Source organism: Ictidomys tridecemlineatus, chromosome 15 (assembly GCF_052094955.1).
Source record: "Ictidomys tridecemlineatus isolate mIctTri1 chromosome 15, mIctTri1.hap1, whole genome shotgun sequence".
NCBI classification, from domain to species: domain Eukaryota; kingdom Metazoa; phylum Chordata; class Mammalia; order Rodentia; family Sciuridae; genus Ictidomys; species Ictidomys tridecemlineatus.
The window spans coordinates 54462226-54534314 of NC_135491.1; the positions used below are offsets into that span (position 1 = coordinate 54462226).

The window sequence follows — 72089 nt, forward strand, 5'->3', positions numbered from 1 at the left end:
CTCCAAGCAGCCCTGAGGAGTCTCACATGGCAATGAACTAAGGAAGACCTCTGGCCAGCAACCAGTGAGGCTGAGGTGCCCATGGACAGCCCGGGAGGAAATGAGTCCTTCCATGACTCTCCCCAGAGAACCTGCAAGTGGGTCCTCTCCCAGTGGAGCCCACAGAGGAGACCACAGGCCTGGCTGGCGGCTGGAGGAGACGGCCCAGCCCAGCCAGGCCCGGATCCTGACCCACAGTAATTGTGAGGTCGGTAAAGTTTGCTTTAAGCCACTAAATTTGAGTGTAGCTTGTTGTGTGAACATAGACAACTACCACAAATGATGTAAGAGGACTGTCCCAAAGTTACTTAGGTCATGAGGGTGGACTTGGATGCATATAAGAAACCAGCTAGTGCAAAGTAGCAACTGATACAGTCGCAGGCTCCCAGTGAAATGTGATGATGATGTTGATCCTTCTGCTGATGCTGATAAGTCGATTAATAATGATAAACCATATGTAAATAAACAGGCCAAAGGTGCTATATGAGGACTCTGGTCAAGATGAATTTCTAGAAAAATTCTCAAAAATGCATTCATTTTTACAAAGAGAAAGAAAGAAAGAAAAACACCTTTAACAAGCTTCCTGGGGATGCAAAGAGGTTTATCACAAAGGGGCTTCTCAGGCCTGCTCCTTTCAGACTGTGCAGGGCTGGTGCACAAAGTCCACATCTCGCTGGAGGAGGTTCTCACATGGAGAGGATGGAAACACGCACAACAGAGGGAATCCAAAGTCCAATCAGTGAGTTTTTAAAACCTCGTATTTGTATATTTGACGTGCAACCTAATTAGACCAGAGCATCTTTAATTAAGTGTGTCAGTCCCAGTGGAAGTCACAGAGTTCAACGCTAATAAAGCTGATAAAGGTTTTTGTTTCCCAGAATTCTTTTATTTAATGCCTCAACCATGTTAAGCCAATCTGCAACATATGGGCAGTTCTCCCACCATGGATTCATCGTTTGAGTGTTTCTTTCTGTGAATTAATGCAATCAAACTCCTGCCAGTGTTAATTATTTTTTTCCAAGAAGCAAATCCCAGAATTTTGCAATAAGCAGCTGTGATTTACTGCTGGCAGGGCAGCAGAAAGATGGACTCACACGGGCTGCCACTGTCCCGGGCAGATGGGGAGAGGCCTCAGGGCTCCGGGGCTGACCTCGGCTTTTCATGGTTCCAGACACGTGCAGCATCCTCTACTCTGCCAGCAACCCCACCCCTCTAGGAGCATAAATCTTGTAGTTGTCAACGGGTTTCCCCTCTAGAGCTCCTGCTGGTCACTAGAAGACTATATGCCTGGGAGCCTGTGTTAGGCAGGACACACTGCAGACACTGTCTTCCCAGACTCCCTGGTCAGGTCTTGGTTATGGAACGAAACTCCTTAAGACAGAAGTCCTAACCTCGGGGCCTCTCCAGTGTTCCTCCTGACGGCTGGAGTGATTTCCCCATTTTGGCCGTAACTAGTCAGCCCTCCTCCAGGTGTTGGCTTAAATGTCTCTTCTCTCTGTCCACCCCATTTAACAACGATATCAGCCATGCTGATATTCTTTCTCAGTTCCCTGCTCAAGTTAAGCCCTTGGCACACGATCACGATTGCCTGCTCTGTGCACTCATCCGTTTACTTGGTCCTCATCTCCTCCCCTGTAGAATCCAAGCTCCCCGAGATGGGGTCACCTAGCCTCATTTAGGTTGGCGCACCCTGCTGCTGGCCCCTTTGGGGAGATGACGTGGGTGCTCAGTCAATAGTCATGTCATGAATGGATAATGCAATTTCAAAGGGACCATCATGGGTCTTTTTCACCCAGGTTCCTTTCCTGCTTTAGAAATATTAAATGTTCCAAAATCTACAAGCATTATTTTGATGATTGCTAAGGAGAGTCAGCTGGTATCCAATAAAGGAAGAGTAAAAAGGTCAACAAAAAGGCAAAATACGTAGCCATAAGTTTTAGTTAGTGTTTTTTGATGCTATGACCAAAAGATCTGAAATAAACAATGCAAAGCAGGGAAAGTTTATTTTGCTCACAGTTTCTGAGGATCAGTCCATGGTTGGCTGACTCCATACCTCTGGGCCCAAGGTGAGGCAGAACATGGCAGAAGAGTATGGCAGAGAAAAGCAGCTGAGGACATGGCCACCAGGAAGGAGAGAGAGAGAGAGAGAGAGAGAGAGAGAGAGAGAGAGAGAGAGGGAGAGAGAGAGAGAGAGATCCACTCATTAGGGACAAAATATATAACCCGGGGACCTAACTCCGGGCAGCCACACACTCCCTGCCTACAGTTATCCCCTCAGTTACTCCATATCAGTGGACTAATCCACTGCTTGGTTTACAACTCTCACAATCTGATCGTTTCACCTCGGAACATTCTAGCATTGTCTCACACGTGACTTTTGGAGGGTCACCACAGATCCAAACCATAATACCATACTTGGTAACTGGTGAAGTGGGTCAGCATTTAGGAGTAAGCAAAGTGGGATTTGAATTCTGGCTGTGGGACCAGGAGCAAGTCACTCTCTCTCTAATTTTGTCTCCTTATCCATGAGGAATGAGCACAACCGTCCACAAGGAGGTGTGCAGCATGACTGGGAAGCATCACTCTTCAACAAGTCGTCTTCGGATCTGATCTGGAGGAAAATCAATCTCAAGAAGAGAAAGCAGGTGGTCCTTGAAGAAACCTGCATGTGACAGTAAGCAAACACCTTGTGGAACTGTTCAACTCCTGGCAACACATAATTCCCTGCTTGGTGCACTCATCTGTTTACCTTGGCACAGGGTCAGGTATTCTATGGAATGCAAGAGTCCAAGGACCAGTTCTCAGTGGCATGTCCACAACAGCTTTAGGCAGCATTGCGTAATGACTATCTCTACATCACACATTCCTACTTTTCAATAAAAAGATAGGAAAAAAACTAGACTCTGTTCCAGTTTGTCTTCATTCCCACTTTTTGCTCTTCCCAGCATCGCTCCCTTCCCTGGGATGGCTGGGGAGTCAGACACTGGTCCTGAGTTGCTGGGAGAATCCTGAAGTCACGCTATCCATCTCCTCTGGGATAATGAGCGAGCCTCGCAGGCTGAGCCCAGGTACTATGCGCTTTGCTGCCATCTGTCCCAGTCTGGAGGAAGCACGAAGGTTACCAAGGGAGTGGAGACCAAAGGACAGAGAAAGCCAGTGATCAGTGAGCATCTGCTTGAGACTTCAGCCTTCTGCACGTTATCAGTTATGAGCTAACTGGAAGAGATCAAAGGGCTGGAACGCCACGGGAGCCCAAGGAGCAAGTCCACGATGCTTCATGTTTATTCACCCGCTCAGACTTTTAACAGGCATTAACTCAGCCCCCACTTGTGGAAGGCAGGGGTTCCCCTCCTGATTTCTGAGCCCTCTAAAACACAAAGAGGGCACATAGAAAGGAAGGTTCTAGAAAGGAGCCCTCCCCGAGATCTCAAGAACTCAAGTCTGCATCCCCTTAGCTGAGACCAGGGGGCTGACCCCCCAGGCCATGATCCCACATCATCCAGCTCTGTCCACCTTCCACAAACCATAAGCACCCAGAGGCCAAGTCCAGTGGTGGTTCCCCAGGGGACCGCCCAGAGCCCAGCATACCTTTGCCTATGCCTCTGTCTCAGTAAATATCCACTGAGAAAATGTTCTCACGGGGCTCTCCACATGATCACTCTTATTTTTAAAAGCCATTCTGTCCCTTTCTGGGTGGACAACACAGGAGTCTCATCCATCATGAAAGGAAGAAGCCGCCCTTTTCCCTAAGAACAGTAGCTACACGTAACGAACGTGTTCACATAAACCAGCCCCGTGTGCAGGCAGTTCCAGGGTGGGCTCCTCTGCAGTGGACATGAGGGGAAGAGCAGCTGACTTTTCACTGACCCTTTTACTTGTCTCTCTCTGATCCACTCCTAAGGTTGCCCCTCCTCACAGTCAGCCTCACACCCACACACTGTCCTCTAGCCTCCTCTCTGATTCATTGCCCACCCATGGCCTGGCATGAGCTAAATGGTAAAAGCCGGGATCCATTCAATTCCATACATTCGTTGATGACCTGAAGAAGGGCATTTAGCAATATTCTCCTTGATAATGTTTATAATTTTCTATCAAGGAAATTTGATGATGCTCTCAGATTTAATGATCTCGAGTTGAAAAAGAATCTAAAATCAAGAAATCTTATTTTTAAATTGGAAGGAAGGGTTAAATTGGGGGACGTTTTAGGTCCTTAGGGAAAATTATCCCATAGGGACAGGATAAACTTTCATAACTATCAGCAAAAATCAGCATGATTCAGGACAAAATAAAATGATTGAAATGCAAAACGCTTTATGTTGGTCAAACACCTCCATGGAAGAAGGGACCTGGGGATAAGTACTGGGTACAAGCAGAATTTAAGCCACCAGCAAAATATCAGGACAAGTTCCAAGGATTGTTCACCAAAAGTGTTCTCTTTCTCTACTGTGTTCAACCCAGAGAGGTGCAGAATCGAGTAAGACCAAACACTGGGCTGGGCTGGTTATAGAGCGTGTAGACACTGATTCCCCTTGAGGAGGCTCCCAGAGGTCAAGTGGCCTGCCCACAACCACCCAGGGTTGGGCTGGGAGTCAGGTCTCTGGCTGCCACTGTCGTCACCTCAAATGGCAGGAGTCACTCAGCTCTGGGCTCTGAGGAAAGCAGCAGGAGACTGCACTGAGTGTGCTTCCCAACCCCAGGAGAAGTTCACCTGGAAATGGGGTTTATGGCTCCATTTTTCTGTCTGATTTTTCTGCAGTGGTGTCTGGTGGGGAATACAGGAGGAAAAGTGGGTACTGGGAACTGAGGGGGCAGCCTGCTCCCCAGAGCCTGCTGAGGTTATTCAAGATAGCTCCCTGAGACTGTTCCAGGCATTTTCCACTGACCCCTCTGCCTCCTGTTTGACCCTAGTGCTTCTTCACGTGGCCCCTGGTTGATGATCATGGCTCCTGGTTCAGAGGGCCTGAGTATTAAAGCCTTCTTCCTTCGTGATGGATACCACCATCTATTTGTGACTGGCCACACCCGATTAAAACAAATCCCAGGCACTCTTAGAACAGACCCCTAAAACAAAGGAGCAGAAGTGGGAGAAATGCACAGAGGACAATCTAGAGGCCGTGGGCATCTCACTGAGCATTGTGATGCTTGTTGATGATGACCCTGCCTCCGTGGGCAGTGGAACAGCACTGAATGCTTTGAAATCAGCAAGTAGCAGGATCAAGCTACTCAGGATCAGCTCATCAGGACCAGAGAACAGCCATCTCAGCTTTGTGGCTCAGGAACAGAAGTTTCAAAGAGTAGAGGTCATAATGGTTTCCACCCCGAACTTCTCTGTGCTGAGAAAAGAGGGACAATGAGATGCACGTGGGAAAGAGCCTAATCTCTGCCTGACAAAGTTAATCTGTGACCCAGAAACTAGCCTCCCTCGCCAAATCATTAACAGGAACATTCATGCATCCACCTGAACACAGGATAAACTTTTTCTAACAGGTTCAGATGCCAACTCTGAAGGTTTTAAGGGAATTACCGTGATCCCTCCATAGGCTGCCAGTTCTAAATTAAGCCTGATAAACAACTACCAGACAGTGATAAATACCCAGCCCAAACCACAATTAGATCTACCCCAGTGCACTCACCCCGAGCTGCAGGAGGAAAGCTGCGTGCCCCCTGAGCAGACCCGCGCTGTGAATGAGAAAGAGCAAGTGGGCTCTGACTTTACGTCCCACCCCAGAGCTATAGAGAGCTGATTTTTGAACCTCCCTCCCTTGTCCTAAAAGCTCCCTTTGCTATTTTCCTTTACTCCCAGTTTTGAAATTTTCAAACTCAAGAGTAGTGACATTTATTAAGCACAATGTATGTGTCAAAATCTAAGTAGAGTTTCATGGTGGCCCTGAAACACTGAGTGCTTTTAGAAATGTACACATACGTACATTCACAAGATAAGTGTGGTATCTGCGTGGTGTGTTGCTCCTATTCACAATGTACTTGCATCCTAACTAATGCAGAAGCCAAGCTCAGGAGCACAGGTGGTGACGGAGAACCTAGCAGGCCTCTTTGGACTGAGACTGATGAGTCCCACCAAGGATGACTCGAGGTCTAAGGACATGCCTGACCACTAGAAATCGTACCACACCGTAGTGGAGCTCACCCAAGTCAGAGACTAGTCAGGAAGCAAAGCTGGGGAAGGATGAGCGACAGCAGCTATTTGTGGAAATGGAGGGACTAGGAGAGGGAGGGTTTACCAAAGATCCGGTTTAGAGAAAGAGCAAAGGAGTTAGGGTGTGTCAAGAACCCAGAAAGCCAACCAGCTAGGCTTTGGGACTTAGGGACACAGGATTCCCAGAGGGAGCAGAAGGGGCAAGGCTACCAAAACCGAAGAGTGGCTGGAATATGGGCTGAGAGGGAGCGAGGCCACCAGAGCTGTGCACAGAAATGTTCTTAGAAATGCACAGCCTGACCCAGGGAAGAGCGGGTGGGGCTGGTTTCTGGAGTCATTGGCAGTGGATTCAGAAGATTGCATTTCCCCAACTACTCAGTCCCTCCGTGACTAGTAACAATGGAGCCCAGAAAAAGACTCAGGAAGTTTCTCCACCTGCTAACCACCTGGCTTTCCACCTAAAGCAACAATGAGACACATATTCCATCTTTGACGCTGACAAAGCCTCATAGTGGTGAGGGTCTAGGAACACAGGTCGTTAGATACACTGGTGCCACTAGACATTGGTACAGCTTTCCTAGAGGTTACCTTGCTCCATTTAATGTCCATCATTTTTTTTTGATTCACTAATTATATCACTTAAATTTTATTCCAGAGAGAATATACTCATGAGCACAAAGGTATAAAGATATTCACTATGGCCTTGTTGATTTTTTGGTTTTTATAATAGCTTTAAATAAAAATAGATTTTTTTCTCATGCAATTTAATTCATGGAAGGGATGGAGCAGCAGGGGTCAAGTGTCCGTGGGAGCAGACCTGGTCCTCACTGGTGTTCAGTTACCTCAAAACATGAGAGCCATTCCAGGTGTCTCCTGTGACCGCACCCATGTCCGTCCTGACACAGTGGTGCCCATGCTGTAGGTGTTAAACACCCCGCTTTGTGACTCACCCCTCCCCACACCATGGCTCTGTCTCACGTTGGCCACGAGTTCTCCAGTCCTCTGTCGTCTTCTACAGACTCCTCTTGGGCCTCAGATCCCACCAGGCTTCTAGGATCCTCGTGGGTCTTTTCCCCTTGGCTGACTCCTTCATCACCCCGTGGCTCCCCAGCTGGCCTGACATTGCCCAGCTCCTTACCTCCCTCCTCCACACTTTACCTTAGGACCTCTTCCTAACTGCACTCACGAGGCCCAGTGGACTTGGCCTGGGGATTCCGGACTTTGACTCTCTCCTGATTCAGCACTGCAGTGGTGGGTCGGGGACTAAGGGGGTAGGAGCCCCCATCCTCTTGTTCTCTCCCTGCCATGTGCAACCCCAAGTGGTTCAAGTTTCCGCTCTGAGCCCTCCCATCTGGGCCTTTGCTTGCTCACCTAGTTAAAGAAGAATGCGGAAAGAAAAAAAACCAATTGTATTAGAACAGCACCTAATAAGTTCCAAGCCCTTCGTGGGGTGAGATCATATATAATCTCATGAAAAAATGTTTTTGTTATTATTATCATCAGAGAAATCGAGTTTCTTCCTCTAGGTCACAAACTTCAAAGTGGGACTCAGACTATGGCATCCAGAACACACCAGGATCTTGAACCTTCAAACTCGTCGAGACTAACATGAGGATCAGGAAATGATAAAAGGGGAACTAGGCATACCAAACCCTGAGGTGCTCTACAAAACCAGAAGCACTGTTACATTTTTTAAAGAATAAAGAAGGAACACGGCTATTCTCTCACAAGCCCATCCTTCTAGCATCTTCCATTCTGCATTCTGGTAATATTCACCTAACATTCAGAGTTAAAACAAAAGGGCCCATTCACTTCTCAAATGTACTTGTAATTGTTTTTCGATTCCTCCATACACTGCTCCACTGAAACCTCTCTAATGCATCTCTTCCTGGCATCTGTGTCCTGGTTTATCTTCTCCCCACACCCTGTCTGCTCGGAGCCTTATAATGAAACCAAAAGTTAAATGTCTGTAGACTCAACGCCCACAACATTAAAACAATTGGATGGGAAATAATCTCATCTCAGCATGCTGGGAGAGATGTGCCGCGTGCCCATTAGAGTTAATGGGAGTTGCAGCCAAATCAAGGTGAAGCCTCTGCTCCCAAGGGCACGGTGGTGAAGAGAAGAACAGGGGGAGTTTAAATGGAAAAACTCCACGTAAAACTGCATACAGGAGCTCAGGATCCCGAGCACTGGACTTCGTGATAATTAACTACCTTCGAGAGATGGTATCTGGTCCTGGACTAGGACCAAAGTGGGACTGGCTCTTCCACTTCGTAGCTGGGTGACCTTTAGAAAGTCATTAATGCCACTTAGACTTCAGCTTACTCATCTGCAGAAAAGACATGAGCATAGTTCGCAGTTCATGCAACGATGAAAAATTGCATCAGGAAACTAAGCGGTGGCGTCCATGTAGTAAGAACAAAGTGAGTGCTCTATAAGTTGGCTAATTATAATTAGGTTTCTTAGTGGTATTTTCATTATCAGCACCATCATCACAATGAATAGCAACTTCATGACTTTGGAAGAACAGAGGATGTCTTAGACCCTAACATTTTTTTTTTTAATCATATGGCCTCCAAGAACATTAACATCACAAATCATCAAAACCACACATTCACTCCCACCTGCCTCTGACTCCACCCACAGTGTTGACACACAGTCTCTGGCCGTCTCCCAAAGCTCTGAAACATGCACCGTCTTCCTCTCTCAGTAAACAGATGCCCAGCACAGTTGAGCTACGTTCAGTGGCATAGCATTTGCCATATCTGATACAGTGGCAAGGCCAAGATCTTTAAAGGTCTCTATGCAGGCTGAATCCACGTACCCACAGCAGCCCCTTCCCCTTCAACCCCATGCCAGCTCTACAACCCCACACTGAGCACAAGCCACATAGTGCTTTCAGGAAAGAAGGGGCTCATGAACCTAAGGACTTGAATTTTACCCCCAGTCAGTGCAAAAGGCTCTTGTTCTTTGGGATGTCATAGAGGGTGTCGAGGGCCATCCGTGAGTACCTCCAGTCAGCACTCAAAATCCCCAGCTGGATGGATAGCTTCTGAGGACTTTCCTCTGAACCACAGTGAACCAGCATCAACACAGGAGGTCCCAATAGCAATCACAGGGGAAAAAGCAAGCTCCAACTCTTTCAAAAGATAACTCAGTTACAACCGTTTCCGATATACGTGAAAACAAGGAGGTGGCTCCAAAACCAATTCTCTGGTGCTGTGCAGGTGGTGTACGACTGTCATCCCAGTGACTCTGGAGGCCAAGGCAGGAGGATTGCAGTGTGAGGCCAGCCTAGGCAACTTAGAGGCACCCTGTCTCAAAATCAATAATAATGATAATAGTAACAATGGACTGGGGTGTAGCTCAGTGTCAGAGTGCCCTTGAATACAATCCCAGTACCATAAGAAAATCAATACACAAGGAAATCTGGGGAAAGACACAGGAACAACCCAGCCTTGAAAGGCCCACCCCCTCACACTCCATTCTTAGGCTGGGTCCCTGGGATGTCTCACCCTAATTCTGTTGGAACACCCCTTTCCTATGCTCTTAGGACAAAACTCCCAAGACTTGGAGGCAAACCCTCTGTGGCCTTGTGAGATGCTGTGGGAAGTATCTCCTTTTCCTTTTGTGGATCTGCAGAAAGTTGTTCATGACACTCGTTAAAGAGCAGTAAACAGGCCACGTGGGACCACTGCTGGAGACGTAGGAGCCACGGCAACAAGGCCTTGCTGTGGGGAGACAGGCCAGGCTCACCACTGGAGAGCGCTTGGGCAGGAGGACCTACAGCCCTGGAAAGGGGTAAGGGAAGGAGCCAGGAGGCAGGAAGGCGGGGGGCTCTGCTGGCTCTCCCACCTGACTGACCTGCTTCTGAAGGCAGACAGTGACCGGCTGTCACCTGGCGATTGTCGGGGAAGAGAGACCCAGTTCAATCTGCAGGGTGATCAGATGCTGGGAAGTTCTGCTTAAACCCACTTAGCAGGGTTCTTGCTAGAGTTGGAGGAAGAAGAGACGAAGGTGGGAGCCCAAAAGTCAGCCTAGTGGAGAAGTTCCAGGAGTCAGGAGTAGAGACTGGTCCATAGGGAAACTGTGTCAAGCAAGACTCCTCTGTGAATTCCTCTTTAGGGGCGGATTCTTCACCTCTGAGGAGTCACACAGTAAGCCCCAGAGTGTAGACTAAAGAGAAGAAACCAGACAACCAGCAGCATAAACCAGCAGCCCAGCCCAGGGAGCAGGCAGGGAAACAGGAGACTGTGTTCCTGGGGCCCGCTCTGCTCCCTCTCTCACCTCCGTCCCTCCCTCCCACCCCACACCGCTGTCCTTGGTGAGGGGAGGCCTTTGGTTTGAAGTGTCACCCACAACACAAAATATTTTCTTCAAGTTAAATTTGGGTAAACAGGAACCTCAGTCACAAATGAAGAGTCAAAATGCCACCTAAATCCATGCCCTTGGGGACAGGAGCATTCTCCTGCCAACTCATTGTGAATCTCAGATTTCCACTGAATTTTTGAGCAAAGACCTGTTCACCCACCAGCATACTTGGGGTGATTACTAACTTCCCTGGTGCTCAGATAAGGAACCAGAGGCAGGAGGAGCTGAAATTACAGGGCTCTGGGCCAGATAAGGCTCACATGGCAGAGCTGGAACCAAATCCGGGTCTCCTGGTTCCAGTGCAAGACTATTTGTCCTACACCATATCCTCCCCAGATTTTCCCACCAAAAAACATCCCCGTCCCAAAGTTAGGACAAGTTCTCATTTTTATGTCTAGGCTTGTGGTTAGCTTTACTTTGTTTTATTTAAACTATGATTTCTTCCTTCCATCCCCAGAAACATTCAATCTAAAAATGGAGGAAGCCTCCCCTTGAATTCTCCGGTGGGGAAAAAAAAAAAAAAAAGATGGTTTTCTATTCCCTTCTTGGATTCACAAGTAACGGTGGAGACTCCGCACAGCCTCGGATCTCGGCAGCTATTGTCCTCTGTATGTTTTATTCTTTCACATACACCTTAATTTGCCCGGGAAAGAAACAGATATCTGATATGACAAGTGTATGGTTTTTTTTTTTCCTGGAGATCTGATTGTTCATTTTTTCCTTGGAAGGGCCAGAGTGTCTTTCAAAAGTTTCAGCCCTGGGTTTTTGAGAAACTTATCCGTGTGGCATGTCTGTCACTTTTCACAGTCCTCAAGCGAGTCTTGGCAATTTTCACATAATGGCATTTGTTGACAGGTTGTTAGGGCTGACAGTGAATATGTTTGAAAAACTGTCAAGCTGGTGAAAAAAAAATTAAAGAGAGAGCCGCCTTACATTTGAAACAGCATGTTAAACTGTGAGTACGTCCTCAAAATGCAGAAACCTCCACTCTCATCAAGTTACATGCTCACAGTGACAGCCTGAGAAGGTAAAATCCCTAAAGATTAATGTCATCCTGTCACTTCAAAGGTCATAAGGCACATTACCACTAAACTCTATTTATCTGCATAAAATTGAGTTTGCCTTTAATGCCCAATAACAGGTGAATGGAGGCTAGACGTGGCGGTGAGCGCAGGCAAGGGGAGTCAAGGGGTTTAATTGGGCAAGCGGAAGGGTCCAAGCCGTTGGCAGGGAGCCCTGCACTGTGGCATTGCAAGGCTAGTCACCTGGGCCACTGTGGTGGTTGATCTTTAATCAAAAGGGATTCAAGGAATGAGTTAACTACAAGTAATGTAGGGACAGAGGGACAGTGTCAGTTTGCCAGAAGGAGACCCATCATGTCCTGATAGAGTGGACCTAAGGCCAAGTACATGGCGTTCTTCCATGGCCATTCAGAGTGTGGTGATGATTAAGTGTGACTGTCCAACTCACATTGGAGGTCACTGTGTACACAACCCTGGCCTAAATGTCATGCAAGACCTGCCCACTTTGAGAGAAACTAGAGACGTATCCATGAACCCAGGATAAGCACCTGAACCAGGAAATCACAACACACCTCAAAGATTAAGAATGTGGCGGTTCAGACGCTGATGCCGCCTTTTCTTGGTTTGCTCAACTGTAGCTTGCTGGGATGGTCTCAGCTACAGGTCTCCCCTTGTCTGCAGAGATAACCCAGCATCCACTGCGTCAGTTCTTCTAGGATGAAATGCCCAGTACATGGATGGAGGCTCAACTCTGGCCATCAAATAGATTTATCTAAAACTCAGCTATCCCTGCATTTCCAGTAGTCATAGGTGTAGTCCCAAGTTCATCAGCAACTTATTTAAACTCTCTGTGACCCAATTTCCAAAGGAAATCCTCTGGAGGGTGGAATAACGGTATCTTTAACATCGAGTTAACCTGAGGATCAAACTTGAGATCATATATGTACAAGCATCAGGCGAGTCCTGTGAATAGTAGGTACCTAACATTTTTGTTTGAAAGTCATGGCTTCCTAAGGGAACCGAGGAGGTCAAAGTCGGAGAAGTTTCCACCAACTCTGTTTAGTGCTTTCAATGCACTTCTTTCCTCTAAAGTAAACCCATCTCCTTTTAAGACAAGGTGTCTCTCTCAAGCCACAATGCAGCTTCTACCAGCATCTCTGGCTCAACGTGTGCCCAGGCACGCTGTTTAAAACCCTTCAACCGCTGGGTTCAGAATGTGAGCGTTTCCACCAGGGCCCCCTCCAGCATCTGAGATCCAAGCAGCCTCCCAGACTTTGCAAGCTCTGCAGGATGCAATTTAATCAACCAAGAGCTCCGAGGGGCTGGCAGAGCATCATGCCTAAGGCGCAGGCCGGCTGTCTCCTCCCCACTCGGGGAAGAATTTGTTGTACAAGGGAGTCAAGTCCGATTTTACAGGGCTGTCTCTGAGATTACCCAGGGGGTGGGCAGAAAACTGACAACAGAGGAGTTTTCGAGCCCTGGGATTCGCCTTTGCAGCAAGAGGCTCTAGCTGGAGCAGGGGTTGCCAAGGCCAGACAGTCGGAGTGAGCCCCTCGAGAGACAGCGAAGAGCAATGCAGAGCACAAACAGCTCTATTTTTTAAGTGAACATACTTTATTAGATAAAGCATGACAAACACAGAGAAACGTGGACAAGTCAGAAAACAATCTTACGGATTTTTTACAAATTTCCCACTTTCTTATTACCAGATCAAGAACAGGCAGAATGTGAGCCCCAACCATCTTGTTACCCCCCGGTCTCCAGCCCATTCCTCCTCAAGGGCAATCCTTCTCCTACCCTCTGATGGGCTTGCTTCTCTCTGAACGCCACATAAATGGGATTGCGCTCTGTGGCCTTCCTTCTGTGGGCTTCCTGCACTTAACGGTAGGCTCGTGAGACTCACCCACACTGCACTGTGCAGCACAAGGTCATCCCCAGAGAGCACTCCACCGTGGATGTGCCTCATATTTGTCTCTGTGTTCTGCTGTCAAGGGACATCTAAGTTGTTTCCAGGTTGTGACTCATGTGAACGGTGTGTCTGTGAGTATTCCTGTACACGTGTTTGGGGGCACGTACGTATGCACTTTGGCTTGGTGTACACCTGGGCTGGAATTGCTGGCTCAGGGTAGGCTGGAGTCTAGCGGATGCTGTCAGACAGCTTTCCAAAGTGGCTGCGGCATCAGTCACTGTGTGTGGTAGTTCCGGTTGCTCCCCATGCTCCCCGGTGCTTGTCAGGCAGAATGTTGGTCCCTCCAATGGGTGTGAAGTCAAGCTGTGACTATGGAGGTTTGGGTCCTTACCTAGCTCTTCCTTAAGCAGTTTATGAACTTTCACAAGCTCGAGTCTTTCAAAGGCAATATCCCTATTTTTCACATTAGGAAACTGACCTTAAAAGAAGTTAAGCTATTTGCCCAAAGTCACCTAATCACTATGTGCCTGAACTGAGATGCAGTCACTGTCAGAGTGACTTCCAAGATGTGGCTGTTGCCGTGGTATTCTGTGACTCTTGATTGATCCTTGATTGATTTAAAAGACTGACGGTATTCTCACAAGACCTTTGAAAACTTCAGCCATAACAAGGTGCCTTAGCTCAGGCTGCTCCCCAAATGATCACAGATGGAGCAGCTTGGACAACAAACACTTATTTCTCATCGTCCTAAGAGCTGGGAGGTCCAAGGTCAAGATGCTGACCCATCTGGCTCCTGGTGAGGTGCTCTTCCTGGTTTGCAGGTGGCTGCTTTCTAGGTGCATCCTCACTTGGGATCGAAAGGGAAAGGGAGAGAGACAGAAAGGGCAAGAGAGAAGAAGAGAGAGAGAGGCAGGCAGCGAGCCTCCATCATGGAGCCCCCATTCTTTACCTAAATACCCCCCCAAAGGCCTCACCCCATACCATCATCAAGAGTTAGGGATGGAACACATGAATTTCGAGGGGGGCATAAACATTCCATTCACAGAGAAAGGCAGTCCACCCGGTCAAAAACCACTCTGTATAAAGTGGGCAATTTGAAAACTAAGCCACTATCTGGGGGAAAAGGCCAGGAAAAGGTGGTTCCCACGACATGCACCCCAACGTGAGATGCCAAGGGTGAGTCTTCCCGGTGGTGTCCAGACGAGGCCAGCTTTCTCAGCACTTGCTGGACCAACTGGACCTGCGTGGGCTTTGGTTTCTTTCATTGCAAAGAGACCAAGAGATAGAGTTGGAGCAGGAATTACCCAAGGACCAAAAGCTGGTTTTCTGGTAGGAATCTCCAGGAGAAGCTCCAACTCAGAGGCCAACAAAGGAACGTTGCCCTTTAACATCAGTCTCCACCTCTGCTCCCGCTGAGGTGAAGGGGCAGCTTGAGACAGGAAGCATGTCAGCCTGCCCAGGCCCTCCCCACATTCCCAAGAAGATAGTTCCCAAGATCCAAATGGACCACAACCTTAGCCCTCCCGCCGCTTCCCAGTCTGGGCTTCGAGGCTCCCCTCAGCTCCAGGCTGAGCCTCTCCCTGTTTTCAGACCCAAGGCGCCAGCTGAGCTCCCCGAAGTACTTCTCTTTGACTTCCACCTGCCTTCACCCTCTCACAAAGCTTTCTTCTGCAGTTCGGCTGTGACCCCTTGTCTCTCTCCTCTTTCCATCCCTGACCTGCCCTTTTTAGTCTAAAGTTCCATCATGAAAGAATCCTTTCACAGATCTGGGGAACGTCGCTCTAGTATAGTCTGAGCTACGGAAGATCTTGTGCTGGGTGTGAAGATAAACGGGAGGGATGATTACAGGGCCACACTCTGGGAAGCACACAACCTGGCGCAAGCACAGAGGCCTCGGTGCTACTGAAATGAAAGAAAAATCAAAGGAACAGCGTAAAGACGAATACGAAAAGTTCTTTTGCATAATTTTCTTTTAAGGATCAAAAAAAGAAATATAAGTGAATGGAACAAGGCCAGTACCTATATATTTGTCAAAATAAGAAAATTTTTAACTTTTCTGTTTCCCATTCTTACCAAGATCATTTGGTTTCTGAGAAGGTTAGCAACTTCAGATGTCACAGGTGTCAGGAGTAAAATAAGACCTCAGCAGTCTTAACACCACCAAATTCCAACCCATAATCTACCTCTAAGGTGTGACCCTGGAGGAGGAACGGGGCTAGGAATACAGTTATGCTGCTAACCTGGGCTGGAAGGGGGACAGCTATGTAACATCTCAGTCACTCAACCCCTACACTGGATGTCCCCAAGCCATCTAGTCTACCACCAGTGGATACCAGTGGATCACCAAAGAATTCATGCAACCTGGAAGCCTGTCTACCACTTTAGCCCAATTCAAGAAATACTAGGTAGATCTAAGAGTTTAACATTGATTCTTCTGGGTTTCTAGACCCTTTTCAATATGCATGGGTGATCCAGGGGAATTTCTCAAGAAGAACATCACTCATCAATGTCACACCAACATTCTTTACCCACCCTTTTCCTAAAGCTTCCTCTCCCCTGCACCACCCTTGAACTGCCCGTGGTCCTTAAATCTGATGTCCCTACTAAAGCCTCTGTCGGCAGCCCTACTGTACAAATGGTGACTGTTGAGAGCCACAGCCAAAGGGGATCCAGCTGCCAGGTGACCCTTTCACAAGACGCCCAATGAGCCGTTATTTAAATTCATCATGTCCTTGCTAATTCTAACTCTTCTCACGAGAGTTCTTCTGTATCAGCAATCACAGCTTACAAACAGAAGCCAGACGATTTCAGTGAAATAAATTTACGCTCAAGACACGGACCATATCATTGTTTCAAGGGAATTTGTATTTTAAAGGGTACTTTTTAAGCCCACTCAATCTCTCGTCCTGAAATGTGAGTCAACATGGCTAAAACACTGCCAGATACTATAAAGGGTCTGCATTTAGGGTGGAAGTGTGTTCCCAGCACATCAGACCACACCTAGAAGTGAACACAGACTCTGTCTTTGTTAGGGTGGGCAGAGGGTTTGGGTGGGTCATTGTGGCTGATATTTAAAAAAAATTGATACACACATATTTTTTTTAAATATACAATATAGTGTTGGTCACAACATTGTGCAAGGCATCCACAGAGCATGAATGTTGGGACAGAAAGAAGGGAAGTAAACACAGAGCTTCTCCTCCGTTCTGAGCATGTTAGATGTCACAGGGGTGCAAAGGAAGAGTCTCTGTGCTGCCCCACCTGTGCGCAGGTGAACACAACCATCTCCCTTTGGAGACTGGTAGCTCTGGTTCTAGGTTCACCTTCCCCATATGAATTCAGGTTAGAGTGTGCCAATGGAAGGAATTTCCTATGAATTTGGATGTGGCCTGAAAATGGAAGTGTCTTTGGAGACGGGAAATATGAAAGACTCTTTAACCACTTGTGGAATCTAGAAGGTTTGTGAAACAGGATATTTCTCTAAGCAGCAATGTCATATACCAACGGGCACTATTAATATGATATGCCACTGGCCGGTAATCTCTGGAACAAAGCTCCCTGGTAAATAGGTATGAGTGTTTCTAGGTGAATCTATGACAAGCACTTAACCAATTATACACATTTGAATTCTATCACTGAAATGATTAAGCATGGAAGGTATATGAAAGACAACTTGGCAATGTGTATAAACAGCCTTTTTAAAATCCCATACCCTTAGATCTCAAGCTTTGTGTATGACAATATGTCTTAGGCAAACAATGAAGGCAAGAATACACATACACATGCGCAAAGATGCTTTTTGCATTATTATTTACTATATTGCTTAATTGTAAAGCCATGAATGCTGAAGAATCTGACAAGGAATCGTGAGGTAAATGACTGATTGAGAGAAGCCAGCTCAAAGGGATTAAATAAAAATTTTTTTAAGAAAATATCTAAATTTTTTTAAACATATAACATGGTTCACAGAAAAAAAAAATCACTCAGGGAATAAGAAAATATTTTGTTCCAAATGATAATGAAAAACAAAATGTTTCAAACTTTTGAGATGCACCTAAAGCAGAGATTAGAGGTGAATTTATAGCTTTAAAAATATTTTAGAATAAAATGATCTAATGTCAACAATCCATTGCAGGACAGAAGCTAGATAAAGAAGAGTGAATAGGTTAAAATCAAATGATCAGAAGGAAGAAATCATAAAGAGAGAAAATTGATCAAATAAAAATTGAACAACAGGGAGAAATTGAAAAAAAAAACAAAAGATTAATAAAATTGAACACCGCTAGTAAATTTGATCAAAAGGAAAAAGAAAAAGAAAAACAAGAATTACCATCATGAAGAGAGAATGAGGACGGATCCCACACACATTTAAATGACGAGGAACTGTTGGGAAAGAATGCATGAAAATACCTTTAAAAACACAGATGAAAGGGCAAATTCCTTGTAGGACACGAATGACCAGAACTTCATAGACACAGAGGAAATAGTGCTTCATCTGTTGGAAACTGAAGTGTGAAACTTTTATATAAAAAAATTCCAGGTCTACCTGACTTCAGTAATTAATCCTACCATGTTTTTAAGGAATAAATTTTACACAGACCCTTTCAGGAAATAGGGAAGAGGACAGCTCCCAACCATCACACAGAGACAAAAAGAAAATAAAAGAGAAAAGAAACAAGAAGAGAAAAAAAACTGGGGGCCAATGCATTTTATGAACTAGATGTAAAAATCCTAAAGAAATTAATTGCAAATAAAATATAGCAATTTCTTTCAAATCATATATAATAACTAAATGGATTTTATCAACAAACATGCAAAGGTGGTTTCATAGGAGAAAAAATTCATCAAGGTAATTAAGCACATGAGGGAAATAGGCCTGATATCCATCATCACAATAGATTCAGAAAAGTATGTGAACAAATTTAACTTACATTCATCATTTGAAAAAGAAAGAAATGGCTCAGTTTGATGAAAAGCATCTACACAACAATGACCACAAATAACAGCATACTTAATGGTACAAGATGCATTTTCCCCTCAGATGAGGAATGAGTCAGGGATTTCTGCTTTCACTACTGCTATTTAATATTATTTTTCTGCAAGGCAAAATTTTTAAAAAATAAGGGAATATGTATTTGAAATAAAGGAATAAAAATGTCTTATTTTCATGTGAAATAATATTGTACATTAAAAATCTTAAGAAAATTTTAAAGCAAGTTCAAAAACTATTAAGTGAATTAGCAAGATCACAGGACACAAGGTAAACAGAGACAAAAATGCATTTCAATATACCAGCAATGAGCAATTTTTAAAAACTTTAAAATTATGCTATTTACATACTTAAAATACTTTACATACTTTAAATACTTAAGTATTTAAGATATAACGTATGTGATAAATTTAACAAAATATATGCAAACCTCCCTAAAAAAAGTCAACACATTGCTGAAACTAAAGAAATTCCTCATAAACAGAGACAAATACTATTTATGGATTTAAAGATAATATTACTAACGTGTCAAGTCTCAATTTGTCCTATAGATCTAATAAAATGCAAATCAAAATCTCAGCATGTGCTAGTTTTAGAAATTGACAACTGAATCCTGAAACACATATGTAAATGTGTGCTACATAGATCTGTGCAGTCTCAGCCCAGGATGGACATGCAGATAGATGGGACAGAAAGGTCCTCACACAGAGGGATTTGACAAAGCTATCCAAGAAATTCGATGAGAAAGGAGCCTTTTAAACAAATGATTCCAGAAGAGCCTGATATGTAGTTGGCAAACATGAACTTCAACCTCTACTTCAATCCACACATGAAAAGCAGTTCAAGGTGAGACATAAGCTAAATGTAAAAACCAAACTATAAAACTTCTAGACGAAGACATAGGAATCATCTTTGCAACTCAAGATAGCATAATCATATAATAATTGTAAAATGAAAAACAAATGATGTTCATAGACTTAAAAAAAATGAAAAGTCATTGAATATACCATTACAAAAATGTCTAGACAAGCCAGAGACTGGAAGAAGGTATTTGCAAAATAGGGATCTGATGACAGTGACTTACACCTGGAATATACAAATCAATAACATATATACAGATAACCCAGATTTAAAACTAATGGAAAGCTAGCAAAATACTTGAGTAGACATTTTATGAAGAAAGACATTCAAATACCCAATAAGCACATGAAAATGTGTCCAATATCATTAATCTCTAGAGAAATACAAAGTGAAATGAAACCAAGTACCAAACACAAACACTAGAAGAGCTCCAATTAAAAAGCTGTCGCCTGCAAATTTGGAGAAGTATGGAGTAAGCAGGACTCCACACACTGCTCGTGAGAACGGACCAAGAAGGGGCAGCTAGAGAAGGAAGAGCCCTCCCAGAACCACAGGCCCCTCTGACTTCTCTGCAGCAGTGAAACTCCTCAGCCTTGGAAGATGCTGCTCTGGGGGCAAAGAAGAATGTGGACGGGATCACAGGCTTCAAAGTCACACAAACAAGATGGTTCATGTGCCGGCAAAGGCATTCACATACACAGCGACACTGTGCACAAGGAACTAAACAAGGGTGTGATTGTTTATCACCCATAAACTCCTCCCTGAAACAGGTCATTTCAATAATGCACGTTGACCTAATGAATGAATGGATTGAGGTATTAAGAGACGTGTCACATGGTGGTAGCAGGAACCTTGGAAGTGAAATCCCTGGTGTGTTAACCCCTGTAAGCCCCAGCCTCTGGATCAGTGCACACCACTCTTGTTTACTTATTTCCCAATCTGAATGGACACTGCAATGGGGAAGCCCTAGACGTGGACCAAAGTTCTAATTCATGTTATTCCTGCAACTGTACCTGACAAGCTTTGGAAGTAGAGTGTGCACGCGTATGTACACACACACACACACACACACACACACACACACACACACGCACACAATCTCAGAAAACCAGTGTTTGTCCTAAACAGAGCTGAGGGGAAAAAGAAGCAAGCCTGAATTCACCAGTCTCCTCTGTCTCTCCTTCTCGGTGAACCGATGCTCTCCTCCACAGAAAGTATGTCTTACCGAAAACGAGTACTGGTTTCCAAAAGTGTGCCCCACGGATTGTTAGCGTAAGCCACACGGAAAGCATAGCAGAATAATCACTGAGGAACGTTCCAAGATTTGCTCATAAAATCAGTAATTTTTTTGTCATTCATTGCCATTAACAAGTAACTTGTGACCTAATAAATGTCACAATCCATTTCCTTTAATTAAAATAATAAATATTGTGCAGTGACACAGATTGGCATTTATGCCTTAATTTCTGTGACGTGGGATTTATAACCGAGGCTTTCTTTGAGGGACTCCACAAATAAAGGTTATTAAGCTGCCACAAGATGAGCTGCAGCTCAGGTTAATGAAACTGGACAAGGAGGGGCAGTGACAGATGGAGCCCTCATCCATGAAGAAAAAAGGAATCCCCACCCAAAGCAAGATGCATTCTTGGACCACAAAATGTGTATTCCATTATTCTAGACAGGCCAGCTTTGAGTATTGGAAATAGACACTGGGAGAAACACCAGTCCCACTGCCACCCCTGCAGGGCTGGCCCGAGTGTGGCTTCTCCGTTCTCCTGGGAATCACCGTGGATCATTTTGTAGTCCATTCTATGGAGGCACAAATTAGAGGGTTTTCAAGTAAAGATAAAAACTATTCTGTCCTCTGCCATGTGAGTCTGCTACCAGAGAAACAAAGTATTGCAATGTCCCAACCCCCTGCTTTGAAGACGTGGTCCTGGATTCTAAAATAGAAGCAGCTGCACTTCCCAACAACAAAAAACAACAATAAACAAAAAATAGGAAGGTAAGCTGGACAGCATTTCCCAAAAGAAAAAAAAAAAAAAAAAAAACTCTCCTTACCTATGGGACTCTGGGGTGCTCCAAGCGAAGACATGAATCCCGTGATCTCAAACTGAGCCATCCCTGGGTCCACACCATCCCCAGCGGGTCCAGTCCAGCCACCTGCAAGACCCCCAAGATCCCAGAAATGCAGTTCCATGAACTGGACTCCAACTGCTCCCAGGTCAAACGCTCCCACTGCTGCTGCTCAAAGCCTCCAGGAAGCTCTGGGTGAAGTGGAATTGTACCTGCCCCCTTGAGGTTTATCTCTGTGGATTTATTGACACCTCAGGACTGCAGACACCTCAGCTCATGTCACTCCAAATCCTGCTGAAAGCCACTAGAGGGGTGCTGAGCTGGCTACCTGGCACTCCTCAATTACTGGGCCAGAAGTAAGGCCCCGGATCCGGGACACGGCGCCCAGCCCTGCACACCACTCATCCCAGCGGCCGCTCTTCACAGTAGCTAATCTAAAGTGCATCTTCTACCTGAGGCTCAGGAACAACCGAGGCCAATTTCTGAAATGCCGTGTACTTTAAAGAAAGGAACGGAAATACAGCAACTCTCAGCTGGAGGAGTGTCGCCTCTAGAAGCCACAGGAGCTGAGTTCAGATGCTAGTTCTCCCACATACTGGGGAAAATGGACACAGCAGGGGTGGACAGATCTGGGTTCCCCGGGGCAGAAACAAAGTAGGTCTTCCTATTCCCTTCAGTCTCAAATCTGCAACCTGCTTCTGCAGGTGTGTCTCACTGCCTCTTACAGTGTTTGGGATCCAGCCAAATGTCTTTATTGTTTTACTAACTAATAACTAAAACCTATGGCATCAATCCTGTAGGGCAAACCTTGCATTCAGGCTGCCACGGGAATGCTAACATTTAATTCTCAACAACTTTTTGAAACAACTAGAAATTATCATGTCCATTTTAAAGAAGGGGACTTTGGTCCTGAGAGAAGCCTAGCAGCCAGACAAAGGCTTTAAGCTTAGCAAGTGGTGCAACTGGGATTTGGGTCTAACCACTGACCTCAGAAAAATGCAAACCAAAGTGAAGAGTCAAGCAGAGAAACAGAGGTAAAGGACAGGAGGGCACAAGGACACTTCACCGGGTGATGCTTCTCTCAGCCTCGTGGGTCGCTGAGCTGGTTGTTCTGAGTCACAGGAACATCACGAGACTGAGTTCCCCAAGTGGCCCGAGACACACTCCAGGCCAGTTTACACCATGAACTCCGTCCCCTTCCTCTGTCTTGGTTGGCAGCTGTCAAGGTCAAGCAGACTCCCCTGGGTCAGGAGGGACCACGTGGAAAAGAGGCGCGTCATCTTTAACTGTCAGCGACGTACCTGGTAAATGGTGTGCGCAGGCTTTTCAACAACGCAGCCGACCAGTCCTCTGACGTCATTTTTCTATCAGGCTTTGCCACAAAATTGGAAACAATCTGAAAAATCCCACAGATTAAAGTACAAAGCCCCGTGAGCCACCGCACCGCTGTCTGCCTAGGGTATTTTGGGGGGTTCTGCCCGCCCCGCCTGCCGCAGAGGCATGACAATTGAACCATTCAGCGTTTTCCTGCCCTGAGCAGGCCCCTGATGCTGTCCCTGGGACTGTTAGTTTAAGGAGTGGGGAGGGGGTAGCCATGGTTGGGGCCTACTTCAAGGGACATCAGGATGATTCAGAAAAACAAACTGTTTCCTTCCAGCAGGACCCTGGCTGGTCACAGGGATTGAGTGCTTCGGGTCTGGACCAGGCAACATGAATCTCCTGCTCACCCGTGATGAAAGGGCATTTATCCTAAGACAAAACCTGGCCACAGCCCGGTGCCTCCACACAGTGTAAATCTCCAGGCCTCTCAGTCAGGAATACAGCAGCCTCCGATCATGGAACGAGCAAACGACTCCGTGGGCCACCGCACAAGCCATCAGTGAAGGACTCAGCAGAGGCCAGGTGCATGTTAAGCACTGAACCAAAACTGAGGTTTAACTGGTAAGTAGTCAACCCAAGGAAATGGAGTATTTTCAATATAACCTTACCCTTATGCTTTTATTTTCAAAACTTTCAAACACACAGGGAGTTGGGGTGGGGGGGGGCAGCAGAATCCTCCCATGCCACGCGCGGGCTTCAGCAATCAATTGACTCAGGGAAATCCTGTCTCATTTGTATCCCCACTTACTTCCTTCCCACATTCGGATTTTTGTGAAGCAAATCCGAGACACTGCCTCATTTCATGCATAAATCTCGATTATCTTCTAAGTAGCGTTCAAAGATAACTCTCTCGCCCCCTCTCCCCTCCCCTGTCCTCCTTCAGACTTTCGTCACTGTTGTCAAAGGTTGAACAGTCACCTCAAAAAGACACAGCCAAGTCCTAACCCCCAGAAATTGTGATGTGGTGACCTGAGTTGGCAAAGGGTCTTTGCAGATGCAATCAATTAAGGATCTCAAGATGAGGTCAACTTGGATTTAGGGTTGGCCCCAAGTTCAAGCCAAAGTCCTCAGAAGGGAAAGGCAGAGGGAGGTGTGGGAAGTTCAGGCACACAGGGGCAAGGCCCTGTGGAGACAGGCAAACTGGAGGGACAGAGCCCCAAACCAAGGACAGTGAAGAGAGTGAAGAACTTTCCCAACAGTCAGCTGAACACAGTGCTCTTGTGCTTAAAAGCGTACAAAGGATTTGGTCACCAAGAGCATATCACTGGGATCCCTTGATGATGCTCAAGGCCACTCCCCATTGGCCACTGTCTGTCCTAAAGTCTCAGCTCCGGTTATTTCTCAGCATCCACTGACCCTTACCCTCAGAACTGCTATGGAGTCCCTGGTCCTGCAAGGGTCCCCAGTCCTCATTTCTTTCCCTCCTATGCTGTCATTTGAAATCTGATCACTGAGACTTCCGTTGTGCTACAGAGAGCCTAATGGCCTCACCAGGAAATCATCTAAGATGCTCTAGTCCAGGAGGAAGGACAGATGGTTCCCCTGAGGAAGGGCTGGACAGGGAGGCTGTCTGAATAGAGTCCGTCTCATCTCCCCAGGGAAAAACAAATAATGTTAGGACGGAACCTAAGTAAGTGAGCCAAGATCTTTCTGCTTCTACTGAGAAAGAAAAGACAGACCACCCTACGGGCCTGTAGGCATCAAAGGCCACCAGTGGAAGGAAGGGGACGTAGGTGGTGCATCCAGCTCCTGAGCCTCTGTGCTGGGCTAAGGCGGTTTTGATGGCTTGGTTCCCAGGCCCGGATGTGCTGACGAGTAAACCATGAAACGCAGTAAACTCTAAATGAACCTAACGATGACCCAACCCTTGAGCATGTCAGTGTGACCCGGTGACAGACTTATCCCTAAAAATGAAGAGTGTAGGCCTGGATGAGGGGCGTGCGCGGTGCAGGCTCCTTGCCCAGGGAAGAAGATGCGTATGACTCACGCTTCCTGTGGCTTGGCTCATGCTTCCCTCTGTAACACCAGACTCCACACCTTAGAATCCCATCCATCCAACATCTGTGTCCTGAAACCTTTCCTTTTGTCCTTCTATTTCACATCCCCGCCTTCCTGCAGCCTCACCGCACCCTGCGTCACCTCTCACGCTGCACAACATGGTCCCCGTTGTGTTCATGTTATTTGTGCTTCCATTCCTTCCCTTCAGTCTATGTTCTCAGCTCCACATCTGCCACTGAGCAATTCACTCCATAAACCCAGAACAAATGAATAGAAGAACCATGGTGTGTTAGTTTCAAGACTTTGTATCAATAGAACAACCCGTTTTAGGTCCAGTCAATCAGTGTAGGTGTTTGGCTTTAGGGATGCCCTTCCTAAGCGAGTGCACCACAGGCCTGGACCCCAGAGCAGTCATCTCAGTTCTTTCCTGGTCACAGCAAACCATGACAGCACCCCCCGCCCCACGCACTGAGCATTTATTGTTCTGAATCTCCCAGGGGCTCACTTAATCCTCACAGTCGCCCAGGGTAGATATGATTTCTATCTCCATTGTGCAGATGAGAAAACTGAGAAAAGCGAAGCTTCCTATAAATGGCACAGAGCAGAGAAGTGTTGGAAGACCTAAAACCAGAGAGTCTGACCCCAAAACCCACATTGCTTTTCCATCTCTCCACAGAAAAATGGAGCTGTAACTGTTTACAGGCCCTCAAAAATGGCAGCTATTTATATTGATCAGGAATCGTTCTGTTGAGAAACCAATTTAAGTTGGCTACAGGGAAAACAAGAACTCATTGGTTTGTGTAATAGAAAGCCTGGGATGGAGGGGGCCTTCAGATACAGCTGAGAGTCTTCAATAATTTCATTAGGACTAGAATGTCTCTCCTCTTCATTGCTCAGCTATCCCATTCTCCTAGTTGGTTCATTCTCTAGCTAACTTGTTCCACAGGGTGCTTCTCAGAAACTCCAGGTTTGCATACACTGCTTGGTAACTGCAAGGAGAAAGGATATCCCTCTCCCAATGATTGTGGCAAAAGTCACAGAATACAATCTCACTGGATCCTCTTGGGTCACCTGCCCTTCCATGAACCAGTCACTGTGATGAAGGGAATGAGTATGTTGACCAGCTAACCCCTGAGACCAGGGAGCCAGGGTTGGCCCCAAACAAAAGAGAATAGGCATGGGGTGGCTTGCTAAAGAAAAAATGAGGTACTGTTACTAGGACAAGAAAGGAGTCTGAACATGCAAAATCTCCATTCCCATTAGTATTCTCAGTGCTCCCATGTTCTAGATAGAGGGGGTCCCCTGGCCTGTTGCTCCCCAGTAATGGCATCCTCCAGCCTGCGCCCACTGCCAATCTGTCTCACAGACTCCTCCAAGCCTTACGAATGCATGGGCCCTACACTTCCTCCCAGCTACCGCAAAGCTCAAATTAGTCACTCTGTGGGCCCCTTCCGAGGCATATCAGAGACCAGCTGTGCAAGGACCTGTCACCTTCTTGTCAGCGAAAGTTTTCTGTCCAAAGAACTTTCGTCACTGCTCCTTTCTCAAGTAGCTGGATGTCACTTGAAGAGACAGCTGAAGTCACTCACAATGGCTGGTCTCAAATCAGCGCTCACTGGCCTTGTCAGTAAAAGCCTCACCCCGCAGCGAAAACTGTCACTGATCATGTTTAGATATGTACACGGAGGTATTAGATTAGAAGAGAGAATGCACAAGATGGGAGTTTAAAAGAGGCCAAGTTGCAAAGGAAATCTTAATGGGAAGAAGTGAAGGTTGGAAGGTTGGAAGTAGTGCGGGGCAGCTTTTTCCAAAACCCAATTTATACTTCCCAAGAAAACCAGAAAAAGCCTACACTCACAGTCTCTCTCACGCACACAGACACACACACTCCTCTCACCAACATGCTTTATCGATACTTGAACTTTGACAGATCAGTGGGTCGTCGCTTTATCCAGACTGTTATAAATGACTAGTTTCCAACTTCTTATCAAAACACTGCTAAATAATGTCAGAAAACAAATGTTCACTCAAAAAACTCAATTTTTAGAGATGAAACTGAGAAAGAAAGTGCATATTAATCCGATTGCATTTGTCGTCTTTCTCTGCACACACTCTTTATTCGGAGGAGGGTGTCTCAGCTTCCGCACTGCTGAGCCCTGGGCTGGCTAATCCATTGTTCAGGTGGGAGCAGAGCCATCCTGTACCTCACTGTGTGACGTTTAACAGCAACTGTGGCCTCTACCCCCAGGTGCCAAGAACATTCCCCAGCCATTGCCAAATGTCTTTTTTGCGGTAAAACCACCCCAGTTGAGAACTCCTAATTTCAGGACTCAAATAAGTAACCACCTTCAATATTAGTACCATGAAGTAATTGACTAATGATTAATTAATGTGTATCAGGTAGAGACAAATGTTGTGCTTCAATTTTTTACCAGTTCTAGTTTAGATTTTTATTGCTGTTAATTAATGTTTATAATTAAAACACTGATAGGTCTTACCTCCACTTAGGTGGTAGACAGACTTTTCTGAAACTGTTCTGCCTAAATGTTGGAAGAGACCACAGCATGGGTAGAAGACAGGTTGGGCTTGCAAGCAGAATCCAGATGTGCCAAGAGGTTACATGATTTGGGGCTAGTTTCTTATCTTCTTTATATTTGAGTGTTTGCCATGTAATATGGAAATTGTAATAGTTACAGGGAAACTGTATCTCATAAAAGGTGATTGTATCCAACCAGGTGTACTAAATAAAAGGTGATTCTATCCATCCTACACACAGTGGATGTTCAATAGATGTTGGTTTACACTGAGAACCTACTTTGTTCTAAAAGGGTCTTGCCCTATGATCAAAAACAAGTCCAGACTTCCTCTGCTAGGTTGAATGGTTCAGCTAAGTAGACAGCAGTGATCACTTTGCTCTGCTTACACAGCCTTTTGTTTTTCATGGAGTTTTTAATTGCCTTTCTATTCTCCACCAACTACTTGTCTTTGTCAAATGCTTAATTATTTCTAGTGTCTCAAGAATATATAAAAGCCTTTCTTTCAAAAATCTCTCTTTTCTGGAGCCTTCCAGTCTTCTCTGTCAATCTAAACAAATAGTAGCACAATCCAGCTATATACTGAAACTTCTTGTCACTCCTCTCGGAGCAGAACCCATTGTCCCCGGGTCCCTTGTTTTACTAATGTGCATTCTGTATTATAGGCTAATATTTTAATGCAGACACAACTATAAGAATCAGGCATGGGTGGTGTTATGTCCCTAATTTTCCATCTTAGTACTTCCAACCTGGATAACACATACCTCTAAGTTTAGGCCAAATTAGAGAAGTAGGAAGATTTCAGAAAAATCACAAGGTTTATTTAAAACTGTTTTCTCTCTTAAAAACTCATTTGTTACTCTATGAAATATACTTTTAATATAATATTTTTTCTTAGTTTTTCAAATCATATTTCAAGTTCAGAAAGATATAGTACACATGGCATCATATAATCTTTCATGTCACTCTTGGCAGGAGTCAGACCCCAGATTAAAAAGCACAGAGAAAAGCAAAAGAATTAGCACAGAGTCCAGCTGGTATCAGAGCAAAGTAATTTTCAGAGAAGCTGGTCCTGCACTAACTGCACTCACCTGGTTGGATACAATCACCTTTTATGAAACACAGCTTCCCTGTAGAATAACTATTACAATTTCCATATTACAGTGGCAAACACTCAAATATAAAGAAGATAAGAAACTAGCCCCAAATCATGTAAGCTTCTTGGCACATCTGGATTCTGCTTGCAAGCCCAACCTGTCTTCCACCTCATACACCTTGGTGGCTCTCAAAACCATCTAGATCTTGAGGCTCCAAACTTGATATTTCCAGCTCAGCCCTGACTCCTGAAACCAGCCGTACTCTGCCTATTTAACATCTCTACCTGGAATTTTAATTAAACGTCTCAGGTACAAGGCGTCTCAGAGCAGCTACAGTCCTAACCCCAAACCTCACCTGCCCCTAACCTTCTCCAGCTCAGTTGATGGCAGTCCCCTAACAGGTTCATGCCAGAAAACTTGGTGTGGTTTTTTCTTTCTTTCTCTAAGGCATCATATCCAGTCTAGCAGCAGGTCCAGCCGTGGCCTCACCTTTAAAATGTACCCCAAATCTGACCACAGCCCTCCCTCCGCTGGGGCCACCATGACCCCGCTACCATCACCGCTATCCGGAACTGCAGTCACTGCGCTCTCCACCTTGCCCCGCTATGGAATCCCCTTACTGCCGCAACCTGGGTGCTCCTTTTAAAACCCGAGTTAGACCAAGTCACTCCTCTGCTCCGGAGGCTGTGCCGGCCCCGCTGCCTGCACTTCACTCAGAGTCAAATCTTCACTCCTTGGAGTGACCTTACCTGGTCTGCACTCTTTCTCAATATCTTGGACTTTACCTCTTACTGCCTTCCCCCGTTAGACTGCACTCTGGCCACCAGCCTCCTTTTCTCCCCTTGAACATCCCAGGCAAAACAGTTTCAAAATAAACAGCTTTAAATGAACCTTGTGGTTTTCCTGAAATCTTCCTTCTCCTCTAATTTGGCCTCAACTTCGGGCCCATCAGGGACTATTTTCGTGGCCTGGAACATGCTGCCTCTGGGTATCCATACAGCTATCCCTCTCACCTGCCATCTTGGCTCAGATCTCACTAACCTGATGGCACCATTTAAAACTAACTGCCCTCCACCTCCGATCTCCTTTGGTCTACCTTTCGCTTTTTTCCACAGCACTTATGACTCATTTACCTATTTATTGTGTTTATTAATTACTATGTCTCTCCCAAAGAACGCAAGCTCTATGAAGACAGTGGTCTTTGATTATGGACGTGGGCCCAACATTTAGAACAGTGCCTGATGCACATTACTTGGTAGGTGTCAAATGCACTGAACAAATCCATTTTTAAGTCTCTTTTTAGAAGTGCTCCAGCACCTAAACCATGAGATGGGTATTGAAGGTTTGAGGTTGCCCAGGTGAAGCAACGGAAGTTAAGGCCATGAGTCTGTCCACCATGATGTAGCTGTACATGGGGTCTCCGCTGAGCAGTGACCTCAACATACACAGTGCTTTGTAGGTTGAAAGGTAAACTGGTTACTCGGGAGAATAGGGCTGAGATGAGGAAGCATAGATTTTTAGGATACAACTTCACACTCACGGGGCGGGGAGTGGGGGGTGGGAACGGGGAAGAGGCTGGACTGGGGGTGAGGGTTATGAGCAGAAAGAGCTGTTTCAAACCAACTTAAAAACACTAACCAATGAAAACAGAACTGATCGATCAGCTGATTAATAGATGGATACAGGAAGGTCTAACAGTATTTTGAGTTCTTGATAAAAAGGTAATATCATTAGAATTGAGTATTTTCAAGATATGAAATGCAAATAGCTGGTGTCATGAGAAAAACATTCACCTTGAATGGGGATCAAAGCACGCCGATTAAAGCACAAATTAAAAGCTGCATTTACACATTGTCATAAGAGAGGCTTAAGATCTAAAAACACACTTCAGGGAGTGTACTGAGACAAACACCCTCATCCTCCAGGCAGAACAGGGGTCAATGATCCTTTTAAAAAGAGATATATCAAACAAATCAAGACTGTTGTCACATTCATAGGCTTTGGCCAGGAATTCTATTTCTATGCCAAGAAAAGTTCAGAAATGTGGACAGAGATTTATGTAGGAAGATTCAGCATAATGGGAAACAAAACCCTGAAAATATAATCATGATTACACAAGTTAAGGCATTTCTATAGGGCAGAATGTTATGCAACCATCAGTAATTATATTTATGGAGAACATTAATGACATGGGAAATGCTCATGATATAAGGTCAAATTAACCAAAACAGGAACAATGCCACAAACGACATGTGGCTTCAACTACTACTGGAAGAACTCATTGCATACTATATTTGATTTTATCTCTGCAAGGGTTATCAAAAAAGCTCATTGGATTTTTTTTAAGAAAAAAAAACATAGCCATCTTTTTCCATACTGAGAGAAATGAGTAAGTTAGAATTATATCATTTTAGAGTGGTTATTCTTATAGACCCTGAAGATTATTTTCTTATGCCCAATGGTTCATTACTATAGCTTTGCATGAAAGTAATTTTATGTTTTAAAACATATTTCACTTTTCTGGGCCTCACTTTCCTAATTTTTCAAATGAAGCATAGCTCATTGGATTCGCTCCTAGCATTGGTGTCAGCAAACTTTTTCTCTGAAGGGTCAAATAACAAATATCCAGGCTTTGGGGGACAGATGTTTTCCGTTACCATTGTTGGACTCTGCAGGTGGAGCACAAAGGCAACCACAGTCGATATGTAAAGAAATGGCCATGTACCAATAAAACTTTATTTATAAAGGCAAGCATGGGGCCAGATTTGGCCATGGGCCACAGTTTGGGACTCGCTAATTAATAGCTCTGGAGAAGCTGACAGCTCAGACCCTGTTGCAGAGATCTGGACAGCAACATGTTCCTGAGAAGCAAAGAAAAGTGTGTGCCATCATGGGAGCCCCGTAGGCTTCTGAGTTGGACACATCCAAACCTGAGATGTGACTCGCTTCCAGGTTGCATCTCTTGTCCCAATGTCCTTTCATCCCTGAGTCCTGATGTCCTCCTTTAGGACAGTAGCACTTTGTTCACGGGTTTATCATGTGACTTCAAGAGATAACAGAAGGCAAAGCCCACCACCCTGATTGGGTAAATGGGACATTCTCCTTCTTATTAGGGTAGCGCCCTGAACACCTGGGCAGCACGTGACCTCCAGGTGCTGGATGATTCAGAGCCCAAGGTACAGACAGGAGGGAGGGCTGGGTCTGCAGCAGGGAACAGCCAGAAGGGAGATATGCTCCATTAACAAATTACCTCCAGAGTTTGGGTGGCTTAAAACAATAAGATTTATTGCTCATGCACGCTACATGTCCATGACTGATCATCCAAGGATTCTGCTCATCACTGTCTTCCTCCAGGGCCATCTTGAGCTTTGCTGGTTTTAGCGACAGGGAGAAAAGTGAATGGCTGGATCACGCACTGGCTCTTAAAGCTGTGCCTGAAATGACATGCACCACTTCCATCACACTTCATTGGCCAAAGCAAGTTACATAACCACGCATAACTCAGGGCATCTAGAAATGCCAGCTACCCTGTTCCTAACCAGAGGGAGATCTGGAAATATCCAGCTAACTGCACTAGTGACAGCCATCCCAGGATGAAAGAATAGCAATGGTTAATACACAACATTGAGCATCTCCTAAAACAATGCTAAGGGGTTTCCTCTCAATTTGGGAAAACCAAGTCAGCAGGGTGAATGGGGAGCCAGAAGCAAATGAATGGGCTAAGATGTGGGGCCTGGAGCTTCCTGAAACAAAATGAAGTCAAGGTATTCTGCTGAAGCTGGAACTTGATTTTCCTAAAACTGCCTTGCCAGCCCTCTCTCCTTCCCACTCACTCCCCGTTATTACACTTAAAAAGGCCCAAAAGGCCGTGACCAGAATCCAGGACCAGAAGTCGTGTCTAATGCTGCGACCACTCAACATCAAGATCTCGAGGGCTGAGCGTTCTGTGCCCGCAGGATCCGCATGTGGAAGCGCTAAGCCCCCACGTGTCTGTCCTGGAGATGGGGCTTTGAGGAGGTGACTGGGGTTCAGCGAGGTCAGAAGGGAAGAGCCCTGATCCAGTAGAACCCATGTCCCTACAAGAAGGGAAAATGACCCCACGTCACAGGAGGACACACTGAGCAAGCTAGTGTGCTTGAGCAAGCTAGGGAGCCCTCCCTAGAAACGCAGCCCTGCTGGCACCTGGGGCTCGGACTTGCCGCCTCCAGAACCGTAAGAAAAAGCGCTTCAGTTGTGTGGGCCCCTGCTCTGCGTATTCCATTATGGCAGCCTGAGAAGACAGACCCATTCAGCACCTAAGGCTCACAGGCTGCTCTCTGGATCTGACTCTCTCAGCACACACACAGCTGGCTCAGAACTACTCCACGACATTCAAAGATAGGTGCCCAGAAATCCAGAACTAGAAGATGGGGTCACTAAGACATCAGGAATGCTTCTGTTCACACCCAACTCCGCCAACTGTGCAGCCCTGGACAAGATGGAGAAGCTCGGGGAACCTCACTCCTCCTCTGTAAATCTCTTTCGTGGGCTCTAAGTGAGCTCACGTGTGGGGACATGGCGTATGGGGACAAGTTCTGTTCTCTTCCTCCCTCCCCGATCCTGTCTTCAGCATCTAGCCTGCGGCTGGGAGGGAGGGGCAGCCGTGGACACCGAACTGCCGTGAACTGGCCCAGGGGACCTTACTCTTGCCACAGGCCTCCCACTTGCTCACCCTGGGTCCGGCTGAGGCCTGGCTGCACTGAACGTGGGGGCAGGAGGCCCTGAACATGGGAATTCAGGCCCAGGGGGAAGCCCAGGTTTGTCCAATGCAGATGGAGGACGAGTCGCGGCCCAGGACGCAGACACTCTTGCATCTCTGCTGTCTGGGCTCAGGTTGGTCTAGACCACGTTCAAGGCCCGGATTAGCTTTCTGTGAACTCTGTGCGTAGGTGATTTTCCAAACCTGAGACCCAGCAGAGGTCTCCGCTCTCTCCTTCTCTGGGAAGAACCTCCTGAGTTAATCACAGGAGGTCCCAGAAGCACGTGGCCTGGTCCACAGAGCTGCCCCACAAATGCCCTCGCCCCGCTCCTCTGCCTGCTCCCTCAGGTTTGGGGGACTCTCAAGTGGGGACACACTGAGATGACAAAACTGCACCTAAGGAGGACGAGGAGGCAGAAGAGAGGCAGCCCGGACATCCTGAGCAGGTGTCCCACATTCCCTCTCCTGCCGTACCGCTGTCCCATGAAGGAGACATCATTCGGCTCCAGGACCGAGGAGGAAGTCCTGAGGTCAGGAAAGGGAAGCCACATGGCGCAGGCCTACACTTCCAGGTGACAGGGTTGTCATTACACCTAAGTGTGCCCCAACTCCAAGTCCCAGGCCCTTTCAGCAACCTCTTGTGAGTGTGCCTGAGGTCCCCAGTGTGGCTGAGTGGCTTCATTCCATGCCACTCCCTGTCACAAAATCAGCACAGACGAAAGCCTGGGAGTCCATTTGCAGAAGTGACACAAGGAAAAGGGACCAGGAGAGGAAACACCGGGAGACAGAGGCCACAATTCTAGCGTAAACTGCTAGCAACTTTCTGTGAGATGCCTCTCTGGGCCTCAGCGTGTCCTCGCCCCCACATTCGTCGACTGTGTGAGACGGTGTTTGACTAAGGGACAAGCAGGTCCCCCACCCTGACAGTTCCTCAAAGGCCTCGTGTCCACAAGAGAAGTAATGGACTCTCTTAGGAGCCTTGAGTGGAAGAAGGGGCACATCAGGGTCCCCAGCGGCTCCAGCCAAATGCATGTTCAATTTGCAAAGGGACAGTCACATTCCACGGGAGTCTGGGGATGGGGCGTAGGGGAAGCTACTGCTTCCAATAAGGACTCCGCTCCAGAAATCCCACATAACGGCCTCACAGCCCCCGGTGTGATCAAGAGAGGAGGATTTCAGCTGCGAGGATGGAGTCCTCCGGGAGAGGGGGTGGAGGTCAAGGCCAGGCCTCATCCCAGGGAAGCTGAGCTCACCTCCGCCACTGGAACGCTGACTCTTGCACGGCCAGCATAATGACTTTAACCTGGTGCATGCCATCCCCTGCCAAAAACCTGTTGCCAGTGAGCATGCTTTCAATTGGAAGGTGGAAGAGCATGGGGCCTGGCAGGGGAACAAGGGGCAAATCTTGACTAGAGCCCTGGCGATCACACCAACAGCCGGGTCTGTCAGTGCCCTGCCGCCGGCACCAGGGGACGTCTGCTCCGTCTGTGGATCTCAGAATCAGAGAATATCAAGGAGATTTTTTTTCATCAGTCAAATTTCTGGTTGAAAAAAAAAACATTTTTAAATCTGATTCTTTTTATTTCAACTTAAAAAAAAATTATATATATATATATATATATATATATATATATATATATTTCAATTCCTCTACATTTTTTTTAGTTTCTCCCTCTTCTAAATTTTTCCCCACATGATGCTGTCTGAGTCCTCCACCCTCCACCCTCCACCCGTGGGCCCAGCTGGGCAGTTGAACACCTTCTGTGTTGACCACACTGTCCCTTGCACACCTTCTGGCGGGGATGAGCTACTGCACCCTTTCTCCCGGTCCTCCCAGGAGCGCAGCCTCTGTGCGCAGGTGAGCACTGCGGCCCAGACCTGAGGTCGGGCACAGAGACAGACGAGAGCACCTTGTGGGGTGGGGAGGCATCTCCCCAGTCCTGGTAGCTTTAGGGCAGATTCCTAGAAGATGTGACACCCCAATCTAGAATTTGATTTTGAATGATAATTAGAGATAAATTCAGAGGAAAAAAGGGAACGGCAGTCTCAGGTAGGGGCAAGGGGTTGCTTTGACAAAGAGTAGGAGAAGAGAATGGGTGGGGGACCCCAGAGGTATGTGGCAGTTTCAGTCAGGGATAAAGGCCACCAGAGCTGCCTCTGAGGGAACCCCAAATACTGAACCTATTAGAAAATGAGCTCATGGAGCTAAATAGGCACCTGTTCTTTGCTTTAAACTTCCATACCCATGCTCTGCCCCTCAACCACCATCACAGGATGCAGAGGGGCCTGGCTCACGCCCTGATAGTACTCCTGTTCACCCAGGGCCTCTGCGGCGTGGGGGCCCAGGGACGTGGGCGTTGCCTAAATACAGTGCCTGGTCCTTGTCCCAAGACACACACCACAGACCAGAAGTAGATTCTGACAGCCCAAGGCACCTCCGCACAGCCACTGTCACTCGGAGGCATCTGTCGCCATGGAGTGACCAGTGCTTTGGAGGACTCACAACCCAAGTCAGAGCAGATGGACAGAGGCGTGTGAGCAATATCCCTGCCCACCCCAAAGCCTGAGGCCTAGAACCCACCCCCAGGCCCCCGCCCCCGGCTGGCGTGGCTAGACAGCTCAGTAAGCCCGTGAGGGAGGTGTCGGCTCTGCTTCAGGACCCGTGCTTGAAAGGTGCATTAGAAAAGAAAAATGAAACACGGGAAAGGCCTTAGATCTCCGTGTCCCGCTGTGCGGTCCCGGTGACTCTCCCAGGAGCCAATCACCTCAGAGGGAGCTTGGCGACCTGCGCCTCTGAGGCTCATGACCTGAGAGAAGGTCCTCTCACAGCGCACGTCCTGAAGGCTTGCTTATTGTCCCCAAAGCCATTGACTTACTGATGGCTACAGAGAACCACAGGAATGAGGAGAAGGTGGGAGAGACACACAGGAAAGGGATCGAACCCAGAGACGAATGGTCTCCTGTACTGTTGTCCACGCACGTGGACACTCAATACCTGTGTTCTTGGCTCAATGCCACAGAGATGGCGAGAGTGGCTCATCGTCCTTGTGTCAGGGACCAGCGACTACATGTCCCAGCTCCTTAAGTTCCCCCCTACAGATGGCACCTCCCCTCCTCCGTTCCTTCTTGGGAACACAACTTCCCCCTCAAACAACCACACGGGGAAGGGTGGGCACCACGAGAAGGAGGGTTGTTGCCGTCATAGCTGCTGCAGCCTCTGCTGCGGCTGTCACTCACAGCAACAGAATCAGAGACTGCAACACACACAGGCAAGAAAGCTCCGCCGCAGATGGCCACAGGTGCCTGGTGGACACCTCAGATCCCCCCTCGCGCCCAGGCTCACACCTGTACACCACACACGCACACACGAGCGTGCACAGACATTCACGGGGGCCTATGTACCATCACCCTTGAAAGAGTCGTTTGGGAATGGTGTGGAGGACACCCTGGAGGACCCTGGAGCAGAGGTGGGGCACCGCTGTCCACTGACGGTGTCGGTGAAGTGTCCAGAACAGACCCTGCCCAGGAGGTCGGACGGTGGAGGTCTCAGTGCAGAGAGCAGCTGCGGACAATGCCCAGGACAAGTGCCAGTGGGTCTCTTCCAATAAAGCTTGGCTCACAGAGCAGGAGGGGTCCCCAGGTGGCTCAAAGGTGGTCTGCCAACCCCTGATCCAGAACCCACCGTGGACCGAAAGATGCAGGGACACAGGAGACGGGATGAAGAGGGCTCCACTGGAAGGCAGACTTCTCCGCAGCCTGGGCTCTTGTATTTGAACAAGTGTTTTGTTTAACGCACGGCCTCTGACAATGGCGAGATGAAGTGAAAGCCTCTTTCTTGCCGAACAACTGGAAAGAGCCCGTCCGGCGTCTAACCCGTTTCCTAGCTCCCATCTCAGGGCGGGGGCCAGAGCAGCAGGAGTCACACCAGCACGTCAGAGCGACGTAGTGGAGGGGACGGGTGGCGGCCCACTCACGCAGAGTGCCCGGGATCACACGCAATCAGCACATGATGTATTAAAGACCACAAGATAAACACAGGCTTCAAACAGAGCGGCCCACGACCTCGACTAGGACGCGGCGTCAGGATGATGAATAGGCAAGGGGCCGGCTTCAGGCGCAGAGCCCCTTTCCACCTGCCGGAGGCCCCCCGAGGAAGCACTGCCCGTCAACAGATGGCCTTTCACCACGGGTGACACAGGACCCTCTGACAGCAAAGGCTTCTGGCAACTCCCCCGGACTCTGGGGTGAGCTCCCCAAGTCCTGTCCAGACAAGAGCTCATGGAGTCCCTTCCCGGAAGGCACCTTCAAGACAAAGCCCCTGCTTCTCCCCGCGAGTCCTGGTGACCAGGCGCATCTTGGCGCAGCCTCTCGGGGAGGCTCTGCATCTCACCAGCAGCCTCCCGCGGCCGCTGCCCACTCTCCCTGCCGCGGCCGGGCCTTTCCAGGGTCAGGGCCTGCACTTAACTCCATGTTCTGCTCAGCCGCTCGCTCCAACCTTGCCCTTTCTTGCAGCTCCAGCGATCCCAGAAGTCTTCTGGGGACCTCAGCCATGCGGGGAGGTGACACTCCCATTAAACCTCCCTCTGCGATGGTCCCCTCCTTCCCGCCTCACGCTGGTGTGCACACGCTCAGACATGCTGGTTCTGTGGCAGCTCCCTATGGAAGCACCCCCTTGTGCCTGGCTCTGTGTTGGGTCCTGGGGATAAAAGATGAAGCTGGTGGCTTTGAGGTCGCACCTCTCGGGTGAGACAGACACAGACAAAGGCCTGGCCTCGAGGCACTCAGCATGACACAGGGCAAGTGAGGAGCAGGAAAGGCAAGCAGACATTTGCACAAGGACGCAGCAGCAGCAGCAGCAGGCCTGGGGCCTCCCAGGGACAGCAGAGGTGCCTCGCTCCCAGGCTCAGGTCGGATGGGTGTTGGGTGAGGGAGGCCAGCGGAGAGGAACTGAGCCTGCACGTGTTTATTTTTACAGAAATACTCAGTAGCATCGTTGCTCTTGCTGCGTAATTTAATCCTGAAGTGCCCAAGTGCTCCTGGAGCTAAACAGGCACCGTGGGGGGCCAGGTGCAGTGGGGCCAGGACCCCCGGCAGTGAGGACAGAAGGAGGCCCTGCTCCCAGGGACACAGAGGTGCAGCCATTGAGGACACCCAGAGAAGACAGCGATGGACCTTGGCGATGGGGGGAAGGGCCTAGGCAGGGTAACGCTGGAGCTGGGCCTCAAGGGAGCACCAGGCTTTCCTGAGAGACAGAGGGGACACTAGGAGAGAGAGCCTGGGGAGAAGGGGTCAGCGTGCTGGAGCACCAGAAGGCACAGGGGGTGGGAGGGAGAGAGGAACACACGCACACACACACACACACACACACCTGCTTGCACACACATATCCCTATGGCGAGGCAAGTCTTCCCACTGTAGGGTCAGCTAGGGCTTGCCAGCGGTATTTGGATGAGATGTGGTGACTGGCAGGCCCAATCTCATGGGTCTAGTCCAGGAGACTTCATGAAACACACCTTTATTGCTTTATTCTAAACTGTGCCTATTTCTATTATCCTGAGATCCAACTCAAGAGTGCCACTCAGACCTTTTGTTTCTTCCTTCTTCACCCCTTCTTCCTCAAGCCCCTTCTTTCTGGAGATCATCTGACAAGTCTAAGTCATGTAATAAAGTGCCCTAAACACTATGCCAGCCATCATTCCCTGTGCCTCACGTACATCACCTCATTGACCTTTCACAACAACCTACGTGTATATTTTGTTATCATTCCCATTTTAGGGATGAGGTGACTTGGGATCAGAATGTTTTAATAACCCACCAGAAAACAAAGGAAATAAATGAGGCCGGGACTCAACCCCACCTGGGGACTCACCCCACTCGGCTCCCTGCAGGGCAAATCACAAGAACACGTGCACAAGGACACAGGGGGCCCACGACACAGGCCAGAGAGTAAAGGTGGAGGCAGGGGCCCAGCCTGGGGCTCTGAGCAAGTCGCCCAGAACTCCCTGCAGACCACAAGCAAAGGTGAGGCGCAGCAGCCCAAGTCATGGAGAGGGCGCGGCTGCCCGCCAAAGGCCAGCTCCAGAGGCTGTCGGGGTGAGGCGCTCACCTCGTCCTTGCTCATTGCTGAAGCAGAGAATTTTCCCTGCAGGCTGTTTCTTTTCTCCACCAAATTGTGGGGAAGAAGTTGTGCCTTCATGTTACTTTCGTGGAGGTTTCGTTTACCAAAAAGCCACTAACGGGGCTGTTAGATCAGGGAGAGAGAAATGATCCACCAAAGCTCCAGCACCCTTTGTTTGGCTTCTGAGCACCGCGCACAGCTCTCCAAAACCCACCAAACCTGGGGACAGACAGTGCTTTGGCAGGCCACAAGTAAGCACTGCCACTTTCCTAGGGCCAACTCTGTGCTTTCTGTGCCACAGAGAAGCTGCCCTAGGTGCCTCCCAATGGTGGGGACATGGTGACCTGTCTGAGCCTCTGACTGGGCCGGAGCCCTGGCGGGGGAGCAGGAAGCCTGGGCCCTGGAACCTGGAAGGGGTGTGGGACACGCTGAACAATGACAAGGGAAACACCGCCATCTGGTGGCTCCCGGACAGATGAGCCACTGCTCCTGCCATTGTCCAGATGGGCCCAAAGTTAACCCAGAAGAAATTCAGATCTTTTGGAAAACAAAGGTCGGCTGTGCCTTCACCAGCAGCAGGGGGGCGGCACCCAGCGCCGTCCAGTCTGCCTGATCTGCGGTTAAAGGAGAGAAGAATGACAGTAAAGTGAAAGTCATCGTCCTGCACATGTGGGTCCTGGGAAGACTCTCCTCACTGGGTCTTAGGAGGGACCTGCTCTGGATCTAGCCAGAAGGTTCTCCTGGTGCCCGAGGGGAGACAGAGTCATGTAGAGGGCAGGAAGATATCTTGGCGACAGTGATGACGCTGCAAATAAAATGCAGGAGAGATCCGCCCACCCGCCAGTCTCTTTGCAAACCCTCATGAATAATCAATTAAAGCAACAATAACAGACAATCAGGTAAAACTGACCCTCACGGCCACCCTCCATCACACAGACTGCTCTCCACTATACAGATGAGCAAGCTGAGTCCCCCGGAGACCAAGTAGCCCACCCTGGCTGGTAACCCATGGAGCAAGGCCCAGAGCCAGAAGTGCCCTCCGGGCCGTGGACCCCACTTACGCAGCTCAGGGCCCCGGTGCTGCTTCCCCAGGGGTCTCTCAGCTCTGCATACACAGGGCAATGCAGAATCTTCACTCCACCCCCAAGGTACTGAGCCAGAGTGTGTGGGACTCGAGGAGTGTCCATCTGGCAAGTTCCCCCTGGACATGGGATGGCCATCTGTAGGTGCTATTGCTAAATTATGTACCCCAACGTCATTTGTTGAGGCCCTAACCCTTAATGGGATCGTATCTGGGATGGGGTCTCTGAGAGCTGACTAGGCATAGATGAGGTGGTGGGGGCAGGGTCCCCACGATGGGATTGCTCCCTCATCAGAAAAGGCAGAGAGCAGTGCTCTTCCTCTCTCCACCCCATGATGACAGATCAGGAAGGCCATTTGCAGGCTCAAGAGAAGGGCCAGAAACCAGCCACACTGGACCTCGATCTTTGGCCTCCCAGGTTCCACATACGAGCAGGGCTACTCCTACAGCCCTGTGTCATCTGAGAGAGCAGAGGCAGCAGCCCAATGTGCACGTGGGGAAGTGGGGGGGTCACAGCACAGCTTCGTCCTGGGCAGGGCCCACCACTGGAGAGCTCTGGGCACACGCAGTTCTTCAGATGGCTGGACTCCACCTGGGACAGGAGGACAGGTAGCGATGATGGTAGTGTAGGAGATGATAAAGCAAACACTGGTGCCCCTCCCCGTCGCCCACCCGTGACACACAGAGCTCAGCCTCATGACGTGTGAGGTGCCAGAAACACCCGGGGACCAAGGAGAAATGAGAGGGCCTGCCCAGGTTGGAAGAGAGGTTTACCTATCGGGGTGCAAGCAGCAAGGAGTGTCCAGGGGGCCCCTCCACCATCCACGTGACCAGCGTCAATGACAATGTGTGGGCAGGGGAGGGTGCAGGTTGGAATGGGCGCCCTTGGGATCAGCAGTGGGTGAAGCTGGTGCCACTCTAAGACCAAAACACCGAGGCGGGGAGGAGGGGTGGAGGAGGGCGGAAGTGAGAGAAACAAGTGACAGATGTCCATAGGCGGGTCTCCAGGGAGCCTCCCAGCCGCCCCACTGTGCCCTAAGAGGGGAGCAGTGGCCTCTGGGGGGGTCCCTGAGGGAGTCTGCTCATCAACCCTGGTCACCCTGCAGTGGACTCTGGTGCTCACTGTCCTTCAAGACTTGGGACTGCTGTCCTAGATCACCCGGCCCCTGGTCTTCCGTGAGCCGGGCCCACCACAGAGCCCAGGGCTGAGAAGTTGAGCAACACAATATTCCTGTTTCAACAGGGAAAAAGGAAAGCAGGCGTCCCCCACTGCTGAGGTGGCTGCAGCCTGCCCAAGTCTCCTGATGGACTCCTTGCAGTTGTGCGGGTCTGTGAAGGCAGGACCCGGCATCCTAAGTGCCTCTAGGCAGATCTCTCAACCTCAGCCAGACAGCTCCTGGAGCTGGGGCTGTCCTGTGCAGCGTAGGACATCAGCGTGGGACCCAGGCCCTGTTGCAGTAGATGCCAGGGCACACCCTTCCCGCCTCAGCGGTGGCGCCCAGACGCCTCCAGTCATTGCACACAGCCCCCCCCCCCCCGGGGTTGAAGCCACTGCCCCTCCCCTAGGGAACCCCTGTTCTCCGCGATTACAATTTGACATGTGGGATTTTCCCATTAGCAAGGGGAGGCCAGGGCCAGGGCGAGGCGAGAGGGGTCTTAAATAAGGAGCCTGCCTTTGTATTCACATTTTTACATTTTCCTCATCGTTGAGTTTTTCCACTAGTTCTGGTTTTTTAATCCTGCACGAAAATACTGTCTTCATCATGGAGTGTGCCGGGGGCCCCTCCAGGGCAGCGCCATCTGCCTGCTTGAGCCACGCCCTGGGCTCCATGCCACCGGTCATTAACTCCAACAAGGGGAGACCGTCTTTCCTTCCGCGTCATTCACTCAGTTTCCTCCCCCAGTGTCCATGGTTCATAACTGGCTCCCTGCAACGGCTGCCTTCTGTCTCAAGGTGTGGGCCACCAGGATTGCCACAGCACTTCCGAGGCCACAGGAAAGAGGCAAGAGCTGACACCAGGGACAGAGCAGGTTAGAGGGAAACGCCGAGAGCTGAGGGGCCCTGCCCGGGCCAAGCCACTGCCCACAGTGACAGCATCGTGCTTTGGCTTAGGGAACCGGCTGTGGAAAGAGTTAGGAAGGTTTCAAGACAAAACCAACAGATGTCGACAGCAGATGGAACACAGGGGACAAGGATGGGAACGTCATCAGGGGCAAGTCCCAGGTTCCCAAAAGAGGAGGGGGCTTCAGGTCCCAACAGCGGGTGAAATGGCAGACCTGGAGGAGAGCGGGTTGGGGGGAACACGCATCAGTGGTCTCAGACAAGATGGTGGGTTGGGGAGGTACCGGGGTGCAGCCGGGCAGCACCCTCCAAAGGGGCAGTTGGGCTGGAGCTGCGGCTGCCGGAGTCACAGCCTGCAGGGTGCACCTGAAGCCTGGAGTGTGTGAACCTTCCCGGGAGGACGGAGAGCGTGAGAGTGGCTGGGTCCAAGCCCTAGGGACTCTGGGGTGTCAGAGGCAAGGGGGACCTTCTCATGCTGAAATCGGCAGGGGGAGGTACGAGGAAAAGCAGGCTGTGTGCATGACCTGGAAGATCTCCCCTTGGAATGATTATTAATCAAGGGGAAAGCATAAGTTCTCAGTGGAGAAAGCTGGCCAGGGCCACCAAAACCAAAGGACAGAATCAACCTCACAGCAATGAGGCCCTTGAACATCAGGCGCCTTGGACAGAAGGCTCCGAGGAGGACCCAGGGTCTTGCCCACAGGATGACCAGTACCCTTCAAAGCTGCCGAAGCCACAGAAGACCAAGAAAGATGGAAGAACTGTCCCAGACTGGAGGAGACGAAGGGGACAAGATGGCTGAAGGCAATGTGGACCCTGGGTTGGCTGCTGGACCAGAAGGACGTGACGGCCAGCTGGGAGGGCTGAGCAGCTCTGGTGGTGAGCTACTAGTCCAGTCTTCGTGCCAATTTCCTGGTTTTAAAGATTATACTATGTTTATATGGGATGTTAAAATCCCAGGAAGGTGGATGAAGGGTATATGAGAATTTCTTGCAATAGTTTTACAATGTTTTCGCAAGCCAAGATAAAAGAGTTTTAGAAATATAAAATGAAGGTAGAGGAGGAAAAACCAGCAAAAGAGACTGAGAGAGTGGTCAGAGGGGCGGACAGGAACAACGCTGGGGAAGCCAGCAGACGTCAGGTCAAGAAAAACAACAGGCGCTCAATAAAGGTAAGTGATGCTGGAAGTCAAATAAGAATAAAAACGGGTCTATTATATCTCTCTAGGTTAACTTATCATCAAAGTTAACTATTAAAACAATAAAGCATGCGTATAATAAGTGAACAAGTTGGTGAATTTCTACAAAGTGAGCACCCATGAAGAGAAGCCCCAATGTAAGATACAGAACTTCAATTCTGTGATTCCTCTGTGCTGCTCCACATGGTGCTAGTTCCTTTTCAGTCCTGTATTATACTCCATTGCATGAATACACCATGACTCCCTTACCCATTCTATTGTTGGTGACACTTAGGTTGTTTCCACCAGGGAGATGGTTATTACAAACGGTGTGGCTGTGGATATTCTTGTACATGTCTCTCTGAACATCTGTGGTTGCTTATCTCCAGGTAAACCTCTAGAAGTGGAATTGCAATGGGGTTTTGCACTATGGAAATGGAAATAGCAGGAGCTGGTTCCAAGAGGTAGTTGGTGGTTAATTGGAGGCATCAGCAAGTGCGAGTGACACTGCGATTCTCCCAGAGCAGCTCCAAGTGCCAGTTTGTCCTTTACCCCCAGCTCCTATTTATTCACAGAAGTGAGAAAAGACTAAAGGACTTTATTACAAGACGGGGGGAAAAAAATCACTTCCTAGAACAAGGAAAAAGATCTAAGAGTCCAAAATCCCTCGGTTCAAACAGGAACTGGGCCATGCTATTTGCTCTAGGACCCTGGGAGGCTCGCTCTATTTCTGTGGCTTTTGTCTTCCTCGGTTTAAAACTGTGAAATAATAGCTCCAGTTCCAATCGTAATAATGCATTTGGAATAATGCCTTACTCGTGGGAGAAATGTGATAAATCTTCCTAGAAAAACTTGATCCCGCTTCTCCCAACTTCCCATGAAAATACTTACAAAGGAAAGAAGAAAAAAATTTAAATTCTGCAAAAGTAAGTCGACCAAATGCTGGTGTCTCTGATAAATTCCCTCTCCCTCTGAGGAACACAAGATGAAAATATATTTGATAGATGAACCATGCTCCTGGAAACTGTTCAAAGCTTCTCTTCTGATTGTGGGTACAAACTTCTCCTCTCACCTTGGATCTCCATTGTTCAAAAATGTGAAATCTGTACCAAAAAGAAAACGTCAAGGTAGACAAAAACACCTTCCTATCGTGTGCATGCCCCCTATTGGGGGCATCGAGGGGGCCCTCCCCGGCCTGGCTCACCACTCCCCCATAACCCCCTGGACACTGAGGCCAGAAGAGCAACCTCAGGACAGAGATGTCGTGTGCCTCTTTCCTTCCCAGCCGAGAAGGCCGAACTGGAACTAGAGGATGACAGATGAGAACACACAGGGGCATCCAGCCCAGGACTTATGGTTTCCTACAGGAGAAGCGCGCATGACCGTCAATTGTGTTGCCTAGGTCTTAATTAGAGTTTCCTTGGCTAGTGGCCCACGGGGGGTGGCTGTTCCTCATAATGCAGATAACAGCCTCTCTGCGCTCCAGGTAATACCCATGACATCTTCAGCCCAGACCCATCTTGGCAGATGTTTCAACAATCAATGTTACGAAACAGGGAGGAGAACACTATCTATGAAGGAATGAGAGGTAAGGCAGGTCTCATACTTTGCCTCTGCAGTATGAAGTCTCGGGAAACAAGAAATATCTCCAGTTTTGTGGAGAAAATGGGTTGTAACTCAATTATTTTATTGAGTAAACAAAAAGCAAGTCTCAGAAACAACATCATTCACGTATTCCCCGTCAAATCGACCGCTTGGAAATGCATTCCAGTCCTCAGAAGCAATCTGTACGATTAGGTTAGACTCTGGCCCGTTTTATAGAGAAAGAACCGTGTTGGGGGCTACAATAAGGACAGACGCTCCTGAGCCCCAACAAGGAGTATTAGTTTTCCTATCAGTTTCCTTATTAGATTCCTGGTGGCTTGGAACAACCCATGATCTTAAAGTTCTGCAGGTCTGAAAGCGGAAATGGCTCTTCCTGGCTAAGACCAGGGCTTTGGCCGAGCTGCATTCCCTCTGCAGGCTCCGAGGGAGGACCGCAGCCTTGTCTTTTCAAGCGTCTAAAAGTTTCCTGTGGTCCTTGACTCGCGGCCTCTCCTGCCATTTCAAAGCCAGTGACACTGAGCCAAGACCTTCTCACCCTGAGCTCTGCCTGCTCCACCTCCGCTTCCTCCTTCCATGTCGACAGCCCTGTTCTGCACTCAGCCCGGCCCGGTCAGGTAATCCAGGAGAGCTTCCCTATCCCAAGGTCAGCTGACCAGCCCATCAATTCCATCTGAGACCTTTACTCCCCTTTCTACATCACCTAATTTACCCCCAAATCCTAGGGCTCAACAGAGGACGGTGTCTAAGGCAGCCTCGTCCTGTTGACCACGCCAGGTATCATAAGGCAGAAATATATTAATCCACCTTTTAAACAGGGAAACTGGGGCTTAAAGAAGACGCCTTAGAATCCTTCCCAGTTAATGTAAAACAGTTCTTGTTTGTAGGGACCTTTCCACACCCATTGTTCCTACCTCCAGTGCATTGTGGCTGAGGTAGACATTAACAGCTCAGTTACACAGATTAGGGCACAGAGTCCCTTGGGAGGTGGGTGGTTTGGCCCAGGTTATTCAGGTGGCAAATGGCACCGTGAAGATCCAAACTCTGGAAGCAAAGGGCTTCCCGGTTCACAGCCGTGTCTCGCATGAATTGTGTTCTCATTTGAAATCTGGGTTTTGTTCCCTGAAGGAGAAATGAAAAATTTTTTAAAAGTTGATCATTTACTGCGACTTTCTCGAGCATCCAACCTGGAGCTTAGTTCTGCCCACAGTCCCCAGGACTTCAACAGTCACCGCAAAATTTGTTTTCCCACCGACAGCACAGCTCAACACACAGCCCAGAGAACCAATAACACGTCCAGGGAGAAGAAACCACATCTTCCACTCCATTATCTCCAGAACAGTCGGGCGTTGCAGGAGAGGGGGAGTTGGGCCGGGGTCTTCAGGAGAGCGCAGCGTCCTCACAGAGCAAAGAGCACGTCTTTTCAGAACTTGACACCACAGAAGCCACAGAACCCAGGCAGCCCACAAGAGCAACGGGTTCTTAATGGATCCACAGACCACTCCCAGCTCCCCTAGCAAAGGACGCAAGATGGGTCTTCTTTAAAGATACAGGGAAACGCCGTTGGATTTGCCAGAGGTGAGGTTCTGGAAAGGCCAGCGGAGAAATACAGAATGGTTGTGGCCTGGTTCTTTCGGGAGGGAAAGAGGGAAAAGGTGAATTTTAAAGTAACTATTGTATTTTTTGTTCTCCCAACACAACCTGAAGGAGCCCTTTTCTTGTACAGAGAGAGATTTGCAACCGGCCTGCCAGAGAAAGTTCATTTCCAAGTCCCAGTCGTCCACCTATTCCCCACTCTAGATGCTCAGAGGTGGCCATGGAGCGAGGGGACCATGAATACAGCCTGCACACAACCTCACCCAGGCTCCCCCTAGTCATTCCATGAGGTAGATTGGGATCAAAAATCTTGGTTTTAAATTCACTTCTGGGGAAAATCTCAAGGATGTCTTAGAATCGAGTAAATTCTAGATCTATGGCCATTTGAACACCAGTTGTAAATATGCCTGATGGGTTTTTAAATACCACCGCATTTGCCATTAATTCTCACATTCTCTTTTATCATCATCAACTTGGATGTTAATCAGAATGCAATTTGGAATGTATCAGTCAAGTATTGCCAAAATAACACTCTGGGACAAACCAACCTAATGTTGCTCAGTGGCTTCAAACAGCATTTATGTATTCTTATGTTAATGGACATGTAAGTCACACAACTCCTCTGGCCTAGTCTAAAATCCAGGCCCTGGGCAGGGTAGGTCCAATCTGGTTCTCTGTGTTTTATCCCAGGGAAGGGATCTACTGCTCAAGTCTCATTCTCAGGCTCCTGTTGAAGGTCAGGAACTACCCCAGTCATCTTCCTTTCTGGAAGGATCCCTAGATCACAGAAGGGCATGTCCAAGTGCATATGCATATGTCACATATCCTACCAACCCCTTGATCAAAGCAAAACTCAAAGTTAGGGAGCAGAACCGTGCCTTTTACCCACTAGACAGCCTTTAACAAGGTCAAGAATTTAACATTATTAGTATAGCGCTCTGAAGAATTGGGGTCAGTTACACAATACTATTCTGCATCAAGGTAGAATAGTGGATGTCACTGTGGAAACAGGGAGAAAACCATCGATGAGCGATAATTTACACAGTAACTGGCAACACTGGCATTTAAATTTGTAGCTTCTCCTGTAAGAGTGAGGTCAGGGTTGGTCATGGAGTTGTTAAGACCTACATTTTGAGAAATGGTCCAAAGGAGAGAGTAACCATAGGCAAATATATTTTCCAAACTCTACCCAGACAACAAAATAAGAGGTATAAACGACAAGGTTCTCTGGAGTGCCTGCTAACTTCCTTCCCAGCCTGTGCCAGGCATAAAGGGAGACCTGAGGCTGCCATCGTATTCTGAGTCACAGGTGCCGATGGCTGGTCCTCCCAGCCGTCAGCACTGGGGTGGGGCTTTGGAATCAGGCATGCTGGGGTCACATCTAGACTGGACTTATGGCCACTGGGGAGTCCCTGCACCTCTCTGGGCCTCAGTTGTATCATCTCTAAATGAGGAAGATAGACGAGACAATTCCCATGATGCTCTGGTTCTGAGAGCCTGTGCTTCTCAGATGACCTGGGTGCACAGAAGGATCGCAGTGCTCACGCAGGAGAGACAGCCAGGGTTAAGAAGTGTGGCTTTGAGAGGCCCAGGCAGGACTGAGCCGCGTGTGGCTACACTCTAGGGTGCGACAGGCTGCAGATGGTTCCCTTATCAACCTCTGGGAGGCCCAGGTTTTCTTCCAGTTCCATCTATGGATCTCTGGAACAAGACTAGCCCCTGGGAGAGCTTCCAACTCTCAAACCCTGTTTGCCGAGTCTCATAGGGCCCCAAAGGTCTGAATTTCTTTACAGAAAATTTCTCTCTTTCCACAAATGAGACCACAAGGACTATTTCTCCAGAAGCCCGGGAGATAGGAAAAAATAATAATACATGCAATAAAAGGGGTTTTTTTTATACAGAAATGTATTTTGAGGCTACAATGTAAAGTCCCTTTAGTAGGAGCCACAATTTTCTTAAATAATCGTTCCCATAATTGGCTACTTGTGGGAACAACTAATTGTGCATGTAATCATTTGCCTGTACAACTCAGCATCAACCAGTAATTAAAGGCAGAGCCGTCCTTGCTAAATTTGGCTCCAGAAATAATAGTAATATTTCCAAGAGTCCCGTGTCTCTGTGCCAAGGAACTCTAAGCCCCATTCAAATGAGTTTTGTTATTTTTAAAAACATCTTGAAAAAGGGAGACCTGCATCCTTGCCCAAAGCAAACACACACTCAGGAAAGAACTCTCACAGAAAAATCTGCTGCACGCACTTGCCCCATCCATCGGCACAAGCTGCCTGAGTCTGAGCACCTCCCACGTGCTGGACCACACTCTTTGCTAAACCAGAGTGTCCTTCACCTTCTGAGTCCTTTCTGAACACCCTCTCAGAAGTAGATAGAAAACAAAAGCCACCCAACTTTGCAAAAGACCAGCCTTGGCTCATTTCTTCCAGGCCAAAGATCGATTCCTTCTAAGCAGCCACTCCCACCTCCCCTGGCCTTCTCCGGCCACCTGGCCACCACATTTGGGCAGTCTTTGTCCCTCTGGTCCCCTTGGTTCTATGTTTATGCATCTTTGATCCAATATCCCACTCCCAAAAAGTAAGCACTGGTCTTAAATTGAAAAGCAGATCATGCTATCCCCTGAAGGGCAGACAATGTGCACCCCACCACCACCAAAGTCATGGCCATTTGTGATCCCACAGCACCTGGGATGAGATCTTATTTGGAAATTAGTTTCCCTGCAGATATAATTAAGGATCTTCAGATGAAATCATCCTGGGTTTAGGATGGGCCCTCAACACAATGACTGCCTCCTTATAAGAAAAAGGAGCAGCAGGTATGGCCCTGACCCGTGAAGAGAAGGTCACGTGAGGACAGGCAGAGCCTGGGGGTGGGGGCGGCAAACCGCCAACACTCCCCAACCGTACCTCCTGCCTCCACCACCTTCCAACCTCCAAGACTCCCCTCTCTCACTGCAAACCAGTCCCCCTGGTTCCCAGAGAGATGGAAGTCTGTAGATGTTTTAAATTGAGGGAAAGGATCTAGGACCTTAGCATGTGCCAGTTCCTCCCCACGCCTCCCATCCAAATCACCTTTCCTTTGCTTTTTCCCAATGGATGAGATAAAAGTGGATGCCTGGTTAGGAGACTACTGGAGCCACAACTTCATATTTGAAATATTTAACTTCATCTTACAATGAACACCGTCTATGAGGTTCTGCATGGAGTTTAAAAGGACACCATGTTTTGGGATAGGAACTGGCAGACTTTTACTATAAAAAGGATGAAATAATACATATTTATGGCTCATGAATGGCTCCAAGGTCTCCATGATACCTGTCCAACTCTGCCCTTAGAGTGTGACATGGTGTAGACAATACAGAAACAAATGGCCATGCCTGTGTACTAATAAAACTTTATTTACAAGAAGCAGACAGGGGGCCAGACTTGACAAGTGGGCCAAAGATTGCCAACTGCCCTTTTAGAAGAAAAATCTTAAAATGCATAACGGCAGCCCATCTTAGTTTCTTTTTCTCTCCAATTTAACCTAGCTATCACATTGGTAAATTGGCAAATGGTGCTAGGATGAGAATGCGGGTGTTCGCTGATGGCTGTGATGTGAGTTGAGAGCTCTTGGAAGAAAGTTTTGGAAGTGAAAACTTGCATGAAGCTTTTTCCTTCATTAAAAGTTAATATTTTAAATGATTTTCCCTTAAATAAATAGATCATCTTTTGAACCAGCTAATCCTTAATAAATGAGAATCTTTACACCAAACTGAATTGAGCATCTGTATTCCCACCACTGTGTCCCCTCATCCTGGACCTCTTTAAAGATCCATTGATTACTGCCAAGCCTCCATTGGTGGGATTAATTAATTTATGAACTTGTCGTTACAATTCATTGATTAAAACGTCCCTTCTTAAGGATTTAATTATACCCAAAGATAAAAGATCTGCTAATTATTGTCCTTTATCTAATTGAAGTTTTGTATTACAAATAAAGTTCAAAGGTTTAAGACAGTTGCCCTTTCAAACCGTTGGGCAGAGATGAGAATTTAATGAGAGGCGAGACACCATCCTCTCTGATCTATTCTAATGGGAAAAAGACATCAGCTGGACAGGACGGCCGGTCAGAGTGGGGAGACCTGGGAAATCTGTTACCTTCTCAGTCACTTAGTGGTTTTTAGCAAACGGCTCCAGTCACACACATTGTCAATATGGTTTGGGTCGCCGGCACGGGCAGAGCTACCCGTTAAGTCTCGGCAGGAATTCCGCCAAGCAAAATACACTGTGTATTTAAATTTTCTTTAAAATACTAATACATTCAAAAGTCTCCAAAGGAGAACTCTTTTTTTTTTCCCTGATATGACTTCTAACATATTCTGAATAGGAAACCAAAATTATTCAGTAAACAAACCACCAAGATCAGAGAAGCCTGTTGAAAGACACCCCAAAATCAGATGTCCCGGGCTCAAGGACAGATGGAGGACAGTCGGAGGAGCTCGGTCCCCTGGAATTACCTCCACGGTGGAGCCTCCCCAGCAGAGGAGCCTCCCGGGCATCTCTCTTGCCCACGGAGCAGTGAGCTCAGGTTCCAGGGCGTCAGCAGACTGGACGCGGTGGCTGGGCAGAGCCAGTCTATCCAAAGGAAGTGAGTTTTGGGAATTCATATCCTCCCTGGTCCCCTGAGCTCCCAAATGCCCCCAGGTCCATGTGGGACAGCAAACCTCCTCCCATTCCCTACTGCCCTTGGGTAGCCTTTCCCAGAATCCTGCTCCCAAGAGGGAAGGGGAAGAGAAGATGCCAGGGGACCCACTGACCCTAACTCTACAACCACATTTGGCCACCAGTTGGCAGTACTGTTTTAGTCCGGGTTTTCGCTGCTCTGACTAAAAAAATCTGATCAGAACAAAAGTAAGCAGGAAGACTTTATTTGAGGACTCGCGGGTTCCAAAGTCTTGGCCCATAGAAGGCTGGCTCCATTTCTCAGGGCTCAGGATGAGGCTGAAGATCATGGCGGAGTGTGTGGCAGAGGGAAGCAGCTCACAGGAGATCAGGAAGCAGAGAGAGACTCCACTATCCAGATACAAATATTCACCCCATAGCCACACCCCAATTCCCACCTTCTTCAGCCACACCCTACCATTTCAATTAATCCCATCATGGATTAATTCACCGATTGGGTTAAGACTCTTACAATCCAATCATTTTTCCTCTGAACCTTCTTTCATTGTCTCACATGTGAGCTTTTGGGGGATCCCCATATCCAAACCATAACAAATACCAAAGGCAATATTTTAATCTTCATCTGTTGGAATTTGTGATAGCAGGAAAATATTATTTTTAATTATTTATTTATTCTAATTCATTATATATGATGGCAGAATGCAATTCCTTTCATATTACACATATAGAGCAAAATTTTTCAAGTCACTGATTGTACACAAAGTATTTTCAGACCTTTCATGTCTTCATATACATACCTAGGGTAATATGTCTAACTCATTCCACCATCATCCCTACCTCCTTGTCCCCTCCACTCCCCTCCCTCCCCTTCGCCCTATCTAAAGTTCCTCCACTCCTCCCATGCTCCCCCCCCCACCATTACCATTATGAGTCAGCATCCTCATATGAAAGAAGACATTCAGCCTTTGATTTGGGGGGATTGGCTTGTTAAACTTAACATCATACTCTCCAACTCCATCCATTTACCTGCAAATGCCATGATTTTCTTCTCTTTTAGTGCTGAGTAATGATCCACTGTGTATAGATGCCAAAGTTTCCCTACGTATTCATCTGAAGGGCATCTGGGTTGGTTCCACAATTTAGCTATTGTGAATCATACTGCTATAAGCATTGATTCAATCAGATGAAGATTAAAATATTGCCTTTGATATTTGTTATGGTTTGGATAGGAGGTATCCCCCAAAAGCTCACATGTGAGACAATGCCACGTGTCCATATCAACACCCTATGGGGTGCGAGTTGACTTGGCACTTTGCTATAAACAGAAATTCTGGCGCCCTATTGGCCTCCAGTGGCAGGCTCGGCACACATTTGGGAGACTTTTCTCTTTGCCTTGTTTGCTACTTCCCAGGAGAATCAATAACGTCATAAACATACTGATCCTCCTATTCGGGTCCAAAATCCATACTTCAACTCACACTACCACCTCTAGGAGAAATCACCTTCTGTCAATATACATTAGTGAGAGGCCAAAGATTGCTGTTCAGGGGAATCTGGTAAACGTGCCTGTAAGTCCTGAGTAACTTCTAGCTCCTGTAATCTTCGCTGGGTGGCCAAACCATGTGCCACACCCACCGACTCAGAAATATTCCATTGGTCACTCCCCAGACTTTCCATCTTTCCCTTTTCATGATTTTAGAATTTCCCAGCCTCTTCTCATCTGCTCAGGTTTACAAGTCACTATTTTATCAATCTATGGCGGTCCATGAAGAACCACAGATGCTAAACATTTCTTTGTCTCCATTTAAAATGGTTTATGTATTAAAAATTACTTTAGATTTCTGGGTGTGATCACCGAGTTGTAGTTACACATTTACAAGATGCTTTTATCAAAAAAAAAATATACACATTAAAATAGTCATAAATGGGGGCTGGGATTGTAGTTCAGTGGTAGAGCACTTACCTCCCACATGTGAGGCACTGGGTTCGATCCTCAGCACCACATAAAAATAAACAAACAAATATAGATATTTTATCCATTTTCAACTAAAAAAATTTTAAATAGTCATAGATTAAATAACAAGATGTGTTGGATTTGTCCCAAAATAATCCATCATAAAAGAGGAGGTAGAAGATGTAGAAGAAGCAAGATTGCCCATCAACTGGTAACCGTTGAAGCTGAGTGCTGGGCACAGGAGGCTTTATTATGCTATCTTATTTTGTATGTTTGAATTTTCCCATCATTAAAAGTTAAATTACTAAAAAAAATCATACTGTGATGCTTTGAATATAAATTAAGGAAATATATTTATACTCACGTCTTTTGTAGTTAAGGGTGTTCAAAAGTATATCTCAGAAAAGAATACTAGGTATGTATGACACAATGAGAAGCAATGTTAACTCATTTGAACAAAATATTCCACGGTTTTATCTCAGGTCATGATTGACAGAGAGATTCTGAAGTGTTCACATGGTATCTATCGCTTCTAGATATCACGTGTACAAAAAAAAAAAAAAACCCACCTACGGATAAGGTGGGAAAGCTCTGTGTGTTGATCTCAAGTGACTGGGGAAGAACAGCTGGGGTGGAGAAGAAGGTTCATCTCCAGAGGGAAGCAAAATTCCAACAAGGTGAGGGACAGCTGGAACCAGGGTAATCCCCCAGCAGTGGACCCTCTGTGTTTCAGCTTGAGAAAATGAGAGAGGAGAGGACAGTCCTAACTTCCAGTTGAGGTGCCCTAACAATCTAACTGTACAGATGAAGAAACTGAGGGTCAGGACAGTGAAACGATTTCCCGAACCCACAAAGAGGAGGGGAACAGAGCAGGTCTTGAGCTCAAGTTGGGAGGCTCCAAGGCCCACACCCTTCCTGCACGGAGGTTCTCTGAGCCACCAATTCCAGGAAGAAGGGGGGAAATAAACTGTATTTCTAGGCATTTCCAGGCTCGGGGACAGACATTGCTGTTCACGAAATCAGCTTAATTCAAGCGCAGCCCTTCCTACCCTCAGAGTGGTGGCAGCTGTGGTGAATCACTGCACTCAGAACTCCTCCTGCTCCACATCTGGTTGAAAGTGCTCCCCAGGACCAACGGTGGTCCTTTTGGACTAACGTGGCAACAAGTTCATTTCAGGAAGAGATGATAGAATCTTGGCCCTCTGGTGAGGATAGGCATGCATCCCGTCAAGATTACACTCAATTCTGTTGCAGTGCTTGGAAACAACTATTTAGAAGGAGAGGAATTTGAAATTACCATAAAAGGAAGGGTGAATCCAGAAAGCAGAAAGAAGAGGACTTGTTGGAAAGCAAGGGAAATGAGGTACTCAGAGTGCTTATTGCTGGGCCATCACTGATCCAGTATGGAGAAGGCCATTTTTATTTTCACATGCATTTTTTTTTTCTTAGCAGAGCTGAGGAGGGAACCAGGGCCTTGCATATGCTAGACGAGCACTCTACCACTGAGCTACAGCCCAGCTACACACACTACTTTTGATATGTGTCTGTTGTAAAATGACAAGGGCCCACCTGGACACAATTCCAGGACTCCTACACAATTAGACAAAAACACCTTATTTTGTAGCCATTCTCTGTAACTAAGAGCTTACAGTAAATACGGCTGATCTCTCTCAACTCCTGTGAGTAGGCCTTCACAGGTTAAATCCAGATCCTTACTAAAGGTCTCTATCTGTGGCTTCTCCTCTATCTGCCCAGTTGTAAAGGAACTAGGATTCCCCACTCAGGACTGCTTCGTGAGTCCTACTTCGAAGGCTATGTCTTGTGGGTGCTGTTCACAGTGATTTGGGTCATTCTCTGCCGTGTTTTCTAAGGGAGAAATCTGAGCCAATGACAATGGTGAGCTTGCCCTGGTATAAAGGGTAGGAGTTCGACAGAGACGGGGAGAAGACCGTTGCTGAAAGTGTTCGTCTGACTAGTGGAACACTCCTTCACGCAACCTTCAGGCAAGTAACTCCCACCATGGCAGCCACTTCCTTGTCTTCTCCAAATCACTTGTTAAATATTCTCTCCTTTTGTCCACAAAACTGCACTTATGCATAATCGAACCACAGATATGGATTTAAGGTTGGGGAAAGCCCTGCCTCTACACCCTTCCTTCACCAGCAGAAAACTTGCTCTTACCTCACTCTTTATGGGCCCTCCTGGTCACCTCTTGTCCCTTCCTTTGGACACACAAGTTACCAAGGGTGGGTAGGACCACCAACCCCCTTCAACATATTTGGTCACTTTACAAGTAAGGACACGACTTGGGAAGTTCAACTTGACCACAGTTGCTTTCCTTTCAAGGCTGTCTCCATCGTCACCGTGAATCACCAGGATCACCACTACAGTGACTTGGCCACTGCTACAAAGATCATGCAGATAAAAAGGGGACCGTGCAGAACTGTGACAGGGAACACTCCTCCTGCTGGTGTATCTTGAGTCGTCCGAGACCAACGAGGCCCTTGACGCCATGAGTTCTAAGCTTCATTTATCTGTTCATTTTAAAAACATGGAGATAATAAGAACATTCACCCAGAAGGTAAATGTCATGAGGGGAAGACACTTTGCCAGTATTTTCCTGCATATCCCCAGAGCTCAGAAGTACTTGGCACAGTAGGCCTTCAAAAATGAACCTGTTTAATAAATACTCGTTGAGCACTGCTCTAAAAACTTTTTCTAAATTAATGCTTTTAGTCCTTACAACTACCTGAAGAGGTAATTCCAGTGTACTAATTTATAGATGAAGAAACTGAGGCAGAAAGAATTTCAGTGATTCGCCTGAGGCCACCCAGTTTCTATGTCTTGGAGGTGGGATTGAAACCCAAGAAGTGAGATTGACACTTGCAACCAGACGGGAGCCATAGGTCACAGACGTACCGGTTACTAACAGCTGAGTAACAAAAAGCCCCAATATTTCAGTGCTTAAAACAACCATTTTATTTTGTTCCATTTTGTTTGACTCGGAATCAAAAAGAGATTAACCAGGCAGCTTGTCTCTGATCTCTGTGGTCGTAGGTAGTGTAACTGGGGCCACGGAATCTACTGCCAAGGTGACACCTCCGTTCCCACATCTTCTACCCTGGCAGGAGTGATTGGGAAGTTGGCCACAGGGTCAGCCTGTCCACGAGATGGCTTAAGGCTCCTGCAACAAGTGTTTTTAGAGACTGGAAACGGGAGCTGCCTTCGCCTGGTCTGGGAACAGGCATCATGTCACCTCCACTGTATTTTATTGGTTGAAGAAGCCCGGTACCTCCATTCAAGGGGACACCTTCTCTCCATGGGAAGTGGGTCAAAGAGTCTGTGGCCATTTTTAGCCCACCCAAATGGAATGTCCTTCCAGGCTGAAGAGAGTGCCCACCTGCTTAATTATACTGATACCTCGGAGTTCAGTTGGAAACCTAGAAGGACACTCAGGAGTGCCGCACCAATGGTACCCGGCTTAGAAGACGGTGGCTGTGACAAGACCCACCAGTTCAGAACTTAGAGGAGCCCGACTTGATGTCAGCACAAGTCCTTCCCACAGCCCCAAGTACTCTGATGCGGGACGGTCTCTGTGGTTCCAATACATGTTTTATGGTCCAGATGTTCTATCCTGGTTCTAGGAAGAAGTGCTTCTCATTACCATGAATTTATGTGCTCATACATTTCACTGAAAGACTTAATTCTTGCTAGATGGTAATAAACAACTCCGTAATTTGGAGGGAAAACGCTATAGAAATAATTGTTGACTGGTACTACAGAAACCTCCAGAAGAGGAGAGGCGGGGTGGCCCCGTAGAAAGAACAGCATTCAGTGTTGCTCCTAATTCATGCCACATCTTGAGAAGTTGGCTCAAACTCTGGGAACCTAAGTTTTACCAGAAGAAAAATAGAAGGCCTTTGTGGTTAGAGTCCTCAACCTGCCTCAGACTTTTTATCTTCGTTCTAATCTTAATACCTGGCTCTTTAACCTAAACCCAACGTATCTCAACTCTTCATGTGTGTTGATAGTGATGAAGATTCTGGCAAGGAGAGCTAATGCCCACCAATTACTCTACGTGCTGCCCCATATTTCCTAGAGTCTCCTGTGGCAATAGGACCATGTGAGGCGTTCTGACCAGGAGACCATGACCAGGAACAACTGTCACCTCCGAGCCAACAATGAGAACTCGGGTCTACCTGAACCAGAGCCCAAGTGTTTAACCTCTTACTAGCAAGGCTTCCTCCATCTCTAAATAATTTTGTTGGCAATTACAGCATTTGTGAACAAAATTCAAGATTCTGAAATTGGGTTTTCCAACCTCCACAAGTCCACGTTGACAACAGGAGTGAGAGGAATTGAATTTATATCGATTAAAAAGAAACCACACCTGATTTTTTTCCTGTTGCATTCATGTTCACTGAGGTTGGGATTTGTCTTTTCTCTTTGTTTGATTGCTTGATTGATTGCTCTTAAGTAGTCTCAGGATCTATAGATTCCAAGTCAATGAGTCTGAATTGGAAGAAAGAGATGCAAAAGATTCAGATTCACTTCAGTTTGATCAAAGTTCAACATTCTTCTTTTTCTAAAATATTTTGTTTAGTCGTAAATGGGCACAATAACTTTATTTTGTTTATATGTTTTTCTGTGGTGCTGAGGATTGAACCCAGTGCCTCACATGTGTGAAGCAGCATTCTACCACTGAGCCCCAGCCCCAGCCCCAAGTTCACCATTCTTTACAAACACATTTCCTCCAGGCTCAAACCCAAAATTCATCTGATTAATTCAGAAGTGTGCCAAGTCTTGGTTGCCACTGAAATGCCCACGTTTGTTTTCCTGGGACTCATTCCTTATAACAGTCAACTTGTTTGAAATTTAGTGCATTAAGTAAACACATGCGTCACACCCCAGAAAAATTCTAACTTCTGACCATTCAGTCCTAAAAGAAGAAAACCCACAGGACCTGGCACTCATAAACAACAACACACAGACAAAAACAGGAAGAAAGTAGGGTTAACTGAACTTCTGCACATGAAATGGTCAACCTCACTTCCTGCATGTTCCGAATGCTGTAAAAGCGAGTGTTTACCTGCAGTAAAAATAGCCACAGGAGAAACAGCTCAGACTCTCCTATGGAGAAATTGAATGAGTGCAGAAAACGAGGGGCTCCCAAAGTGAAATGCCCAGATGGAATCCAAGGAGAGAGCTGCCAACCAACCACCTCTGCCAGGTCCAGAGTTTCCACTTGGCCTTCTTATTGCCTTATTCTTACATATGAAAGCATAGGAATCGGCCGGTGTTTGGGAAATGCCTACAGCATGCCAGAGGAAGATCAAGATAAACCACAGGAAATACGACAAGAGAGAACAGAGATGGTACAACCTTGTGATGGTTTGGAAATAAAGTGTCCCTCAAAAAGCTCATGTGTTAGGCAATGCAGCAATGCTCAGAGGTGGAAAGATGGGTTATCAGTGTGACCTCGTTAGTGGACTAATCTATTTGATGGATTAATAATTTGAATAGACAAATGTGTGGTAACTATAGGCAGGTGGGGCACAGCTGGAGGAAGGAGGACACTGGGCAGGGGGAGAGTGGCCTTGGACCATATCTGTCCCTGGTGTCTGTCTCTCTGTCTTTCTGTCTCTCTCTATTTCACAGCTGTCAAGAGTTGAGCAGCTTTGCCCGCATGCTCTGGCGCCATTATATTCTGTTTCCTGGACCCAGAGCAGTAGAGTCAGCCAAGCAGCGACTGAACCTCTGAAATGTGAGCTCCAAGTAAACCTTTCCTCCTCTAGGTTGTTTTGTCAGGAATTTGTCACAGTGACAAAAAGCTAACCAATGCTCTCCCTAAATAATAATTAATAACCCTAAACATTATCTTTAAAGATGCTAGCCAAGTATTTCTATCCACAAAACAAGAATGGGAAGTTACACAAAAGGAGTCACTCCAGAGCGTAAAAAGACAGGAGAGAGAATCTCTTAGACCCTCCAGCAAAAAGTAACGATAGGAGAGTGCCCGCCTGCATGTATCCTTCTAAATAAGGAGGCAGGGGCTGGGAGTGTGGCGATGGCAGAGCACTTGCCTCACAGGTACGAGGCACTGGGTTTGATCCTTCATAAAAATAAATAAAACAAAGGTATTGGGTCCATCTGCAACTAAAAAAAAATTACTTAATATATAAATGAATAAATAAACAAATAAGGAGGCAAAGATCCGGAAGGATAACTTGCCAGTGAACTGTTTGCCTCTGAGGAGGGAGTTAAATGGACTAAAGGTAATTCACTTTTATGTTATATATCTTTGTATTATTTTATAAGTATACATTAATTTTTAATCAAAAACGTAATCCTCACTTCAATCTACTCACACCAAACAATTTGTAAGAGGCTGCCCTAATTGGCCCTCCCCGCCATGCATAGGACAGGGTGACCCTCTGAGAGGACACCCCATTCCTGCTGATCAGTTGATCTTTTTGAGGATTCCAGGAGGCTGACTTAATGCTTCACTTTAGCGTTTCCCAAAATGAAATTGTGCCCAGGCATTTACCGTGGTATTGGGACACAATAAGAAACCTATATTTGGTCTTTGCCCAGTTCCCGCACTGGGCTTCCACAGCCCTTGTGGTTTCTCAAGCAGCAGGATTGCTAGGTGAACCTGGTTCCCATATTTGCCCTTTGACCTGGTTACTGACACAGAATGCTTCAATCCTTGGGAATTTTATGGGTAAAAGGGTCTCCTGGATGGGGCACAGTCACCAGAAAGACCAACCAGGAATAAGAAGATGGGAACTTTCAGTCTCCCCCTCATTCTCCTAGGATGGGGTGGGCTGGAGGGGGAGTGGATGATCAGTGGTGCCTGTGAGTTTAGGTGGCTCGAATCTAAACTCGTGGAACGGGGAAATACTAGACAGCCTCAGCGGCAGGAATGGACCCTCACATTTGGGAGGTACAAGCCAGCCAGGAAGCGCAAGCCAGGCGGACCGGCTGCTGGAGAAGGCCTCCTCCTGGTTTGCAGACAGGGACCTCCTGGCGGTGCCCTCAAGGGCAGAGAGCTCTAGTCTCTGTCTTTTCTTATAAGGACACTAGTCCCATATCAGAGGCTCCACCCTCAAGACCTCATCTAAACCCAGTCACCTCCCAGAGGCTCTACCTAATGCTATCCCACTAGGGTTAGGCTTTCCATGTGAATTTGAAGAGGACACAAACATGCGACAGGGACCCGGAGCTCCAGAGGTATGCGGAGGCTGAGGGATGCTGACACAAGCACAAAATTTAGATTTTTCCAGAAAAATAGTTCAGTGAAAGCATCATTGCAGTGTTCAGGGACAGTGCTGGTGTGAGCAGCCAAGGTGCTAGCGTGAGGCTAAATGGCTGACCACGAACCCTTGGAGATGAGCAGCCTCACCTGACATCCCTACAGAGAGAAGACGCTCTTCCCAAGCCGACCGACCCCAGCACACAAGCCCTTTAGACGCAGAGCCTTTGTTGGCTCCTGAATAAATTCAATAAAGTGCAGTAACCATTATAATAAATGTAGATGTCACTAATTACAACACTAGATTTTAAGTGCAACACTAGTGTCTCAAGTGGCCTTTAAAACTGAGTAAAATCACAGCCAATACAAATTTAATTAAAACTATCAGTTTAATTTAGTTTGCTTTTACAATAAAAAACTATACTAACCCATGAGCTGCACCCGGAATCTCCCATTACCGGAGCAGCCGGCGGCGGGCGGGCCGTCACTCTGGTGAATGGGCGATGCATTCATTTACCTCGTTATCCAGTGAAGTTTTCGATTGTTCAAGATCCGATAAACGACCAATTCTCGTCTTTGAAAATGAGGTTCTTGAAGTGCTTCAGCTAATTCACCATGAGGTTAGAATAGGCTCCTGTCCAACTTCCGAAAGTCATCCCCAAGGAACTCGATCATGGCGCCTGTCCTCGGGAGGAACTCAGTGGCCTGGAAGTGCTGCCGTGGTTCACGTATGGTTTCAGTGTGTCCCCCCCAGGTGCACATGCTAGAGGCTGGGTCCCCAGTGTGGGCAAACTTTCACAGGTGTGGCCTGGTGGAGGGAACTAGGTCACGAGTGGATTACTGCTGGTCTCTTGGGGTAGGCTGGAATGGAGCAAGGCCCTCCGTCCGGGTGACCCTTGTGCATGCAGCTAGTTCTCCCTTTTGTTTTCCTGCTGGGCTATGATGCATCCAGAAGGACTGCACTGAGATGTCAGAACCACGCTGTTTGGACCCTCCTGCCACCAAAACCGTGACCCTAATGAACCTTTTGACTTTAAAAGGCACCTATCTTCAGGTATCTTAAGACAAAAATCTTTGGAAATGAATGAAAGAGCATCGGGGATCAAGCTTGGAAGACTTTCCTTTTTTTTTTAAACAGTGCTTGGGATCAAACCCAGGGCCTCACTTGTACAGGCAAGTGTTATACCCCAACCCTGGGAAGTCTTAATCAGAACCTAATCCTGCTTCTGTGGAGCTGATGCCTTAAACACCTTTCTTTCTCAGGGTCTCAGTTTCCTCAGTGTAGCGCTGAGCAGATGAGAGCACATCAGGGCTCCCAAAACTTCTGCTTTCCTGACCTTTGTCACTTCTAGGTATCACTTGGTGGCACCTGTCATTCATACTTACTAAATGCATTTCCAAGTTTCCATCTGCTTCAGCCTCATCTTAAACACTAATACTGTTGAACACATGTGGTTTAATGTACCAGTTGAATTCTTCTCCAAGAAGACTGCAGTAAATACATAACAACTAAAATTACTTATAATGCTTGGCTCACATCATCCTGCATGCTCCCGGGGGACTAGGCACCACATTTGTAGAGCATTAGTCTTCCTGGCCTCAAAGATCCCTTCCGACTCCAGGGATCTGCAAGCCTATGAAAAAGAATTTTATCACTTTACTCAGGTGAGCAAAGGCACACACAAAAATGAACCGCCTGCAGGGCTTGTCTGCTTAAGAGCAGAGAAGGCAGTTTCTATTGAGAGGGAAGCACTGATCACAAAGGAAATTCAGAGCATTCTATGTTTTAGCAGAAAAGAAAGGCATCCAGTAGTTTAGCAAATTCATGACAACTGTACAATTCAGTCAGATGTTGAGGACAGAAAAAATGAACCTTGCAGTGAAGAATAATAAAACAAGAAGAGAAAATAGGCTTTCAAAAGAGTATGAAATCCTTTAAGTAAACATTGGAGAGAAACCTATAACACTCTTGTACTTTGAGACTACTATTAACCAAAGTAAGGGTTACTTGAACACAAGCACTGAGCTCCGTGACAGTGGATCTGATAACAAGATAGCCAGTAAGTGACTAGTGGGTAGATAGCATATACAACATGGATACGCTGAACAACTGGATGACTCATGCACCACATGAGTGAGATGGCATGAGATTTAATACACACAAGAAGAGCACACAATCTTAAATTTATGAATTGTTATTTCTGTAATTTTCCATTTAATGTTTTTAGACCCAAGTAACAGAAACCTTGGAAAGTCAAACTGCAGAGAAAAGGGATCTACAGTACATCTTAGGGTAAGGCAATTATAATGAGAAAAGTGTCGTGCCAGTTAAGTCGTAACTGGAGGGTACCCATAATCTGGTTGGGTCTACCTTGAGAAGAAGTCTAGAAAGGAATTGAAAGGGGCTTATGGGCCATTAAGGAAAGAATTTGATATTTTATATGAAAGGGCTGGCTGAAAGATGAGTTTTACAGAGAATCAGAGAAGCATTCTCCCATTGATATCCAGTTGGTGTTGTGATGACCGAGCAGCTACAGACTCATTTTGAGTCACTTGCTCTTCCACTGGGTTGGCTGCAGGAGTGGAAGCCGAGGCCTGGAAAGGTCATGGTGGCCTGTGTAAGTTGGTGAAGACCAACTTACATCAGCAGATGGCAAAGCCAAGACAGAGTCGGCAGTAACACGTACAATGTGAGAGACCAACAGGAAAGACAAAAACCAGGCCATACAACCTCCACAGCAATCCCCCCCAACAGGTAGGACTTGGTCATAAACACCAGACTCCTCAAATTTTACCTGACATCCAGCTCAAGGCTGCCAAACAAAGCCAAATATGCCCCCCATCCAATGTCACAGGATGGCCTGCCTCTGTGAGTCTGCCGGATGCAGCTCTCCCAATTCCCTGCCTGCCTTTGAGTTTCTGCCAAAAGCAAGCAATGGCGGCTAAACCCTTGCTACATAAAGAGCTCTGAAAAGATGGGCTCAGTTCTCATTTGGGCAGCTTTGCTTATGTCCACCAAGGAGACGGCCCTTCATTCTGCCCCCATCTGGAATTATCCCAGGTTTTGACCGGGGCTCACATCCATCTGAGCTGAGACGGAGGGCTGCCTTTGGTCTGTGCCCATCGGATCCACACATCATTCTCACGTGGCCCTTTTTTTCCAGGACAAACAGTGTAACACCTACACTTGTGCCTGGGCACATATACTACTGGGATGGGCTTGAATCCTTTATGCATTAAATTGAATTACTTATGTTCTCATCCGGGCTTGCTAAAGGCTTGCACCAAAGTTCACCCCCGGGTTTGCTAAGCTTGCATCGGGGTGTTTGCTTCAGCTTGCAGGACACTGGGGCAGAAACAAAGTGGGGGTAGGCCATTATCAAAAAGATTTAATGAGGCTATGGCTACTGTTGTCTGCTGCTACCCAAAAACTGAATGATTTCTGGATTCAACATAAACATCATCTGATAATTTTGAGGGTTTGGGTCAGGTGTCCATAGTGATGACCTATGACCCCCACACACATAGACACACACCTATTTTTGTAAACAAAGTCCTGTGGGCATACCACTGAATTCGTTCATTTCCATAGGCTCTGTAGGGGTTTTATCCTATCATGGCACAGTAGGTGTGACAAAGATGTGATGACCTGCAAAGACTAAAATGTCATAAAAGACTGTTCTGTAAAAGCCTAGACTTTTGCACAAAAAGTTTGCTGGGTACCATGAGCCTTTTCATGAACTCCAACAAACGGTCTCCCAAGTTCTTCTGTCATTTGATATATATTCCTTAGGTACCAGGTTAAGCATCCAAGTACAAATAAGGTCTTATTCCTGCCCTCTAGGAGTTCTTTTTTGGGGGAGGGAGGTACTAGGGATTGAACTTGAGGGCACTTCACCACTGAGCCACATCCCCAGCCCTATTTTGTATTTTATTTTGAGTCAGGGTCTCGCTGAGTTGCTTAGTGCCTGGCTTTTGCTCAGAGGCTGGCTTTGAAGTTGGGAATCTCCCGCCTTAGCCTCCCAGGCCCCTGGGATTACAGTATGTGCCACCTCACCCAGCCCTCTAGGAGTTCTTAACACAGCTGGAAAGAGAAGGAAAAGCCACTCTCACACACTAGGAAAACCATTCCCAGGGGACACAAGTAGAAAAGGAAGGTGTGACATCAACGCAAGGCTTCAGGAAGGGAGTCGGCCACCAAACTGTGTGGCGCTTGGGCTCATTCACCTCTACTCCACCCCCACCCAGACTCAGCCTTCACACTGCCTTGCCCCGTTCCGTGCCCTGGGAGCCCAGGCAGACGGCATCTCAGGTTGCCTGGCCTGTTAGCATCCAGCTGGGTCTCACCCACCGGAGGTACCTGCAGGAGGTCAGGGGTGGGACCAGAGAGGCTGAAGCACTTCTCTATGCTTCTCCATGTCTTCAGCAGCACCTAGTCTCTCCGTGACCACAGATTTTTCCAAGTGTCCCTCCTCATATCCAGACCCCACTGTGTTCCCCTAGCGTTACGTGCACCCTAGGGGTTGAAACGGCTTCTGATTAGGGCTCTTCTTAGGACCTCACTCATTCATTTTCATAACCTTAACATCAGCCAGAGGGCAAAGCCCAAATCTTGGTCCATAAAATCCTTCCTCTTGAACCATAGGAATCTCCATTGGAGCTACCTCTTTGTTGCTGGGACCTTGCCCAACACAGCCCTAGTCTCTGTCTTTCAATATCTCATTTGGTTAATCAACTGGCCAACCCCCGCACTCCTGATGTAAGGTCAAAACACATGCACCCAACACACATGGAAAACAAGCATTACATCAGAGGATGGGCATTAAAGGCCATGTTTATATGCATAAAAATGTCTCCACCAGCCTTGCTGCGCCCCATCCTGACAGGGCACTCTAAGGACAAGAGGCTCCTTGCAGGAGCAGTCAGAGTGAACGTGAGGCCTCCCATACATATGTGCGGATGCACGTCATTACGAGCCCACTCGAGATTGCAATGTCCCCAAACACGACCGCAGCGCAGTCAGCAGCCATAATGAGTAAGGCGCTCTCTGCTTGCCAGTAAGTGGCCCTGGCCTTTCGGTCCTCTTCCAAGTCAATCTCTTTATTGTTTTCACTCCTTTGGTAGAGATTGTTTTAATATGTCCAATTTCTGAGCAAATTCTCTCAGCTCATCTTCAAAATTCTGAAATTCCACTTAGTTCCCCACTGGGCCGTGTTTGTTTATAAGGTCACAGAAGGTTTCTTTAAGCTAAATCAAGCTGGGTAGCATGGCGGGGCCTGAAGTTTTCTATAGGCAATATCCGCAGCCTGACAAAGTGCGTTTTCAATCATTTGTAAGAGATTGACTCTGTGTCCGGGCTGACCCTGAGGACATTTCTTGCCTGGTTTTTATTTTTTTCTGTCGAATGACATAATGGATGTGAAAGTTCTTTGTGAACCATAAAGACCTTTCTAATGTAGGGGATTATGACGATGATCTCACAGTTTGGGAACATCCTGTCTTTTCGAGTCTATTTTATTTCCCATTTTTCAGGCATCATCAGATTCTAAAGGAGACCAGACTTTTGTCCAGGATCTCCTTTTTCATCTACAGTAGAATAGAACCTAATTAATAATATAATCATTCATTCATTTACAAAATATTCATCAGACCCCGGGTGCATGCCAAGCCTTGGGTGAGAGCTGGGGATAAAACTGGTTTTAAAATGCCATTCTTGACCTTAAGAATTCTCCACTTACTGTTTCTCACTCTAGATGGGACACAGAGATAAACGCTTCCCACACATCATCTCGGTTAGTCTTTATAACTACACATTTTACAAACAACATATAAACACAAAAAAAAGATGATGTCGATTATGGACAATTATCGAGAGTTGACTGTGTGGCACATGGTGACCTAAATCCTTTCCAGGCATCTCAGTCAACCCCCAACAGGCCCCTAAGAGCACTCTATTATCCCTTTCTCCCAATCAACAACCTGCATTTTTTGACCACTTAACATTGATGAGGCGTGGCCCCGAGCGCTGTCCATTTATCACATCATCTAACTCTTTCAAGAACAGCCTGGAGGGGTCACCACTACTGCCCAAGTGCCCCAGCTCTGAGTGTCCACCCAACACGTGCTCCTGGCTGGAAGCGGGGGGCTGACATTCACTCGGTTCTCTGTGAAGCCTGTGACCTACACTGGCACCGACTGCCTCTTGGGAACACATTTTATGTCCAGGATAACTGACTCTCAGAGGTGAAGCAAACCAGAAGATGCCCAGGCACACAGTGCAGCCGCCTTGAAAGATGAGTTTGACAAACCTGAAAAGAGGTATTGTCTTTATTCACTTTATAGTCTGATCTTGAATGTTGGTGGCTTCCAGCTTTCAAATATAAACTCTAATTCATCTTAATGACCATGGGATCTGCACTGCTAATAAACTTGGTCTAACCGTTACTAATAAAGGAGTCATGGGCTTTAACCCTTAAAATGTCCTCAAGTCCTTGGAGACACCAATGCTCTCCAGGTAATCCTTCAAACACTTTGGGTCTAGCCACAGACCTTCCCAGGAAGCGTTCAGCGGCCAGCTGGAAGACCCCTCTCACTGACACCCCCCACATGCACACCAAAATGTTATTGAAAGATAAAGCTCTGATAAATTCCATTCATTTTTCCCTACACCGCAACATAGTATTTCTAAAATGCAACAAAGAGGTACTGTTTTCTTCCACCATAACTATAATTCCATATTTGAAGCTTAATAAAACTAGTTAAATTAATACTTACTTGGGCTTGACATTAGATCTTCAAATGCATACTTCAAATCAGAAAGGTCAATCAGAAAGTATTGGCATATTAACATGCTATAAATCGAATGAAAGTAGAACTACTCCACATATCAGGGGCCAGTGTGCAGCCAGGAAGAAAAATATCACACCTTAGATTCCAGAGAATTCTAGAAGCTTCCACACCCCATATTAAGTCTCCCATCCTATCCAAGGTCTTGGTATGTAGAGTCTCTTGGGAAGGAAGCTGGCTTCTACACCACCCACCAGTTGAGTAACAGTGCACAAACCACTCTCTCAGTCTGTGTCCCATTCTATAATCTGTGAAATGAGGATTAAAATAGTGCCCATGTCACAGTTATTTGGAGCATCAAATTAGATAAATGCTAATTACACTATAACACTTACTGTGGTTTCCACTTATCAGGAATGGGGACTATGTGGTTGGTGTAGTACTCCCATCAAATCCTGAACGGTAACTTTGAGAGGTAGGAACTACTTTTCTCCTTGGGTCGCTCATAGGAAATGAAGGTAAGGAGGTACGTGATATCACGGTGCAACAGAGATGGGATTGATGCAGAGATGCCAACAGATAGAAGAGATGATGACAAAGGATTAAGAAATTCTCAGAGATTTTGACAAAGTAGGAGTTCAAATGCACTCTCTGAGATAGAAGTACGCTATTTAGGTAACAGCTCACCCCTCAAGACACACACCACTGGACATTATCCCCTGGCAGAATAGGACTCTGTGAAGTTCAACTAGCAGGACCAGGACAAGAGTTTAAAATTTAAGAGGACATGAGAAAACTCAATGAGCAAGTAAACATTTTAATGCAACATTTTTAAAGTAACAATAATGCAAAATATCCATGATATGCATAAAATATAAAAAAAAAATCTAAAGAAAGGTTCTGACTCTATAAGGCACAGCTAATATCAGCCCTGACAATTAGTGGGTTTGGGTTTTTTGCATTAATTTTGCTGATACCAGCCAGTCAACTGATTGAAGATCTCCCTGTACCTCCTCTCTGCACCTCTGTGTCTCCTGTTTGACTCTTCATTTCTAGTCTTAGACTTGCCTGCCCATTGGGTGCAAGTAGCCAGTGAAAAACAAGTCCAGCACATTTCCCTGTTTGCTGAGAGTCTATAGGAAGCTAAGATCAGCTTCCCAGGCCTGGGGCCTCTGAGCAACCCCAGAATTAAGTCTCTTCCAAACAAAGTTGCTAGAAATAATATAGAATGCCCAGTTGCATTTGGATTTTAGACGAACAACAAATAATTGCTGATATGGGTGTGTCTTATGAAAATTGGGACATAATTGCTTCATACCTGGAATTCAAATTTAACTGAATTGCCAAGATTTTTTTTAAACTCAATCTGACAGGTACATCCTTATAAAGAAATTAGATAATGTATTCCAAATCAGCAAGAAAGGGAGACAACTTGGTAAGAACCCTGTTCTTTCATCTTTCTCTATTCCAGCATATCATGCTTTTCTAAAGCTAGAGGTACACGGAATTTAGCTGAGACTGTTTCATTCCCTTCTTGAGGATGAGTTCTTAAGCACAACTGGTTTGGCTTCATTGCTAAAAGACTTTTCTCCTTTGCCTTTGGACGTTTTGGGGTCCATAAAGTTGATTCTAAACAATTAATGGCTCAGCTGCTTTAGCACCCCCGTTCTGTGGCTAGAGGCTTTCTCTGTTTGGTGGGTCTCCCCACTGCAGCTGTTGGCTTTCTCAGATCCCCTAGTAACTAGAGTAGCCTTGTGGCTTAAGCTCAACCAATCAAATGTGCCTTCACTGGGAATTTGAATCCAGAGCTAGAGTGACAGGTTAGGAAGAGCGGGAAATGACTGCTGATTGGCAGGTGGGCCCACACCCATGTTCAGTTTCCCTACGGCAGGTAGGGAAGTATCCAGTAACCAGGTCCAGTGGAACAGTGGGGAAAGCTAAAGCTCCCATGCTCAGAGGCAGAAGAAGCGGAGGCATCGAGGGACTGGTGTGGGGATGAGCTCAGCTAGGATCCTGGCTGCAGCCAGCTTCTTCTGATCCTTCCCAGTTTCCTAGTCTTTGTGGAAATGCTTCCCAGTACCCTTCTTTAGCTTTAATCTTTAGCTTTAATCTCAAGACGAACACTGTTATCTGCACTCAGGAGCCTAGAAAGACACAACCCCCTCTTCCTAAGTGACCAGGATAATGCTCAGCATGCGGAGGTTCACCAGATCTCACCCAGGAAGAGTGAAAGGCCGGCGGACATTCCGAGAAAGAGAAGTTCTCACTGCTGCTTCCAAACAGAGTGTGAGGGGCTGGGGCTGGGGCTCAGCGGTAGAGTGCTCACCTCCCACATGTGAGGCCCTGGGTTCGATCCTCAGCACCACATATAAATAAATTAAATAAAGGATTGTGTCCAACTACAACCAAAAAATATTTTTTTTAAAAAAAGTGTGAGACCATCACAGCCAGCTGGGCACAAAGTGGCTGTGTTGAGACCATGCCAGCCAGTGCCTGCCACACTGGCCTTGTCCACAGCTCATCCTCATGGCCACAGGGGTTTGCTCTGGGGCTTCTTTTTTGCACCCTTCTGCTTGTAGTCCACCTGGTCACCAGAATGGCACAGGGTGATGCATGGCAGCAGTTTCGTTTTGTTTTCTTTTGTTTTTACCTTTGGCCTCAGATTTAATACATTTTTGTTTTATTAATATCTAATATGCGAGTTCCTTTATTTTTTAATATTTCAAATTCACCCAAGATTCCCTCCTGAGTATTCTGAGAGAGGGTGCAAAAAATGCAGAATTCCTGCTAATGATAATGATATCCTGAAAACTACTCCTAAAAACACATATGCAGGTGTCTGTGTGCACATACACACACACACACACACACACACACACACACACACACATACACATACACACACACACACACACACATCACAAACTTTCTTTGTAGCATCTAGCAAAATTCTTTGCTTTAAGCAATAATAATTCTATATGACTAGAATGGGCTGGGCTGGGCTGGACTAGATTAAAACAACATAGAATAACAAGTCATAAGTTCCAATGGAATTGCACGGGATGTAAGAGAAAGACAAGGAATTAAACACAATCGCACAGAATTCCATAAAATGGAATGGAGGGAAAGGAAGTGGAAGAGAATAAATGCCTGATGTCTGATTTGTTTCCGTGTATTATTATGTCCTTATACTTGTAAAATTCACACAGGAAGGGTCTGTCTGAATAGACCAGCTCCTGAGCACCCGGACAGCTAACACTGGACTTTGTGATGGAAATCGAGTCGGAGTCCTCCACCTTGCAGACACTCATCCTGAGTATCCAGGCACTCTCTCCCTGAGCTGTGCCTTCCTGGTTGCTGGGTAACTCTGGCTCAGGCCTTTTGCTGACACTAGACATGAGACAAGTACGGTGATTTGAAGTGAAATCTCATCAGAGTTTGGAAGTTGGTTACTCTGGCTACAGCCTTCAGCTCTGTGACGCTGAAGGACTCAGTTACTGCGGAGAAACTTGGCAAATGTATCTTGCTCTTAGTTATCTCATATCTTCATACAGGACACAGGCATTTCCAAATAACACTTTGCCAATAGCTTCCCCGGGTCAGCTTGGGAGCCAGGGGTGGCTCCCAAGAGGGACTTTGTCCTGCATCACCACAACGTCCTTGGAGATCGTGTCTTTAAATTGCAGGCTCTGAATCTGGGGATCAAGAAGAGAGATGCAGCCCAAGCAGGCTGATCTGTTTAAAGTGCTTGTGAGAGTGAGAAGGTCTCTAATGGATTAAGAGAATCAAGGTCCATGACAGGACCTCAGACATCTCACCAGCAGCCCTATCTGGAGTTCACCCTTCTCAAAACCCTCAGAAGACGATAATATCCAAATTTTTAAGAGAGATGCTAAGGATCAGCTACAATCAGGTCCAGAATTTGGGCTAAGAGAGTGATGGCGTGATTACTGCCACTCGTGTATTCTGTGTGTTCTAAAGCAGGTCTGCATGGGTTGCTTTCTTTAGTGCTCTACGTAGGAGGCCGAGCAGAGCTGATTCTGCCCTTTGTTGTAGGAGGTGTCTAACATCCCAGGGGTCCCTGCCTTTCCCAGGTGTGTGTAGCCAGTGAGTAGCACAGCTGAGACTTGGGTCCAGATGGATTGCTTGGGGACAATGGGGTATCTCTTGCTTACTGTTTTAAACATCCTGGAAAATTGACTCCCTTGTGGAAAAAAAAAAAAATTACAGTGGGTGCAACATCCACTTGATCAACTTCAGAGCTCTTCTTCTTGCTACAAGAGCCAGAATTCTTCTTACCTTGGCTGCTCTGGGCACACTGCCTCCCCATTGTGCGCTTCTCCATAACATTAATGCCTGGTGTTTGAGGTCCTGGAGCCAGGCTGTCTGGATTTAAATTCTGGCCCTGCCTCTCTTATTTGCCTAACAGAGATGGCAGGACCTACCACACAGAGCTCACAAGAGGTTCAAAGAGCTCACACTGTCAATGACTTGAAATAAGCCTGGATACAAATTAAATGTTCAATATTATTATGGTCCTGAAGTCCTGTAGGCTTTCAGTTTGTCATAGAGGATTTTGAAAAACTGTTGTCAAAAGACATAAATGATGCGTGT

At 47.0% G+C, this 72089-nt stretch overlaps 3 long non-coding RNA genes across 3 annotated transcripts; 1 reads left to right on the plus strand and 2 right to left on the minus strand.

Moving 5' to 3' along the window:
* Positions 1-591: 591 nt before the first annotated feature.
* On the minus strand, positions 592-21724 carry LOC144370919 (uncharacterized). Its single transcript, XR_013431018.1, has 2 exons — positions 21411-21724; positions 592-2147 (listed from the first exon to the last, which is right to left on the minus strand). It is a non-coding gene; the product is annotated as an uncharacterized LOC144370919 (long non-coding RNA).
* Positions 21725-43625: 21901 nt separating this feature from the next.
* LOC144371070 (uncharacterized) lies at positions 43626-46009 on the minus strand. The gene is made up of 2 exons (XR_013431230.1): positions 45750-46009; positions 43626-44712 (listed from the first exon to the last, which is right to left on the minus strand). It is a non-coding gene; the product is annotated as an uncharacterized LOC144371070 (long non-coding RNA).
* Positions 46010-46237: 228 nt separating this feature from the next.
* LOC144370920 (uncharacterized) lies at positions 46238-50569 on the plus strand. The gene is made up of 2 exons (XR_013431019.1): positions 46238-46789; positions 46919-50569. It is a non-coding gene; the product is annotated as an uncharacterized LOC144370920 (long non-coding RNA).
* Positions 50570-72089: the final 21520 nt, after the last annotated feature.